The following is a 72,089-nucleotide window of genomic DNA, read 5'->3' as shown; positions in this document are numbered from 1 at the left end:
GGAGTTCAGAGGGAGATATGGACCAGCAGATAGGGAGGAGAAGCAGCAATGACTTACATTGCACAGCAGGGACAAAGCAGACTGCAAATGTATCAGGAGCGAGTCATCGACCATGTACGGTCACATCTGGCGCTCCCAGGACACCGGCACATGGCTCCGCAGTGTGGGCTTTTTTTAACGTGTCCGCTGCTGACAATAGCGTTGCCATCTGCAATCTTTGCAGTCAACGCGTTAGTCGCGGTAAGCCCAATACTCACCTAGGGACGACCGCCTTAAGAAGGCACATGAGCAGCCATCACCGAGCCCAGTGGGAGCAACGGAACACACAAAGCCACACTGCAGGCTCTCACCGTCCAGCCTCGTCTTCTACTTCTCCTTCTCCTCTCTCCTCACAATTGTCCTCCACTCCACCTTCCATCACGCCAAGCTCACATTTTTCTGCAAAAAGGCAGGCTTCCGTGGGCCTAATGTTTGAGCGTAAAAAAATGATGACGCCGGATAACCCTCTTGCCCAACGGTTGGCGGCTGGCTTGTCAGAACTCATAGCCCGCCAACTACTGCCATATAAACTGGTGGACTCGGAGGCCTTTCGCAAATTTGTGGCCATTGGAACACCACAATGGAAGGTCCCAGGAAGGAAGTATTTCTCAGAGAAGGGCATCCCAGAGCTATATGGCCATGTTCAGCGGCAAGTGAATGTATCTCTGGCACACAGTGTCGGTGCCAAGATACATCTGACCACAGACACGTGGTCTAGCAAACACGGGCAGGGAAGGTATATCAGTTTTACTGCCCACTGGGTGAACCTTCTGACGGCCGTCAAGCATGTAACCCGTGGCACCCGTGTAGATTTGGTTTTACCGCCACGGATTGCATGCAGGCCTGACTCTTCTTCTCCTCCTCCTACTCCATCCTCCTCCCTCTCCTCCTCAGCTGCCTCCTCCTTTTCCGCTGCTAGCGTCTCTTCCACTGCACCGCCCAAGCTCCCCAGAACCTATTCCACATGCCAGGTGAGACGTTGCCATGCCGTGCTGCGTCTGTTGTGCCTGGAAGCAAAGAGCCACACTGGCCCGGCACTCCTTTCAGCTTTGCGTTCACAGGCAGATGAGTGGCTAACACCGCTCAATTTGACAGTTGGTAAAGTGGTGTGTGACAACGGTGCCAATCTGCTTAGCGCATTGAAACAGGGCAAAATCACGCACGTGCCGTGCATGGCACACGTCTTAAACTTGGTCGTGCAGCGATTCCTTGTCAAATACCCTGGGGTCCAGGACATCTTGCGGCAGGCAAGGAAAATCTCGGCCCATTTCAGAAGATCTTACACGGCCATGGCTCGCCTTGCTGACATTCAGCGGCGACACCATCTGCCGGTCAGACGTCTTATTTGCGATTGCCCGACGCGATGGAACTCAACCTTCTATATGCTTGATAGGCTGCTCCAGCAGAAACGTGCAGTTAACGTCTACCTGTATGAACTCTGCGAAAGAAACGGTTCTGGGGAGCTGGGTTTTTTTTCACCGCGCCAGTGGCTGCTCATGCGCGACACATGCAGACTTCTGCGGCCATTTGAGGAGATCACCAAACTGGTCAGTCGCAGCCATGGCGCCATCAGTGACATGGTACCTTATGCCTTCTTTCTGGAGCGTGCATTGCGTCGTGTCATTGATCAGGCTGTGGAGGAGCAGGAGCGGGAAGATGAGGAAGTCGCAATGCTGGATGAATTCCCAGGGGGGGCTACTCTATCTGAGACAAGTCAACAACAGGAGTCTGATGAGGAGTCAGAGGAGGATGGTGCCGGGGCGGATGAGCAGGAGCAAGAAGAGCATGCTTTAAACCTTTCTGGGATCCCTGTTGTGCGAGGATGGGGAGAGGAGAATGAAGAGGACGACATTATCCTGGATGATGAGCAGGAGCCAGGCCACCACACCGCTTCCACTTTAGTGCAAATGGGGGCCTTCATGCTCCAGTGTTTTAATAGGGACCCCCGTATAAAAAGCATGAGGGTCAAGGACCAGTACTGGGTGGCAACGTACTTAGACCCCCGGTACAAACACAAAATGGCGGAAATGTTACCGCCGTCGCAGAGGGCTGTCAGAATGCAGCACTTCCAGGCCTTGCTTCGAGAAATGCTGCATTCTGCTTTTGCGTGCGCTGGCAGAGGAGCAATTCCCACTCCCAGAGAAGGATTTGCGGGTACCAATCCAACAGCGCCTGCAAGAAGAGGCCGGTTTGAAGATGTGTTGGTGACTTCGGATATGAGGTCATTCTTTCAGCCGACCCATCGACAGGTGTCATCCGGATCCAGCATCAGGGAACGCCTAGACCGTCAGGTGTCCGACTACATTGGGTTAACGGCCGATGTGGACGCTCTGAGGAGTGATGAACCCCTAGACTACTGGGTGGGCAGGCTTGACCTCTGGCCAGAGCTTGCCCAATTTGCAATCGAACTGTTGGCTTGCCCCTCATCCAGTGTCCTGTCCGAAAGGACGTTCAGCGCAGCAGGGGGGATTGTGACCGATAAGCGTACTCGCCTAGCTCACCACAGTGTTAACTACCTCACATTTCTAAAAATGAATGAGGCATGGATCTCGGAGGAATTCAACACATGTGATCAGTAGACCATGTATATGTCTATAAACAATTTTTGGAATCAAGCACACAGACCTTCTTAATTCATTTGGCTCACTTCCCTGACCCAAAAAAGCACACCGTACTATATGCCCCTACCCTCCTCTTTGAAGAGGTTGAGCGGTGTCATATTTCTACTGGGGCTGCTTATTATGAGGGGTTCCCACCATCCCTGTGCTGTGCTGACTTCCTCCTGGGTGTTCTTATTATGAGGGGCTCCCACCATCCCTGTGCTGTGCTGACTTCCTCCTGGGGGTTCTTATTATGAGGGGATCACACCATCCCTGTGCTGTGCTGACTTCCTCCTGGGGCTGCTTACGGTGCTGCTGTCAGCGCTGTATGTCACGGAGCTGCTGTCAGCGCTGTATGTCACGGAGCTGCTGTCAGCGCTGTATGTCACGGAGCTGCTGTCAGCGCTGTATGTCACGGAGCTGCTGTCAGCGCTGTATGTCACGGAGCTGCTGTCAGCGCTGTATGTCACGGAGCTGCTGTCAGCGCTGTATGTCACGGAGCTGCTGTCAGCGCTGTATGTCACGGAGCTGCTGTCAGCGCTGTATGTCACGGAGCTGCTGTCAGCGCTGTATGTCACGGAGCTGCTGTCAGCGCTGTATGTCACGGTGCTGCTGTCAGCGCTGTATGTCACGGAGCTGCTGTCAGCGCTGTATGTCACGGAGCTGCTGTCAGTGCTGTATGTCACGGAGCTGCTGTCAGCGCTGTATGTCACGGAGCTGCTGTCAGCGCTGTATGTCACGGAGCTGCTGTCAGCGCTGTATGTCACGGTGCTGCTGTCAGCGCTGTATGTCACGGAGCTGCTGTCAGCGCTGTATGTCACGGAGCTGCTGTCAGCGCTGTATGTCACGGAGCTGCTGTCAGCGCTGTATGTCACGGAGCTGCTGTCAGCGCTGTATGTCACGGAGCTGCTGTCAGCGCTGTATGTCACGGTGCTGATGTCAGTGCTCTGTATTACGGTGCTGCTGTCAGTGCTCTGTATCTCCTGCACCCTCTTGTTTGCCTACCCTGGTCCCTGACCTTCCCTCTCCTCCATTGCCTTCATTAGCTCCATAGTCCTGAATTGTCAGAACAATTTCCCAAATAAAAAAAAAATGCTTGTAGTTATCGATCCCAAATTCACCTCATACATGTATTATGCTATTGTCCAGGTGGTGGGACTACGTGCTACCCCCTAATAATTACCCCGTGGCCGCAAATTCGACCTAAAGGTTTGCGAAATTCGCCTCCCATTGAAGTCAATGGAGCCCGCGGCGAACGGTCGTTTTCGCGAACGTTTGTGTCCGTTCGCGTTTCGCGTTCGCGAAACGTCCCGTCGGAAGTTCGTCCATCACTAATCACCTGTGACCAATATTCCTATAGTCTTGGGCAGGCCCACAATAGATGATAGAAAGTGCCCACATGTCACATGTTTTTAGAAACCTCCATATATAAAACACTAGCCTCCAGCGAGAAACCATTGCCTGGCTCTGAGGAAAGGGGTTCTCCCCAGAAACGCGTCAACCGCGTGCAATGGATCCAATTGTATTGATTATGCCTTTTATCAATACTCGTTTGTGAGTAGCCATTTTGCTATGTGTTCTGTTTTCAATAAAGCTCTATTTATGGTAATGCACTAGGTCAGTGCGCCTTCCCTTTTTGTTTTGTTGATCCCTACATTTGGCACATGCTGGGTTATGGTCTGGTCTGAACTTAGCTAGTCAAGTCGGGGTCAGGTAGGACCTGTGCAGAATGTACAAGTGTGTGAGCCGGTCGGACAGTTTGGGGGATACTATCTTGGAAGTGGCCAGTGCTTCCTCCCAGTTCTCGTATTCCACCGCCCCCAGCTCCGGCTCCCATCTAGACTTCAGTCGGTGCGCCTGCGAGGTGGTTGCTGGCAGCATAAGATGATTGTAGAAAAAGGTTATCAGACCTTTAGGATCTTGGTCACGGATCACACATATGAGTGGTAGAGACTCAAGTATGGGGATCAACGCTCCAAACTGGGTGTCGAGGGCAGGACGGAGCTGGAAGTAGCGCAAGAGCATTCGGTTGGACAGACCGAACTCGTCCTTAAGGGACTGGAATGATCTAACCGTCCCGTTGAGAGCCAGGACCAGACTTGCGTTTTTGTTTTAAGAAAGGCAAAGAGGGGCTCTATGTTCAAGCCTATGTACTCCTCCGGTGCCCTTGAACACTACACACCTAGGTATTTGATCTGGCCTGCTCTAACAAGAGAGACTGCTGTCTGAGCTGCAGACGGGGCACCCAGGTCTAGCGGGAGAATTTGGGATTTAGACGAATTCATTTGCAAACCGGAGTATTCCCCGAACTGCTGTATCAGCCGCAGAGCTGCCTCCAGTGATGGCCCAGAGTCTTCCAAGTAAAAGAGCATATCATCCGCATATAAACTAAGGGTCTCAGTCAGTTGGCCCAGGCGGAGTCCTTTGATAAGGGGATGCATCCTGATGGCAATGGCCAGAGGCTCCACAGCAAGGGCATACAATAATGGGGATATGGGGCGTCCCTGACGAGTACCTCTGGACAATGCGAACGATTCAGAGATCCTGCCGTTGACCTGGATCCGGGCGGTGGGGGCCTGGTAGAGGAGTTGTAGCCATTTAACAAACTTGGGGCCGAAGCCAAACCTGTGGAGCCATTCCCAAAGGTAGTTCCATTCCACAGAATTGAATGCCTTAGCGGTGTCCAGGCTCACCACCACCCTGGGTCCAGTATTGTCATGTGCGGCCTGCAGGTTCATGAAGGTTCATGAAGAGCCTGCGCAGGTAGAACGCAGTATTTTTGTTCGGCATAAACCCATTCTGATTAGGGTGGATTAAACTGAGTATGACTTTACTGAGAATTTTTACTTAGATTTTTACATCAAGCTGTAGGAGTGAGATAGGGCGGTAAGACTCTGGGAGTAGGGGGCCCTTGCCTGGTTTGGGTATAAGGACAATAAGAGCCTCTCCCATGGATAATGGGAGAGACTCAGTGTCAAATATGTGAGCGTAAAGAGCTGGCAATTTGGGTATAAGGGTTTCCTGAAAATGTGTGTAAAATTCAAGAGGAAGGCCATCTGAGCCAGGTGCCTTGGAGGGTGGGAGGCGTGCCAGCGCCTCGACAATGCATTCTGGGGTGATTGGCGCATCTAGTTGGGTCTTTTGGGAGGGGGTGAGGCTGGAAAAATCAATACCATGGAGGAATTGGGCTAATTCAGTTTGGGTGTTGCATGCCCTGGATGTGTAAAGGGTGGAGTAGAATCATTCAAATTCGTCTGCCACCGAGCTAGGATCCGAAATCACGGTATGACTGGGGGGCTGTGGTCAAGGTGGGCCATGTAGGCAAGCAATTTGCCCTCCTTTCGCCATGCTCAAATACGCGTTGTTGACTAGAAAAAGCACCCTGTTTCGCCTTTTCAAAATGTAGTTGGTTAGTCAATCTACACTGTGAACGGATCAGGGGGTCATTGGCTGACGAGGGATCTACTAAAAACACCTATTCAAGGGAGTTCAATCACTCTTCAGATTGTTGAAGTGTGAGTTTGGACGTGGCTTTGTGTCTATTTATGCACGTGGATAGAATTAGGCGGGCATGTAGTTTGAAGGTATCCCAGATCAGACCAATAGGTGCCGTGCCTGAATTGGCACGGAAGAAATGTATCCACTCCCTTTGGGTGCCATCCAGGCAGAACGGTGAGCCAAAATGGGTTCAGCCGCCAGATACGGGGGGGGGGGGGTGCCTCAGGGAGGCGCAAAGTCATCCAATATGGGGAGTGATCCGAGAGCACCCTGGTGCCGATCCCCACATCTATGAGGCTAGGCAGCAGGGCGGGCGAGACCAATATCATATCGATGTGAGACATAGCTGGCTGTGAGAGGGTAAAGCAGGAGTAAGCAATCTTGGTTGGGTATTTTTGTCTCCATGAATCAGTCACGGCGAACTCCAAGATAAATCTGCCAAATATGGTGATAAATTGGGGTTGATCGTCATGTTAAAGTCGCCAATCCAGATGGCAGGCACCGTGGGGTGTTGGACCATAAAAATCAAGTCCCTCTTGCAGGGTGTGAAATTGGAATGGTGGTGGGATATAGTAGGTCATAAGCAGCATCTCCATGCCACTAATGGTGGCGTGCAAGAATAGGAACCGGCCCTGAGGATCCGACCGCAAACTGTGGAGCTGAAATTGCACATTTGCCAATGAGGATGGCTATCCCGCGGGCATTAAAGGTGTAAGGAGCTTGGTATAACCAGCCCAACCCCATTAAGTGCCAATTGGGTTTGGCCTGTAATATGGGTCTCAACTAGGACAGATATGTCAACCCATATGGATTTGAGCTGTGAGAGGACAGCCACCCATTTAGGTTTGGCACAGAGTCCTCACACGTTCCAGGTGATTATCTTGAGCATGGCCATCAGGTGTCAAGGAAGGTTTGGGTTATGCAGTCGGATCCAACAGGGGAGGCACACAGCAGTAGGGAGAGGCATTGAACGTACCGTGAATAGCAAGACAACATACATTTAAAGAGGAACATTACACTTGAGGGTGGGGCATGTCTGCGCAAGCAGATGGCCGAGAACAAAGCAACAGCCCAGCCAGTTGCACAGAGAGCCACCCCCAATGTTACAAAACAGGCATGACATGACATGAGACTTTTCCTAAGAGACAAACATGTAATATGCCAAATGTGAACAGCAGATCAAATAAAACATGTAAACTTCACCAACTCTGGACCAGCATTACAACACTTAAACAACCCCCCGCCTCAGCCATGGGGGTGATGGCTGGCCAGGGAAACAAGTCTTGAACAAATGGTAGTGAGCGCCAAGTCAGAGGAGTGGTGGGGGAAGACACAGCTCCAGGTGGGTTGTGGGGGCGACAACGCGGAAACTGTAGAACACATAACAGAGGGGGGTAGAGAGTGTGCGGTTAGTCCGAGTAAGCGCCCATGAGGTATTCGAGAACAAATTGAGGATAGTGGACAGGAGGTTCAAGGGAGCAGGAAGGATGAAGTGGGACACCCAGCGCACCCGCACAGTCCTGTAGGCCTGGAGGTAATCTGTCCTTGGATAGACATTAAGGGTGGGGGAGAGGGGGGAGGGCGAGGGAGAGGGGAGCCGGCACCAGTGAACTCACGGTTTAGATAAGAATGAGCAGTCCATGTCAAAGGAGGTTGTTGCACAACCAGGGATGCATAGGCAGAGGAATTTTAGCGGTTCGCTGGGCCCGCCACCCCGTGATGTTCCAACCATGTCAGTACTGCAGCAGGGTCTTCAAAAAACTGAGCCTTTCCATCATGAACCACCCAGAGCCTCGCAGAAAATAAAATGGCATATGGGAGGTGATGGATGCAGAGCTGATGCTTGGCCTCCATGAACTGAGCCCTTTTCTTTTGCACTTCAGCAGAGAAATCCAGAAACTGTGTCCCGGTCCCAGTAGTTAAGGAGCTTAGCAATAAAGGTGCGTGGGGGTGTACCGGACGGAGGAGGGCGGGAGGGTGGTCAGCCAGGCAGTGAGCTTGTTCGACCACAAATGTGGCCGAGAAGGCCTCCCCTCGGTACGTCTTGATCAGAAGGTTTTCAAGGAATGTGCGGGGGGTCGGATCCCTCGGATCTCTCAGGAAGGCCCACGAACCAGAGGTTGCATGTGCTGAGCCTGTTTTCCCTGTGGTCCTGTTTATGCAGGGCGACACTGAGTTGGTGCTGGAGCTGTTCTGTGGCAGTCTGCAGTGGGGTGATGTCCACCTCCACGCGGTTCACTCTGCACTCCTGCTCTTGGGCTCTGTCCCTTAATTTCTGGATATCCTGCTAGATGAGGGAGACGTCAATTTTAACCTCCTCTATCTTCGAGGTGAGGGTGGACTGGCACAGGGAGACAGCCTCAAGGATTTTGGCAGTGGGGGTTCCTCTGCGGGCTGGGTAGGATCAGCGCCATCTTCCTCCTCCTTGTCCAGGCCCTCATGGCGATATTTGGCCAGCTTGTTTATGGCCTCAGTTGCCCATTTAGGTTGCGACATGGTGGCTGGGGTTCAAGCAGCCACCCTGAGCAGCAAGGCGCTGTGTTAAAATCAGGATTTCCCCGAAGGATAATCAGAAAAGGATATGTTCTCGGACGGAGCTCATACTCTGCACTTCCTACGCCATGTAACTCCAGGCCATGCCCCCATGTTCAGCAGACTTAACACACTGCCTGTCCTGGGATGACAACACTCATTGTACTGGATCTTATGCCGTGTACACACGGTTGTTATTTTATTACAAACTATTGAGATTTGTAAATCAAGAAAGGAGATTGTTCTCTGGTCTACCATGTGGGTTAGACTGATGTTTCTCTCACTATCATTTAGAGCTAAGAGGAACTCATAAATTTGTTCTTTATCACCCAACCACACCATAAAGATATCATCGATGTACCTCAGCCAGGTAAGTAGCCAGGTAAGTACCCCACCAAGGTACATTGACATCTGGTAGACTATCTCATGCTCCCAGAGGCCCTCTCTCTTCTTCCCCGTTTTATTCTTTTTTACCTAACTTCTAAGTCACGGAGACCGCACCTCAATTGGTGAGCCTGCAGGGACGCTGTACCTGTTATGCACATCTATGGGATGGTGCAACATATATATATACGGTAGTGAGTTGATGGTCCCCCATTTTTTGCGTATCGTCCAGGGTCTCCATCCCCTACCTACTCCACCCACTATTTCACTCTCTGCCCAGAAGATTGACAATCACCTAAACCAAGATTGATACAATTTGTGATGAGATCTCTATTGTCCAGAAATCTCCCCCACATAACGTGCCTTGTCTACCATCATATGCAATACTTTGTTGCTGTTACTACAGAGGAGGTTATAAAACTTTCCTCAGACTCCGATTCCACCATTTCCCACTGGACACCATTCCCTCACATCTCCTCTGCTCATCCTCTTCTTCTGTTCTACATTCTCCAGTTCTCATCTTCAAACTTTTCCTCTCTACTGACACCCCCACCACTACCCCAACATGCACTGGTAACATCTATACTAAGACCTCACTGCACCCAACTAATCTGAACAACCCAGGACCCATCTCCCTTCTCCCTTTAACCTCGGAACTCTTAAAACATGTAGTCTACAAACATCTGAGCCACCATCGCACTGATAACAACCTTCTCCACCACTTACAGTCCGACTTCCATCTACAACACTTCCCAAAAACCGCCCTACTAAAACTTACCAACATCTTACTATCTGCTAAAACCAATGTCCAACACTCCATACCCATAGACTTTTCTGCTGCCTTTGATACACTTGACCACCCAGTCCTTCTCAAAAATTACAAAGACTCTACTTTTTCCTGGGCCTTATCCTACCTATCTTAGCACACCTTCAGTGTCTCCACTCTGACGGAAAGAAGTCAGATGGAGCCCACACATGATCAGATTTTCCAACAACACAATCCGATCGCACATTTTCCGTCGAAAAGTCTGACCGTGTGTACAGGGCATTACTATTTTCTTAGGGAATCCCCAAGGTTCTGTCTTTGAGCCCCTTATATTCCCTACCTCCTCTCCTCTTCCTTTTTCCATAGGGATCCCCCAAGGTTCTGTTCTTGGGCTGTTTCTATTCTTTACCTCCTTATCTCCTTTTCACAGGCCCCCCCCCCCAAGGTTCTGTCCTTGGGACACTCTTATTTTCTACCTCCTTCTCTCCTTTCTCTTTCAATAGGGGTCCCCCAAGGTTCTGTCCTCTAGCCCCTTCGATTACCTACCTCCTTTTCTACTCTTCCTCTTACCATAGACGTCCCCCAAGAATCTGTCCTCAGGCCTCTTCTGTTCACTATCTACACCTCCTCCATTGGTCAGTTGATAAGCTACCACGGCTTCCAATACTATCTCTATTCTGATGATGCCCACATCTATTTCACTGCTCCTCGTACTAAATTGCTGACATATCAGCACAGGCGTCACACCACTTCCTAAAACTCAATCTTTCCAAATCTGAGCTCATAATATGGACTGCTATCAGCTAGCATTGTACCCTGCTTTCTTGGTGGACTACAAACTGCCCCCCCTTATGGAGATATGGAGGCAAGAGGGGAGTGTTAGGACTACATAACACACTCCCTACCCTTGCTCATTGCTCAGGACAATTGCAACCATAGGACAGGAAATGTGTTAATGGCAGGACTGCCAGGTGAAAATAAAGGAAAAAAAGCTTGAAAGAGGAAACTAATGCAGACACCACATCTAAGGCAGGGTAATGCAATACTATCAGTTTTTGTTCTTGGGATAAATCTGGGAGGCAGAATAGATTTCCAGAGCTTTGGCTGTCCTAGTGGTTGCAAGAACAGAGCCCATCCTGCCAGCTCTGGATCAGAAACTGGGGGCCGTTTTCAGTCTCCGACTGCTTTCTGTAGCATTATATTCACTGAATTACATTATGTGTGGCCCTTTGGTGATATCAAGGGCCACAGACCTGAAATTTTATGACAGAGGTGCCTCCTGTGATTTCATAAATAGCCGTGACTCTCCAGGGAAAACTTTGTGAGAAGATGTGGAGGAGACACTTCTGGAAGGATGGTATTCAACAACACTGATAACTGATAATGAAATCCCAGGACGATCGTCTACATTCTATCTATTAGAAAAACATTATTAAAAAGTCTTGAGTATGTGAATATTTTATTTCTATATTTCTTCCCCCATTTACAACGAGGGCCAAGCTGTCCAGCAGAAGTGACAATTCCAGGGCTGGGACAATACATATAACCTTGACAAGGAGCCACTTTTATTGACATTTTGCAGTTTTGCAACTTAAAAAATAGGGGGGCTCAAGTGTGCCCCTTGAAATCAGCAGAGGGCCACACATACTTTATATAATTTGAGCATTTTCCTAAAAAAAATAGGGGAAAAAAAAGGAAGAATTTGTCATTATAATGCTGCATACACACTTTCACGCTCACAATTTTGGATGAGCGATCTGCACGCGATAACGTGTGTCACACATAGGGCAGGCCATTCTCTTTATGAGCTGTTCTATGCATGTTTGTCACATTAACCACTTAAGGACCAGGCCTATTTTTTTTTTTATACTTGGTGTTTATGTTTCCAAGTTGAAATCAATTTTAAAAAATTACTTAGAACCCCCCAAATATTATATATATATTTTTTCAGACACCCTAGAGAATAAAATAGCAGTCGTCGCAATACTTTCTCACACTGTAATTGTGCAGCGGTCTTACAAATGCAATTGTTTGGGAAAAAAATACACTTTTTTAAATTAAAAAATATATTGTGAAAGATAATGTTACGCTGAGTAAATTGATACCCAACATGTCATGCTTAGAAATTGCGCCCGCTCGTGGAATGGCGACAAACTTTGACACTTAAAAATTTCTACAGGTTACCAGTTTTGAGTTGCAGAGGAGGTCTAGAATTATTGCTCTCGCTCTAACAATCATGGCGATACCTCACATGTGGGGTTTGATCACGGTTTACATATGCGTGAGCACGGAGGGACAGGGCGCTTTAACTGGTTCCCGACTGGCGCGCAGCGATGTACGTCGGCAGAATGGCAGGGCTGGGCAAATGGGCGTACCTGTACGTCCCTTTAAATTTGCCGCTGTGCCATCATGTGCACGCGCCAGCCGGGACCTCCGTGAGCCGGGTCGCGAGTCCCGCAGACTCGATCGCCGCGGGGATACCCGCGATCGCCTCACGGGGAGGAAGAACGGGGAGATGCTAATGTAAACAAGCATCTCCCCTTTCTGCCTAGTGACACACTTAACCTTTACCCTGCCCCCTAGTGGTTAACTCCTTCACTACCCGTGTTATTTACACAGGAATCAGTGCATTTGTATAGCACTGATTGCTGTATAAATGACAATGGTCCTAAAAATGTGTAAAAAATGTCCGATGTGTCCGCCATAATGTCACAGTCACAATAAAAAAAAATTGCTGATCGCTGCCATTACTAGTAAAAAAAAAAAATTATTAATAAAAATGCCATAAAAATATCCCCTATTTTGTAAACGCTATAAATTCTGTGCAAACCAATCAATAAACGCTTAATGTGATTTTTTTTAACCAAAAATATGTAGAAGAATACGTAGAATACTGAGGAAAAAACGTGTTTTTTTATATATTTTTGGGGGATATTTATTTTAGCAAAATGTAAAAAATATTGCGTCCCTCTTTTTTTTTTACCTTTGGCGTCTCTGCCATCATCCAATGGGATGGAGTCCAGTGGGGGCCATCATTCCCTCACTTGACTTCCTGCCTCTCAAGGGAAAACGATCAGGTCGTCTCAGCTACCGACGGATCCGGTAAGCTCCGGAGACGTCCAGGATACTGCTGGGGGAGGGCGGAGGTTAGGCACCTCTCCCGCCGCTGATAAAAGTGATCTTGCGCCGAATATGCCACAGGGATCTCTATTATCTGAAAGCGGACCGCCCCGCTTTACTGTAGCAACGTAAATCCACGGTGGGCCATCTGGAAGTTGTTAAAATAAGCTCATGCTCCTTTGTGTCTCCTTGTGACAAGCGTAGTGTGCGCTTTTAAAACTTGCGTTTTGCTGCAATCGCGTCAGAATCATTAAAGGATGATGGCACCCAAAAGTGCGTCACGCATTCTGCCATGATTTGGGGTTTGCAGACAGAATTGAGGAGATGCCAAATTATGACACGTGAATGGGGCCTAAGGCCTCTTTCACACAGATGGAAAAGGGGGTGAAAGAAATAGGCGACTGAGCTGACAGGTGCAGCACCGTGTACCTGCGGTTTTCATGCAGGTTACACACAGGTTCCCATAGACTTCTGTTAGATTGGGCATTCATGGAGCATTTTCTGAAAGCACACTAAAGACGCAGCATGCAAGACTTTTGGTGTGCTTTCAGAAAAGGCACCAAAAAAACGCCCAATCGAATAGAAGTTAATAAGAAACCATGGATGAACCACAAAATAGCCACGGGTACGCTGTGCTACGGCCAAACCACAGTGCGGCAGTGTGAAACTGCCCTATGCCCCAGTGCAAAACCCTGTAATAAGGTGACGACCAGGCCACGCCCCCCCATGCATTCCAACACTAAGCTGAAGACTGATCTGACATCTGCTAACCTTGTGTCCATTCATAAATATCGCTGAGCCCTGATGAAGGGGGAATGTTTTTGGCCCCCGAAACATGTTGGCAGTAAGCTTAATGCATTGCAGCAGAAAGCTTAAGACTAATCTTGATATCTGCTTCCCTGTGTCTGTTGATAAATATTACTGGGCCCTGATGAAGAGGTAATGTTATTGGCTCCAAAACATGTTGGCAGCAAGCAGTGGTGGCTGGTGTTTTTTTTTTTGAGGGGGGGGGGGCAAACAACCACATCCCCCCCTCCCCCGCCGGGTTGGTTGGTGGGTCAGTCGCCGGCACTACCCCCACCCCCCGGCACTTACCCCATCTAGCTGGAGGGCAGGTTGTGGGCTCCTATGGGCGGTGGGCAGCGGCTCCTTTCTCCTCTTCCCTTCTTTTGACTGTCCTTTCAGCCAATCAGCTGATGGGTCTCAAGACTCGCTTCAGCTTACCCATGTCCGGAAAGAGGATCAGTGTGGGGATAGTGAATATTCATTCGCTATTGTCACAAAATAGGTGGGATCTGGGGCACAGTGCTCTGCGCCCCAAGCCCACCCTTTTTCGCTTTTTAGGATGCATTAAGGTGAAAAAACACGAACCTTTACAAACCCTTTAAGGTCTGGAGACTGACCAGGCCACTACAGGACCTTAATGTGCTTCTTCTTGAGCCACTCCTTTGTTGCCTTGGCCGTGTTTTTTGGGTCATTGCCATGCTGAAATACCCATCCACGACCCATTTTCAATGCCCTGGCTGAGGGAAGGAGGTTCTCACTCAAGATTTGATGGTACATGGCCCCCGTCCATCGTCCCTTAGATGCAGTGAAGTTGTCCTCCCAAAGCATAATATTTCCACCTCCATGTCTGACGGTGAGGGATGGTGTTCTTGGAGGCCATAGTAGTCATTCCTCCTCCTCCAAACATGGCGAGTTGAGTTGATGCCAAAGAGCTGGATTTTGGTCTCATCTGACCCACAGCACTTTCACCCAGTTCTCCATTCAGATGTCCATAAGCAAACTTCAGACGGGCCTATACATGTGCTTTCCTGAGCAGGGGGACCTTGCAGGTGCTGCTGGATTTCAGTCCTTCCCGGTGAATCGAGGACCTTGATTTCAGGATTACCAGGGAATAATTTTGATTGTAGTCTCTCCACCAGAGACAGGGTGACAACTATTGGGAGTCAGAGGCGGAGCATTGTCACCCTGTAACAGAAAGTGCCTGAACAAGGATCTTCATGGCAGGATCACTAGGGAATCATTTGGATTTTAGTCCCTCTACCTGAGATAGGGGGATAACGCAGGAGCACTATTGGGTGATTTGCAGTCTCTCCACCAGAGACAGAGGACAACACAGAAGCGCATTGGGAGAAATGGGCTGAGTGTTGTCACATTGTAACAGGAAGTGCCTGAACATGGACCTTCATGGCGGGAACACCAGGAAATGGTTTTGTTTGTAGTCTCCTCACCAAAAGTGCAGGATGACAACGTGGGAGTACAATTGGGAGATGAGGACAGAGCGTTGTCACCCTATAACAGGAAGTGCCTGAACATGGATCAAGAGAACCGTTGTTTATTTTACGGAATCTGCAGATATAATAAGTGTAAATGACTTTAGAAATGCTGTTTTCCTATGTCTGGGTGACGGGGTGTAGAGGTGGTTATGTGCGTTGGCTGGGTCAGGGAACGATGGAATGTTCTCGGAGTGGACGCCGCGCTCCGGGAATATCATGTACGGGAAGAAGGAGCCTCATTCACCCTCCTGTAAACAACTCGTTATGTCTCTGGACATAATGTTACAGCAGGCAGGCCCTCCACCAGCCCCCCGTCTCCCATTGGCTGAAGCCCCTCCAACTGGCCAATCACAGCACTTGAAAAGCGAGATATGCATCCAGTTTGCAGCGCTATTCTGGGAGGGAAGAGCAGCTGATGCAGCCAGAAAGTCTTCTCTTTCCATTCCTGGGTAACCCCTTCCAGACCACCCTGGAATCTTAAAGGGAACGTTGGCTGAGAGCGGGGCAGCTGTGCAAGAAATGGGCAGATTCTGACCTGCTTTTCTCCTGTAGATACTGAGATCCACCATTCCATCGTGCTTGTGGACATGTTATAAAAGCAAAAGATGTAAAACCCAATCCCATCCAGTATTGTAGATAGGGCTGCCACCTTTTCTTCAAGCCAAACCCAAACACTTTAGTGACACACCAATTGTTTTATCTTATTTTCACGATATATTATAGCAGTGATTCTCAACTAGGGTTCAGTGGAACCCTAGGGTTCCTCCAAAGGTTGCTAGGGGTTCCTTCAGCATTGGGCAATTTCTGCTTCTCAGATAAGTCCCACTGTTCCCAAGATCCCATTGATCTTTTTAGCTATCTGTAATGAGGTAATTCTTCCCAATGACCACAAGTGTAAGGACCATTCTTCTCATTGACCATCACACTAATGCAGGGCTTTTTTTCAGCAGGAACACGGGGGAATGCTGTTCCCGCACCTCCAGCCCTGAATGTATGTAATGTATGTAATGGCAAGGGGTGCTGGGGTGTACTGGAGGGTCTATTGATGTTGGCTGCTGGGGGATCTATTGTTGCTGGAGGGGATCTATTTTTACACAGGGAAAGTCTGTTGTTGCTGGGGAGGTCAGTTGTCGCTGGTGGGGGATCTATTGTTGCTGGGGGACTCTAATGCTACTGGGAGACAATCGTTTCTGGGAGACATCTACTGTTGAGGGAGAGGTCTATTGTTGCTAGCTATTCAGAGTCTATTGTTGATGGGGGTGCTCCCTTGTTGCTGGCTACAGGGGATCTATTTTACTTCCTATCATTAACAAATTACATACAAATTACTTAGCACCACAAATTGATACTTGATTCTGTATCCATTACCAAGAGGTGGGTAGGGAGGGGAACCAAGGAATGGTTCTCGGAGGTGGGTAGGGAGTGGAACAAAGGAATGGTGCTCGGAGGTGGGTAGGAGGTGGAACCAAGGAATGTTGCTCCGAGGTGGGTAGGGAGTGGAACCAAGGAATGCTGCTCGGAGGTGGGTAGGGAGTGGAACCAAGGAATGGTGCTCGGAGGTGGGTAGGAGGTGGAACCAAGGAATGGTGCTCGGAGGTGGGTAGGGAGTGGAACCAAGGAATGCTGCTCGGAGGTGGGTAGGAGGTGAAACCAAGGAATGGTGCTTGGCGGTGAGTAGGGAGTGGAACCAAGGAATGGTGCTCAGAGGTGAGTAGGAAGTGAAACCAAGGAATGGTGCTTGGAGGTGAGTAGGGAGTGTAACCAAGGAATGGTGCTCGGAGGTGGGTAGGAGGTGGAACCAATGAATGGTGCTTGGAGGTGAGTAGGGAGTGGAACCGAGGAATGGTGATCGGAGGTGGGTAGGAGGTGAAACCAAGCAATGGTGCTTGGAGGTGAGTAGGGAGTGGAACCAAGGAACAGTGCTCGGAGGTGGGTAGGAGGTGGAACCAAGGAATGGTGCTTGGAGAGGAGTAGGGAGTGGAACCAAGGAATGGTGCTCTGAGGTGGGTAGGGGTGGAACCAAGGAATGGTGCTTGGAGGGGAGTAGGCAGGGGAACCAAGGAATGGTGCTCGGAGGGGAGTAGGCAGGGGAACCAAGGAATGGTGCTCGGAGGTGGGTAGGGGTGGAACCAAGGAATGGTGCTCGGAGGTGGGTAGGAGGTGGAACCAATGAATGGTGCTTGGAGGGGAGTAGGGAGTGGAACCAAGGAATGGTGCTCAGAGGTGGGTAGGGGTGGAACCAAGGAATGGTGCTCGGAGGTGGGTAGGAGGTGGAACCAATGAATGGTGCTCGGAGGTGGGTAGGAGGTGGAATCAAGGGACTGTGCTCGGAGGTGGTTAGGGAGATGAACCAAGGAATGGTGCTCGGAAGTAGGTAGGGAGTGGAACCAAGGAATGGTGCTCGGAGGTGGGTAGGGGTGGAACTAGGGAATGGTGCTCGAAGGTGGGTAATTGTGGAACCAAGGAATGGTGCTCAGAGGTGGGTAAGAGGTGGAATCAAGGGACTGTGCTCGGAGGTGGGTAGGGAGTGGAACCAAAGAATGGTGTTCGGAGGTGGGTAGGGGGTGGACACAAGAGGTGACTCGGAAGGAGGGAGTTCCTGCACCTATACTCTGAGAAAAAAAACCCTGCACTAATGTATCATGAATTGTAAATTTCAAATTTTTAGCAGGGGTTTCCTCGAGACCAGTGAAATATTTCAAGGGTTCGTCTGTGTTAAAAAGGTTGAAAAAGGCTGTACTATAGGATAACAGACCTGGGACACCTTTGGGCCCTCCAAAGAGAACAGTAATGCGGCGCACATAGTGCCCCCTCACCCACCTGTCAGGCCCTGTTCTGAGCCACATTTCTGTCTAAATAATGTGTCCCGGTTTCAGGGGGGACGGAAACCCGGACACGCGATTCACAGCCCGGACTGTGTGGGTGAATCCCGGAACAGGTGGCAACCCTAATTGTAGTCGCAAATAAATATCCCTGGGACCCCCAACATTATTTTATGAAAACTCTCTGTTTTCATTGCATACCTTATATTAGACATAATGATTTCCTCACTGGACTTCTGTGTTTCTTTAGGCAAAGCAGGCAGCCCATGGCTAGTGGGAGGGGCCGGCAATGCATTGTACATAGCTTCCCGACAACATCACAGCACCCTGCCTCAGTACGCCTGCATACCTCCCAACTTATTGAGATGAGAATGAGGGACACCTATCAGCAAAAGTATGCAGACATAGGACACACCCCTGGCCACTCCCCCTTAAAGGAGAATTGTACAAAAAAACAAGATTGGTTAAACTCACAAGTGCTTTTTTTACCACTACTATTCCTTTATATCGGCTTTTGAAATTTACAAATGCAGCAATTTAGAAATCAGATGAAAGGTTTAGCGCTGGAAAATACTTTTTGATAGATAAAAAATGCATTTTATATACAACTATATAGATCAGACCAAAATGAGGGACAAATGAGGGGGAATGAGGAACAGAGGGACATTGTTCCAAATCAGGGACAGTCCCTTGAAATCAGGGACAGTTGGGAGCTGTGCTCTCGAGCTTTCAGTCCTGATTTAAGCAGTGGGGTGGCACTTGGGAGGGGTTATGAGAATGGCAAAATTCCTTGATGGGTGGGTGTCGGTCTAGGGGAATGAGTGTTCCTAGGCAGGCCGTCAGGGCCCCTGATAAGGCAGTACAGCCAGCCCTCCTGTACTGGGCCTGGGGCCCATCTGTTCAAAAGGGGGGGCCCAGGCACCTGCTGAGCAGGAGGGCTGGCTGTACAACAGACACTGATCCTCCTCTGCCTCCCCCTGAGCTCTGCCAGCTTCTGCTCCTCTCCCTCACTCCGTCTGCACTTCAGGGGATTGGTTCTAGCACATGTGCCCCTTCTATCTGCTGTCTTGACCCCCCCCCCCCCCCCCCCCGTGTGCCTCTTTCCCCCCACAGTGCTGCCGGTGTTGTGTTGAATACTGTCCCCCGTCGGATAGTGTCCGCCCTGTACTGCGCTTGCGCAGTACGGAAGACAAGGAGACGCCGAAAGTCTCCGAAGATGAACGGCGCCTGCGCACTGAGTCCAAGTTCAAGCCCCACCATCCAAGTGGACATAGAGTTGGAATAAAAAATTGCAGAGTGAAGCGAGGCCCTGCAGACTGTATTTGCATGCAGACTACTCTAGGTAACACCCACATGTTATGTTCAGCCCAAATGATTTAAGGATCTGAAATCCAATGCAATGAATTTCCTCAAATGTTCCTAATTTTGGCAACATTTCAGTGAAATGGAAGTTCCGGGTTTTGCTTATCCTTAAGACTTTTGTGTGATAGAGGACGCCCCCTAGTGTGACCCTCTTCAGGGTGTCAGAGGTGACCCCATTTCACACCAGCAGGGTCACAGTGACGGTGGCCCTGTTCTCCGCCTGCTGCCTCTCTCTCTCTGGGAAATGTACACTAGTGACATGTGGAAGGAGTTCTCAGGCTGTCAGATGTTTTCTGTAACCAGATCAGGGTGCTGTGATCAGGGTATAAATACTGAGGGGCCGCCGCTGTTCATCAGCATTGGATGGGGCCCCATGTCTTGGAATTATACCTGCGAGGACACAGGGGGGTCTAGGAATCAGCACCACAGGTCAGTCTTTGTACTAACACCTGGGGGTGTATTTATCAAATATTCACCAAACATTCACCGCAGATTCACTAATCAATGTTTGGTGAAAGTCACATTCACTGCTCTATAAATGCCTTTCGGCTATGTTATCTGCATTTCCCTGCCCCTTGGTATAGATTCCCTAGGATAACTGCACTCCCGGCCCTTTGGTATACATCTCTTCGGGGAGATCTGCATTCCCCTGCCCCTTGGTATAGATGCCCCAGGGAGATCAGTATTTCCCGGCCCCTTGGTATAGATGCTCCAGGGAGATCAGTATTCCTCGGCCCCTTGGTATAGATGCTCCGGGGAGATCTGTATTCCCCCGGCCCCTTGGTATAGATGTCCCAGGGAGATCAGTATTCCCCGACCCCTTTGTATACACCTTTCCGGTGAGATCTACATTCCCCAGCCCCTTAGTATACATGCCCCGGGGAGATCAGTATTCCCCTGCCCCTTGGTATAGATATCCCTGGCGAGATCTGTATTCCCTGCCCCTTGGTATAGATGCCCCACGGAAATAAGTATTCCCCGGCCCCTTGGTATAGTTGCCCTGGGGAGATCAGTATTCCCCCCCCCCGACCCCTTGGTATAGAAGCTCCGGGGAGATCAGTATTCCCTGGCCCCTTGGTATAGATGCTCAGGGGAAATCAGTATTCCCCGGCCCCTTGGTATAGATGCTCCGGGGAGATCTGTATTCCCTGGCCCCTTGGTATAGATCTCCCGGGGAGATCTGTATTCTCCGGGCCCTTGGTATAGATGCCCGGGAGAGATCTGTATTACCTAGCCCCTTGGTATAGATGCCCCGGGGAGATCAGTATTCCTCAGCCCCTTGGTATAGATGCCCCGGGGAGATCTGTATTCCCTGGCTCTTTGGTATAGATTCTCTGGGGATATCTGTATTCCCCGGTCCCTTGGTATAGATGCTTTGGGGAGATAAGTGTTCCCTGGCCCCTTGGTATAGATGCCCCGGGGAGATCTGCATTCCCCAGCCCCTTGGTATAGATTCTCTTGGGAGATCTGTATTCTACGGCCCCTGGGTATAGATTTCCCTGAAGAGGTCTGTATTCCCTGGCCCCTTGGTATAGACACTCCAGGGAGATCTGTATTCCCCAGTCCCTTGGTATAGATCTGCCCGGGGAGATCTGTATTCCCTGGCCCCTTGGTATAGATGCCCCAGGGAGAACAGTATTCCCCGGCCCCTTGGTATAGATGCCCTGGGGAGATCTGTATTCCTAGGCCCCTTGGTATAGATGCCCTGGGAAGATCAGCATTCCCTGGGACCTTGGTATAGATGCCCCAGGGATATCTGCATTCCCTGGCCCTTTGGTATAGATTCCCTGGGGATATCTGCATTCCCTGGCCCTTTGGTATAGATGTAACAGGGAGATCAGTGTTCCCCAGCCCCTTGATGTAGATGCCCCCGGGAAATCTGTATTTCCGGGCCTCTTGGTATAGATTCCCTGGGGGGATTTGCATTCCCCAGTCCCTTGGTATAGATTCCCTGGGGGGATTTGCATTCTCCGGCCCCTTGGTATAGATACCCCGGGGAGAACAGTATTCCCTGGCCCCTTGGTATAGATGCCCTGGGGAGATCAGCATTCCCCGTCCCTTGGTATAGATGCCCGGGGGTATCTGCTTTCCCTGGCCCTTTGGTATAGATGTCCCAGGGAGATCAATATTTCCTGGCCCCTTGGTATAGATGCCCGGGTGATCAGTATTCCCCGGCCACTTGGTAAAGATTCCCTGGGGGGATTTGCATTCCCCGGCCCCTTGGTATAGATGCCCCAGAGAGCTCTGCATTCCCTGTCCCTTTGGTATAGATGGCCCGGGGAGATCTGCATTCAACTATGTAGTGTAAGGACCTGCCTGATTGGATACAGATTGATCGAATACATTTGGAGGTCCTCATATTACATTGTTTTGGCAAATCTAAAGTTGCTTGTATGGTTAGATTATAACATGTATGGTGGCCCTCAGGCGAATTGGGAATTGCAGCTTTATAACCCATCTAACTGTAGCGGATGACATTTGGGACCAAATGTCACACGCAGTGTAAATTTAGTTTTTGGTCTCAGGACAGTAAAGGTTCTGAGGGTTAATTATGTAGGTAGGCCTTAACACCAGTCTGGCCAGGCTATGTTTGAAGGTTCTGTCTGGTCAAGGGCACGTGACAGGCCAGAACCAAGTCTGGTTGGATGTTTGGGTATCGGCCCTCTCGGAGCCAATCAACGGGAGTGCCAGGGCCCGCTGGGGAGTCTGGGAGGGGGTACTTAAGCAGGTGTGGGTCACGTGTCCGGGGTTCCGGAGTTGTTCGTGAGACACGTGTGGTCTGTTCTGGTTCCAGGACCGGGGTAGCCCCGTGAGGGGTCCCGGTCACGGGGTGTTTGACATCCCGTGTTCCTGTTGGTGGCCCCTGATAGACCGGTCTGGTAGGGTTGCCACCAGTCCAGGATTCACCCGGACAGTTCGGGTTTGGAATCATGCGTCCGGGTTTCAGACTGCCTGAAACCCGGACACATTATTTATATTGACTATGGCTTCCCTGCAGCTTCCACCCCCCACCCCACCCCCCAAACACTCCTACACCTCTGTGTCTGCCCACACTCCAATCCCCGGCGCTGTGCCTCAGAAATGGAAAGTTGGGGCTGAAAATTTGAAGGTGCTGACTGCCAAGGAGTGAGTGAGTGAATACACTAAGGCAAGTCAGGGTTCTCAGAGCACCCTTTACATCAGAGTTCCCCTTTACACCAGAGGCCACAGTGTTCCCCCTTACATCAGAATCTTCTCCATACATCAGAGGTCTCAATGTTCCACCTTAAATCAGGGTTCCCAGAGCATCCCTTATGACAGAGTCCCCAGAGTTATTCCTTACATCAGAGTCTGCAGAGTCCCCCCCTTACAGTGAAAGGGAACTCTGTGAGTTCAGATGTAAAAGAGGAACTCTGCAGACTCTGATGTAAAGGGGAACTCTTGTGATTAACTTCATATGATTAGAAATTTTATTTAATAGCAAAATATATGTATAGTTTATACTATTAAAAAAAATTGCTGCGTGGCGCTAAAGTGTTCGGGTTTGACTTAAAGAAAAGGTGGCAACCCTACGGTCTGGTCTGGGGTAGGGATCCGCCTGATCCCGAGTCTCGGAACTGGCTGGTCTGAGGCGCATAACTAAGGGTGGATTCACAGTGTCCGGGTGTGCTCTCGGCTTGGAGGGACACCACAGCTCATGGAAGTGACCGGGGGAGGACTCTTCGGAGGAGGGCCGGCAAGTGGCATCCTGGAAAGTGCCTGGTTACTGAGTTGGGAAGGACATTGACAAATTCACACTTTTCCAGTACCATTGAGGAAGCGGAAAACGTTCCAGGTATGGTGGGAAAAAGGTTCCTGTTCATCCTCAGTTGTTTGTTCAAGTTCTGAGTCAACGTGCTGACTGCCATAATCTCTGGCTAGAGATCTGTTCAGCCTTGAAGTGCCCAGCTGCGAGTGGCTACTCTCTGGGTGGAATTAGAGACTTTGCTAGACCTGCAGTTCAAGGTGCCTGAGTTCTTCACCCGTGCCCTCTGTTCCCTAAGAGAATGTGTTTGTGAAAGTTCTACTGCAAAATAAACCATTTTAAAAGGAATTCATCTGTGGCAGTGTACAAGTCGTTGGGTATCAACCCTGGGAACCCCTAGACGTGGAAGAGCAGGCCAAGAGAAGGTAACCAGTAAGCCCATTCAGTCAAGGCCGCCCTGCAACGGGTTATGGCCGCTACATAACTTTATCATTTATGTGAACTAATGCATGTCTATATACTGTATTCTTCATACAAGATTCCTCCTAAAGAAATTATGACAAAGATCTTACAAACCAGCATACATGAAAGCAGTGCGTCCTTTCATCGGTCATTGTTCTGCGCTGACGGAAGGTTTGGCGATGTTTAGGCCTCGGGGAGATTCAAGTCTGCCGGCTGTGGGATTAAAACAAGCTAAATGCAGAAAGGAATGTGATATTATATAACAATGTTCATGAAGGGAAAGGAAGGCACCAAGGAATGCAAAATATATGCAGAATAAACTTTATCTTTAAAATAGCTGAGAATGATAGATGAAGGGGAGTGAAAGGCATAGGTCATGTCATATAGTCTATTATATAATGTACATGTACAATGTAATGTATCCTAATGTATAACCGGGTTTTAATCACTTTCTGTGTCGCTGTTGGGGAGATTTACCTTCACTTCCTGTGTGATCACCAGGACAGGAAGTGGGTATCACTGAGCATGACTGCACTCTGCCAATTGGTTGAAAGCCTTATGGAGTGGAGACCTGTGTCTGACAGTTTGACAGATGGGGCTGCTTTGCATGATGCTGCTTGTTGATATTATTAGGTGGTGGATAGGAATAATTTGTGTACAAGGCAAATTGTGTTTATGTAGAAGCTGCATGTGTTCTAGACAGATATTTACATGAGGAATTACATAACGTTGAGCAGTCATTTATCGGCCTCCTGGACCAGTGTCACGCTTTCTGGATTCCTTCTCTGTATGGCTACCCTACTTTCTCTCCTCTGAAGTACCTGCCATCATCCTAGGTGACTTTAACATTCCAAACAATGTTAATACGGCGACCATTTCTCAACTACTCAACCTAACCTCCTCTTTTAACCTAACCCAATGGACACAAACCACCACTCACTCCAACGACAATACTCTTAACCTCGTATTCTCCCATCGCTGCACTCCCTGCAAACTCTCTAATACCCCCTTTCCTCTCTCTGATCACATCCTTATCCGTTTCACACTCTCCTTGTACCTCCCATGCTACCAACCCACAAACCACTACCCGCAAAAACCTTCGCAACCTCAACCCTTCCCTTCTCCATTCTGTTACTGATGGCCTTTACAACAAAATCGCACCCCTGTCCTGCCCAAACGTAACCACTCCAACTCCATCTCCTCCGCTCCTCTTACTCTCTCTTTTGGGGTACCCCAAGGCTCTGTTCTTGGGCCCCTCCTATTCTCGCTCTATACCTCTTCCCTGGGCCAGTTGATAACCTCCCATGGTTTCTACTACCACCTCTATGCCGATGACATCCAGATCTATCTCTCCACTCCTCAACTCACCCCCTCGATCTCCTCACAGATCTCAAACTTACTGAATGACATATCAGTATGGATGTCACACTACTTTCTCAAACTCAGTCTTTCTAAAACTGAGCTTGTTATATTTCCTCGTACTTTACCATTAAGATCAACATCGCAACCATTGGTCCCTCCACACATGCCAGGGTGCTGGGTATAATCCTTGACTCTGACCTCTCCTTCGGCCCTCACATCTATTCACTGGCTAAATCCTGACGCCTTAACCTCCGCAACATCTTCAGAATTCAACCCTTCCTGACTAATGACACCACAAAGCAACTTATCCACTCCTTGAATATTTCCGCCTTAACTACTGCAACTCTCTCCTTAATGGCCTACCCTTATGCAGGCTCCTCCCCCCTTCAGTCTATTATGAATGCTGCTGCTAGACTAATACACCTCACTAACTGATCCGTGACTGCTGCCCCTCTCTGCCAATCCCTTCACTGGCTTCCCCTACCCCACCGTATAAAATTCAAAATGCTAACCACAACATACAAGGCCATCCACAACATCCCCCCATCTACATCACAAACCTCATCAGATATCGCCTTAATCATCCCCTCTGCTCCTCCCAGGACCTCCTGCTCTCCAGCTCCCTTGTAACCTCCTCTCATACTCGCCTTCAGGACTTCTCCAGAGCCTCTCCCATCCTCTGGAACTCCCTGCCCCGGTATATCCGATCAGCCCCTAACCTGTCCACCTTTAGGAGATCCCTGAAAACTCACTGATTCAGGAAAGCCTATCCCACACCCACCTACCAACTGTCCCCGAGCCACCCCCATCAAATCATTCCTTGCATCTATTACCTTTTGTACCACCACCCCCTCCCTTTATAATGTAAACTCCACAAGCCGGGCCCTCCTGTCCCTTCTGTATTGAACTGTACTGTAATTGTGCTTTCCCTCCTCTACATTGTAAAGTGTTGCGTAAACTGTTGGCGCTATATAAATTGTGTATAATAATAATAATAATAATATATATACTGTGTAAATATATATATATATATATATATATATATATATATATATATATATATACAGTATATAAAGCCATTGTCCTGTATTGTACTGCCAATTCCAGATTTCGATCACTTAGTCCACTGGAGTTGTGGCGGTTGTGCGCCATCTTTTGTTCATGCCATGTAGTTTAATCTCTGTGTGAAGTGATTATCTTCAAACCTTCATTCCAATGTCTCCTTTTTTCCTGGCTAACTAGAAGTCATACCATTGGCATACTTACAAATATTATGGTGCCAGATACAAGGACACTGTTCACCTTGCCCAAAGTCCACATATTGTTCACCCACCTTTTCGGTGGTTATACTAAAATCACACTCACTTTATAGGTTGGTCCCATGTATATATATTGTTCCTATGTAGGTGTAAACTTGCTATTTTTGTTTGGGAAACAAAGGGTTCCTTTCCCTTTGGAACAGGTGATGATCTAGTATGGGCAGATTGCCCTATTCTAAGATGGCGAATTGGGAACTGTGACCAGGAGCTCGGAAATGGGCGGTTACAATCACCAGTGAGTACTTATGGCGGTGGGTCAGCATGCCGCTCGTACCCCAGGAAGAAGTCACTTTTGACGAAACGACGTAGGGTTAGCGGCGTGCTGACGTCACCGCATTTCCACGTTAATCCGGAAGGGCGGGCAGTGCAAACAAGAGAGAGCCGGCCGGCTCGTTTTTTCATACGCTATACGCTTATACTCTGCTGGGAATTCGTGAGTTGTTACTTTACTTTTTATATTTTAATAAATCTTTACGGAATTATGCTATGGGAGCTTTTTTTCTTCTCTCTTTGCCGTACTAAATGAATGTGGTGGAACGAGATATACCATAAAGAGGGAGCAGATAGATTGGTGTTACCAACAGAGCCCAGTGTGGGGACCAGGAACGTAACATTTTACAAGCCCGTATGATCTCCTTAAAAAGAGATCTTGACAGCTGGTAAGCCTCCTCTAATTTGGTGGTGGATAATCTCTTTCTACTCTGGGTGCACCTGCTACGTGTGTAAAGGGTGGTTTTTGAGAGTCACCGAAAATGGACTAAGATTCAGCATCCTATCCATCTTTCCTTTTCTTTGGACTGCTTATATGCCTGGAAATCATTACTTTGGCACTATTTTTGCATGTTTTTGGGATTTTTTGTAAATTAGAAAAATTATGTCACTTTATAATTTTGTTTTATAAGTTTTAGCGCAGCTATATTTTTTGATTGATGGTCCCAACCAGACCCTGTTTCAAAACATGAAGAGCCACCCACTCATGGCATAGATGTCTTCACTGACTCAAATAAGGACAGTACCGTTGACATTTATGCATTCACAGAGTTTAGGGGGCCGACTTGCCTGATGGCTCATTATATCTCTTTGGGAGTTCAGCTTTGAGGACTCCCTGCCAGGCCTTGTTCCTGTTCATCTTGGGTTTTTAGGTGTCCCTGTCCACCTTGGGGTGCTCCTGTTCTCCATCAATGTTCTGCATTAACTATTGAGAGCAGGGTGCTTTTATTAAGGCCATGGCAGCTGTGCAACTCCAGGAACAGAAGAGCAGAGATTTCCACTCTCCCTGAGAGACATAGGAATCTACTGGGTGGAGGCTGGGCAAAGAGATAGAAGAGGCATCCACCTTGGGTGCTTCAGCAGGACGGGGGCACAAAAAGAGCAGGACCTTCAATTGATTCTGCTGTAGTAGCTCATAACTCATGGGAAAAGTCACTTTTCACCTTGGGTGCTAATGGACCTTGTCCCAACAATGTAGTTTTATTCTCTAGCATCCACTGAATGCTGACATTAAAGACCCTTTAATAGAATAAGTGACGCTAAGTGGTTCAGTGGTGTGCATGTGATTGGCGTGGGTCAAGAAGACAGGACATGACTCCGAACTCTGACTTGGCAGGATAATGGTGATGGATCTAATTTCTTGCTTGCGGTGCCTCACCCCGTTCCTCGGTGGTCAGCATACCTGATGGAGGTCACATTTCACAGCTTTTGGCATTCATTATATCAAGTCAACAAGTCTGACCCTTCACCCAAATCCTGCCTGTTCTCACTTCACCGTCACTGAGATAAGATGAGGAAACTAGACTATGAAGGTATCTGTTCAGGGGTCTCACAGGACAACCTTGAGGGTTCAAAATTCTATAGAAATGATATTCGTTCAGCAGGATTCTTCATCTTGTCTCAGAACAAAGCAATACTGACTGTACACAAAGAGTTGGGGTTCCAGTTATCGATACACTGACAGTTGGGGTTCTAAAAATAGGTTTACTTATGGTGGGGCTCCCAGAAATCAGGACACTTGATAGTAGGGCCACAGAAATTGGTACACAGACTGTGGGGACTCAAGTAAGTATGACAGTTGGGTCCTATAACAAAATGTATTCAATAACGGCTTACATATAGTTTGGTCACATCCGCAGTACCAGTAAGGATAGGAACACAATCCCCTCCTCACCACACTTCTGTACTCCATGGACACCATAAATGGCGTCACAGGCCTATCCCTGAGGAAGTCAAGTGACCAGTGACACACCGCGTCAGGTGGAGCCTTGTGACGTCATTTCTGGTGTCCACGGAGTACGGAAGTGTGGTGAGAAGGTGATTGTGTTCCTATCCTTACTGATACAAAAAGACCTCTATTTAGTGGGATTGTAAAGGCACAAATACAAAAAAGAAAGAAATGTAAAACATATAAATTTATTAACATAGTCAAAATGTACATAACAAAAAAAGAAAAGTAGAACAAGCACTGCATATTCTAAATGGCATGTAAAAACAATTGATTGGTGAGAGAATGATACTGTCCGCTTATGAGTTCCAAGACTCACATTGAATCCTTACAGAGATATATTAGAGAAAATATTAACCCAATAGGTTTGAGAATTCAAATAACTCATAAGCGAACTGTATCATTCTCTCACCAATCAATTGTTTTTACATGGTAGTAAGAAGAGCCGACAACACTGTAATCCTTGAAGTGTCGTTTATTGGTACATCAGAGTGACAGTAAAACAATAAAGCTGACGCGTTTCGGCAAAAGCCTTAGTCGTAGCAATTGTTTTTACATGCCATTTAGAATATGCAGTGCTTGTTCTACTTTTCTTTTCTTTTCTTGCCAGGTAAATTTAGGAGCAACCCTGCCTGAATATCAGGGTGCTACAAATATTTACTGGGTTATAGCTAATTGAACAAGTATACCATTTTATACACATTACACGGATAATGTAGTCTCAGAAATGCGTACACAGATAGTGGGGTTCCTAGATATTGGTACACTGATAGTAGAGTCTTAGAAATTGGAACACAGATAGTGGGGGTCCCAGTATTTGATACAATGACAGTCGGGGTCCTAGATATTGGTATACTGATAGTGGGGGTCCAATAAATCACTACACAGACAGTGGAAGTCCCAGAGATCAGCAAGCTGATAGTGGAGGTCCCAAAAGTCAGTACAATTCAATTGGGGGGCCCAGAATTCAAATACACTGATAGTGGGGGGGGGGAACCCAGAAATCAAGCAGATAGTGGGGATCCTAGAAATTGGTACACTAACAAATCAGATCTTAGAAATGGGTATCCTGATTGTTGAGCTCCAAAAAATCAGTACACAGTGCCAAGACCTACAAAGGCCCAAGGACTGTGTACTCCTTGAGCCAACACCTCATATTAGTAAGTAGATGGTGACCCTGGAATGATGTCTGAGCAAAGATGGCTCCTTCCTTCTGAAGAGAAAAAGGGATGAAGGCATTGTCAGGAGGTGTACTATGATCTCTGTATGATCTCTGTAATGCCCCGTACACACTCTCGGACTATCCGGCTGACTTGGACCGGCAGACCAGAGTCCGCCGGACAATCCGCCCGTGTGTGGGCTCCAGCGGACTATTTTTCCCAAAAGTCTGGCGGACTTAGAAAGAAATTTTGACTCAAAATTGTCTGGCGGACAATCCGGCCGTCTGTGTACTAGTCCGCCGGACTTTTGAAATGAACGGACTTGCCCACACGGAGAAAAGTCTGTTCATTTTGAACGCGGATCCAGGTAGACGGAACTAGAGAAAGAGGTAAATGTCGCCGCCTCCATTGGCGAGATTGACACCTCACGAGCCCCATCACCTGGTATGGACTTAAAGGGGAAGCCCTACACTGAAAAATGGCGTGGGCGTCCCCCCAAAGTCCATATCAGACCCTTATCTGAGCACGCAGCCCGGCCGGCCAGGAAAGGGGGCGGGGGCGAAGGCGGCGACGGAGACAGAAGACCGGGCTAATGCTAGTAAAAGAGCTGGAAGAAGAAAGCGGAGGCCCGGGAGAAGAACCGAAGAGGGGGACAAGACCCCTGAAGAGTGGGACAAGACCCCAGATGAGTGGGACAAGACCCCGAAGTCGGAAGAAGACCCCCAGACGGCGGCGACGACGAAGAAGAAAGCCGGGCTCCTCCGCTAGTAAAAGAGCAGAAGATAGCGGAGGAGTCCGGCGAGAAGACCCCCAAGACGGAAGAAGAGAAGACCACTGGAGCTGTCCAATAAATTAATTAAAAAACTTGTGTTGTGTTTTTTTATTTACACTTTTTTCACCAGGTGAATGGCTAGCGGTACATGGCACGCCATACCCATTCACATAGGGTGGGGGGCCAGTATCTGGGGGCCCCCTTATTAAAGGGGGCTCCCGGATTCTGATAAGCCCCCCACCCGCAGACCCGACAATCAACGGCCAGGGTTGTCGGGAAGAGGCCCTTGTCCTCATCAACATGGGGACAAGGTGCTTTGGGGTGGGGGGGCCGCAGGGCTCCCCCTTCCCCAAAGCACCCCCCCATGTTGAAGGCACGTGGCCTGGTACGGCTCAGGAGGGGGGGCACTCGCTCGTCCTTACCCCCTTTCCTGACCGGCTGGGCTGCGTGCTTGGATAAGGGTCTGATATGGACCTTGGGGGGACACCCACACCGTTTTTTGGCTTAGGGCTTCCCCTTTAAGTCCATACCAGGTGTCAATCTCGCCGATGGAGGCAGGGACATTTACCTCCTTTGCTAGTTCCGTCTACCTGGATCCGAGTTCAAAATGAACTTTACAGCGGATCTCCACTGTAAAGTCCGGCGGTTTGTCCGTCGGATAATCCGATCGTGTGTACGCGGCATAAGAGGTTATAAATACATGGAACGTACATAATTCTTAGGTATATTTTTTCATATTAAGTTTACACTAACGCTAGTTCTACTTTAAAGGAACAGTCCTAACAAAAGTAAAGGTTATTCCTTTAGGTTTAGGGCACCTTTGGGTATCGCTATAGTACAGCAGGCTGGTCCACTGTGTGGCATCAATATACTGCCAGTGATCTGATAACACCAATTGCTGAGCCATGTATACAGACTGCAGTGACACCCACAAGCACACATGTGAGCTCTATTGATAAAAAAAAAACTCAGATAAAGCTAAATTGCTTGCACCATATGACTTTAGTACTGTAACATTTCCTAGAAAATGAGTTCATTGTTTGATTTACCTTGTCCCCTCTTTAATATGGCCTTTATTACGTTATATGTTTTTAGGTGACCAGTTAAGAAGTGACGTCTTTCAAAACATATATCAATCAAACATGGTCGGACTGAAACCTTCTGAGGTTCCCCCCACCCTCATGGTGAAGTTTTTCGGTGCTGGCACAGCGGCCTGTATAGCGGATCTGGTCACCTTCCCCCTAGACACCGCCAAAGTCAGACTGCAGGTATGGCATGAGGGGGAGTTCCCAATAACATGGTTTGTTCCAGGTGATCTAGTTTCCTCTCACAATCCAAAAACACACTGGTGGATTCATTGGCTTCCACCATGAACTGGTCCTGCGGTGTCAGGGTGACACTGGCAGGGACAAAGGGGACTCTACATTTCCTGAGGGCTCTTTCTATTCACTGAGACCAGTTTACCTAAAAGTCTTTGGTAGACTCTATCTCATGGGGACTCTATTGGTGAGATGATAAGATCTCAGCATCGAGTCCGAGGGGCAAGGTGCTCCCTTCATCCCTGCCAGAATGTTTATTTTTATATTATGGAGAATACAAACACACAAAGGTGGCAGAAACACCAAAAACTCCAAGTTGACAAGAATGGAGTAGAAACTATGGCAAGGAAGTCTCACTCGTGGGGTATCCAAGACATACAAGGAACCAGGGGTTTGCTGGCATAGGCCACCAGCCTATGGTTGCCACCTCATCCCTTAAACCCGAATACACATATTAATTACACAGGTTCTGTGGCTGATTAAGGTGGTAATTAAACTCACTTGGTGCCTTATCTGCATTTAATTAGCCTCAGAACCTGTGTAATTCAAAGGAGTTTGGGTTTAAAGGGAAGGTGGCAACTCTACATCAGGCTTCATCTATAATCACTTTAGGGTGGACTTGCCTATAGCAATGCACTGCAGTTTAATGAATTTAATGAACTTGTAACAGCAGCCCTTAAAGCTTATAATGCAGATGTACTTGGGTTGGGTTTGGGTGGAACCATGAACAACAACATTGTTGCCCATATAACTATCCCAACTTCTTATGCCACTCTTTGCATTTGACTACACCCACCAACAACACAGGATCCATGGCCAAATCGATTTACTTTACACAAGTAGCCAAGGGGTTGGGAGAAAGGGGGGGGGGGGTCATGGACGAAACAGAAAATAGCTTAAACAGATGGTTTCTGAAATCTGGCTAATAATATTCCTAAGCACAATGTCCCTTGCCACAAGCACATTAGCATTTCAGGTGTGAACTAGAAATGTGTATCTGTGCATGTTCTTAGTTCTCAGATCCAGCTGTCTAATGACCCATAATCACAAGCTTGCAATGCCTGTAGACTTTCTAAACTGGATGGTCAATGGTATAATGTATAGACCAGTACATGTAATCAGAACACAGTTCTGGATGTTTTGTTATGGTGAAGATAGGGGCCATTAATATGGGCAAATTTTGGAAACATTCAAAAAGCTGAAGATCACACTATCACTGACTGGTTGGGTATCAGTGTCCAGCTAAAGAATTGGATCAGTTTCTAGGCAGTCTTTGCTTTATATTGTAGATGTTCAGCTTGAAGCATGCAATGTGTGCACAGCTGGGTAATAAGGGGAGAAGCAGTTATTTTTAGGCCCCTTGACCTCATGGGCCCATATAACATCTAATCTCATGTCTTCCCATCTGCAGATACAAGGAGAATGTTTAGCCGAGCCCAGTGTCCGTGTGGCACACTACAAGGGCGTGATGGGCACTATCACCACCATGGTGAAAATGGAAGGTCCTGCCAGCCTCTACAATGGCCTGGTGGCTGGTCTGCAGCGACAAATGACCTTCGCTTCAATCCGTATTGGGATGTATGACTCTGTGAAGCAGTTCTACTGCCGCCAATCTGAAAGTGAGCTCTACTTCTATGCTAATGTCACCAGGCTTCATATTTGCATGCATATGGAAAAAAGAACACTTGCCCACAGCAAATAATTAGCTGCTCTGTTTTACGTTTCAAGTGTAGTTTGGAAGAATAAAAAAAGAGAATATGATTGGTTACTTTAAGCTATACAGTCTGAACAGCCCTTTGGGTGGACATTCTTGGCCTTGCCTAAGAAAAAGGCTGTCTAGAGGGATGTGCCTATGTGTTGACCAATCATATTACAGCTATGAAAAAATAGGCTGCTATGGGTAACATGGATGCTATCCTTTAAGTGGTTGTAAACCCCCACATATACCCAGTGAAGTGACTGGCCTCAGGTGATACCCAGAGATGAAACAAGTCCTCCTACATAAGTTGTACTTGTATATTTGCAGTATTCTCTTCTCTACAGTCATTCAACGTCTATAATTTATACAGCCTGTGAGAAAAAAAGGGGACAGAAAGCTGAAGTTACACTCCGTAGAGCTCAGTGAGGAACGCTCTGACAGCTGATTGGAGGGACGGGACAAATATCCCTGTATGTAGCACCTTCAATCTTTTCCTCAACTCTGACCAGTTTCCCAGTCCCAGGAATGGTGTTCTTTGGGTGATGTAATGTGTTGGGTTTGCGCCAGACATAGCGTTTTCTTTGATGGCCAAAAAGTTAAATTTTAGTCTCATCAGACCAAAGCACCTTCCTCCATACATTTTGGGAGTCTTCCACATGTTTTTTCGCAAACTCAAAACGTGCCATTTTGCTGAAAGTAATGGCTTTCTTCTTGCCACTCTGCCATTGTCAGAAACCATGAACCCGGCCCGAGACAGAAGTACAACTAAATCACACTTGTTTATTAATAAAAAAAATAAAAAGGTAAATAGAGTAAGCTTAGTCAAAGCATAGCCTGAGTCCAGTAACCGGATCGAGTAGTCAGCCAGTCCAGAGTTCAATAACCAGATTGAATAATCAGCCAGGCCAGAAGTCAGGGATCCAAGTGGAGCAACAGCAAGCAGGATAAGGAGCCAGAAGGGATGTCAGCAAGCCAGTCTTAAAACAGAACCGCAGGAGATGGTTTCTTGTGATGTGACCAAGGCGAAGGCAGAGATGAAGTGAGCTGGACAGCTTTAAGTAGGCAGGTCAGACGAGCATGATCAGGAACAGCTGGTAACTGTGGAGAGAGAAGAGAGCTGGCAATTAGCCGACAGCTGAGCAGTCAGTCCAGAGAAGGAAGGGCTAAGCCAGCTCTGACAGCCATAAAGCCCAACTCTATGGAGCATACGACTTATTGTGGTCCTATGTACAGATACTCCAGTCTCTGCTGTGGAACTCTGCAACTCCTCCAGGGTTACCTTAGGTCTCTGTGCTCCTCTCTGATTAATGCCCTCCTTGCCCGGTCCATGAGTTTTGATGTGCGGCCGTCTCTTGGCAGGTTTGCTCTTGTGCCATGTTCTTTCCCTTTGGTTATGATAGATTTGATGGTGCTCCTAGGGATCATCAAAAATGTGGGTATTTTTTTATAACCTAACCCTGACTTGTACTTCTCAACAACATTGTCCCTTACTTGTTTGGAGAGTTCCTTGGTCTTCGTGGCAGTGTTTGGTTAGTGTTGTTTAGGTGTTGCAGCCTCTGGGGCCTTTCAAAAAGGTGTGTATATGTAATGACAGGTCATGTGACACTTAGATTGCACACAGGTGGACATCATTTAACTAATTATGTGACTTTTGAAGGTAATTGGTTGCACCAGAACTTTTTATGGGGGTGAATAAATACGCACATGCCAATTATCAGTTTTTTATTTCTGAAAAATAGATTTATGTATATATTTTTCTAATTTTACTTCAACTTAAAGTGTAGGGCCACCCTGAAAAAAAAAGAGCATTAATATTATAAAAAAACATTAAAAAAAAAAACATTAAAAAAAAAAAATGTTTTACCTGGTCACAAATCGCTGTTGCTAGGCAGTCTTCCTAATCTGCCTTCTTCCTGCTCCTCGGTGATCTTCGGTCTTCTGGTAATGGGGCGCGCTGTGTTCTGGGAACTGTGTGTTCCCTAACACATCGCACAGTAGGAAACGGGCAGTGAAGCCGCAAGCCTCCACTGCCTGTTTCCCTTAGTACGAATGGCGGCGCTGGGACCCGAGAGCCGAGGGACATGTCTTCCTCAGCGACCGACATTACGGGCGCCCTGGAGAGGTAAGTCTCCTTATTAAAAGTCAGCAGCTACTTTTTTTTAGCTGCTGACTTAAAAAAAAATTTTTTTTACAGATGAAAAACACCGCTTTAAAGTGGTTGTAAACCCTTACAAACCACTTTGACCTACAGGTAAGCCTAGATTAAGGCTTACCTGTAGGTCCAAGCAATATCTCCTAAACCTATATGGTTTAGGAGATATTTGCCCGAAAACGGGAACCGCTGTCTACGGCGCATGCGCCGTAGACAGCGGCGCGCAGGCGCACTGAGCGCGGCATTTCCAAGAATGGAGTTGCCGCGCGTGTCGACTCCCGTGCACATGCGCGGGAGTGACGTCATCGCGGCTTCGCCGAATGACAGCGGCGGAACTGCGAGACGCCACCAGCAAGATGGATGCGGCGGACTACAGGGGACAGCGGCGACTTCGCTGGCTCCTGTGTCAGGTAAGTGACACATAATGGGCTACTATGCGATGCATAGTAGTCCATTATGCTTTGCCTTTGCAGGGAATGAAAGAGGAAGTAAACTCATCAGGGTTTACTTCCTCTTTAAGACTATTGTGTTCTGATTCATCATATATAATTCAGATTAAACAAAAAAATTTAACTAAGGGCTGTAATTTAACAAAATAGGTAAAAAGCCAAGGGGGGTGAATACTTTTGCAAGGCACTGTATAAAGAGTTGTTGCCTAATATACATACGGGACTTGAAACTCTTAGGCCGCGTACACACGCGGGGACTGTTCGCCCAACTTTGTCCGTCAAACAGTTTCAGCAAACAGTCCGCTCAAAATTAGCATGGACGGACATGGCCACACACGACGAACGAACAGTTTGCTGAAACCGTGCGCGATGACGTGAACGGCACGTACGACGGGACGAAAAATACGACGTCCTATACACTGCATTATAACTTTCGGTGTGTAAATCCTTTCTGAGCATGCGCGGAACTTAGTTTGACGAACAAGCCTACACACGAGGGGACTGTTCGCTGAAACAAAGTTTCAGCGGACAGTTTTTCGGAATTTCCGAAAAACCTTGTTCAGCGGACTGTTTGCTGAAACTGTCCGCTGAAAGCCCACACACGAGCGGACTGTCCGCCCAAACACTGTTCAGCGGACAAAGTTGGCCGAACAGTCCCCGCGTGTGTACGCGGCCTTAAGGTTAAATGGGTGGGGGACTTCCCTACCCTGGATACGGAGGATTGGGAAGACGCATGGGAATGCTCCTTCACACAATTGGTTTCCGCAAGGGATAGATTAATACAGTTTAAGATTATGCATAGAGTGTATTAGACGCCCACGCCTTTACATAAAATATATCCATCTATCGCAGCTTCCTGCTGGAGGTGTGCTGATCCATCAGCGGGTTTTATTAATGTATCCTGTCCCAAAATAGAAATTTTTTGGAAAGAGGTCACTATAGTTATTTTCACTGTCATCACCATCCAGGTCCCACGGATGGTGGAGGTGTGCCCGATGGGTCCTGTAGACTCTCTGGCTCATAGTCGAGCAGTCAGAACCCTCCTGGGATTATTAGTCTGTTATGCACGCAAGGCCATTGTACTCCGTTGGAAATCCTCTGCTGCACAATCCATCAGTTTTTAGAAACGGTTAATTAACTTTGCCCTCCCACTGTATAAGGCCACTTACTTGTCTAGAAGTTGTGCTAAGAAATTCCAGAAAATGTGGGACATATTGGTGGAATCTCCGTCTACAAACGTGGACTCTCTAGATGATTTGCTTATATCCTGCATGGTGATTCACTAATTCTTAGGTTTTTGAACTTGTGTCATACTGGACAGTTAATTTTCTGGTATCCATGTTCTGAAGGAGTATTTATCTCCATAGTGAGCTAGGCTCTGAAGATTAATTGGGAAAAACATGTATGTTTCAACCTGCATAGGTGGTTAGAGCGTACCAAGTTGTTTTATTTTATTTTTTTGGGTGGTTTTAGTTGTTTTTGTTTCAGGTTTGTTCTTTGTTTCTAGATTCGAGCCTGGGTATGCCCAATAGGCTGTATTACCCTGTTTCCCCCGAAAATAAGACCTAGTGTGATTGTCGGTGATGGCTGTAATATAAGCCCTACCCCCCAAATAAGCCCTAGTTAAATCGGGGGTTCCACCCTAAAGTGGAACTTCCGCTCATCGGAACCCTCCCCCCCCTCCGGTGTCACAGTTGGCACCTTTCAGGGGGGAGGGGGGGTGCAGATACCTGTCTAAGACAGGTATTTGCACCTACTTCCGGGCATAGACTCCCACGGGAGTCTATGCCTCTTCCTGTCCCGGCGCGCTGTCTGCTGGGACACACACGGGTCCCAGAGACAGCGCGGACCATTCCTATTGCTCTGCACGACATGCGCAGTAGGGAACCGGGAAGTGAAGCCGCGACGCTTCACTTTCTGATTCCCTCACCTAGAATGGCGGCGGCATCATCCGAGAGTCGAGTGATCGATCGGCCTCGGCTGCCGTCATCGCTGGACCCTGGGACAGGTGAGTGTCCATTTATTAAAAGTCAGCAGCTGTAGTATTTATATATTTTTTTCACAGTGAAATCCCTCTTTAAAGTCCTTGTAGGTCTTATTTTCAGGGTAGGGCTTATTTTCTGGGAAACCGGGTAGGGCTTATATTGCAGCCATCACTGACAATCACGCTAGGTCTTATTTTCAGGGAAACAGAGTATGTACCTCATACTTGAAATACTGCAATAGAAAGAATTTTCAAAAAAAATGTAAATAACTGTCTGGTCCTGGGAAAAAAAGGGAAGACCCCCTCCCCCCCCCCCACCTTAGAGATAGCTAAAAACATCACTGGTGTCATTGGTTACTTATCTGAGGGACAGAAATCGCCAAGGAGCCCCAAGCAACCACTTGAGAAACCTTGGTTGAAGACATCTGGCCTAGAAGGTGGTCATGGACCACCTATGGTGGGACCCGAGATGACTTGTTTCTATAGCAAAAGTTATATATACCAAGATGTTAGCTTTTGTGATTCTTGTGGATCAGATGGGCAGGATTATGGGGGTTGTGGGGAGGGGTGATAATAGGTCCACTTTAAAGGGCCAAATCTCATTGCCACTTAAACAGTTGGCATGTACAAGAATGACATATAACAGAAAATCATCCAATCTCTTCTACCAGATTCTGGTGTGGCTTGTCGACTCCTGGCGGGATCCACCACAGGCGCACTGGCGGTCACCTGCGCTCAGCCGACAGATGTGGTTAAAGTGAGGTTCCAGGCGCACATCAAAGTCATAGATGGTAGCAATCGCTATAACGGGACGATGGACGCCTACAAGACCATCGCTAAGGAGGAAGGGCTGCGAGGACTCTGGAAAGGTAGCAGTACACACCGGCCAACAGACAACATCTGAGCTACAGTAAAATGAGATATAAAGTAAAAGTTAGAATAAGAAAAGAACTAACCAGATTCAATTATTTGTGTACTAATAACTTACTTGTTAATACAAATTATAGCTTATATCTTTAACCTCTCACTTTTATGCAAAACTAAACAAATTAACAAACAAATAAAATAAATGTTTAAATACTGATAGGTAGAAAAATAGAAAACAAATCAACAGGAAAATATTAGTTATAGGGGAGAAGGGGAATAAAGGACTGATTAAGCAAAATGAAGGGTTGATAAGGAGGTTAAATGGGAACACAATGGGGGTTATTTACTAAAGGAAAATCCACTTTGCACTGCAAGTGCACTTGGAAGTAAAGTCTCTGTAGATCCGAGGGGGACATGCAAGGAAAATAAAAAACAGCATTTTAGCTTGCACATGATTGAATGATAAAATCAGCAGAGCTTCCCCTCATTTCAGATCTACCCCTTAGATTTAAAGGGACTGCACTTCCAAGTGCACTTGCAGTGCAAAGTGGAGTTGCCTTTCGTAAATAACCCCAATAGTATTTAAAAAAAAATATTTTCTTTACTTTTCAGGTTCAACTAACAGGGGTGTCAAACTTAAAGCGGGAGTCCGCCGGGACTCCGCGTTTTTTTTTTTTTTTAAAAGCCAGCAGCTACAAATACTGCAGCTGCTGACTTTTAAAATAGTGACACTTACCTGTCCAGCGCGCCCGCGATGTCGGCACCCGAAGCCGATCTCTAGATCGTCTTGTCGGGTGCTGCCACCGCCATCTTGGGTATGGGAATCAGGAAGTGGAGCCTTTCAGCTTCATTTCCCGGTTCCCTACTGCGCATGCGCGAATCGCGCTGCGCAATAAGGACGGTCCCCGCTGCCTCTGGGATCTGTGTGTTTCAAAGCAGGCAGCGGGGCACTTGCGGAAAGGGGCGGGCACTTGCGGAAAGGGGCGTAATCTACGCCCCTTTCCGCAGAGAGCTATCCCGGAAGTGGGTGCAGAATACCTGTACTGTACAGGTATCTGCACCCCCCTCCCCCCTGAAAGGTGCCAATTGTGGCGCCGGAGGGGGGGGGGGTTCCGATGAGCGGAGGTCCACTTTAGGGTGGACCTCCACTTTAAATTCATTGCAGGCCACATCAGCAGTATGATTGCCCTCAAAGGGGCCATTTGTAGTTGAGGTGCACTATGTACAGAGTGTATTGTTCAGGGGTGCTTTATGTATAAAGTGCAGGATTCAAGGGTGCACTATGTGCAGATTGCAAGATACAGGGGTGTTCTATGTACAGAGTGCAGGGTTCAGGGGTGAGCTATGTACAGAGTGCAAGGTACAGGGGTGTGCAATGTACAGAGTTCAGGGTACAGGGGTGCTCTATGTGCAGAGTGCAGGGTACAAGGGGGCATTATGGGGCATTATGTACAGAGTGCAAGGTGCAGGGGTGCACTATGTACAGAGTGCAAGGTACAGGGGTGCACTATGTACAAAGTGCAAGGTACAGGGGTGTGCTATGTACAGAGTTCAGAGTACAGGGGTGCTCTATGTGCAGAGTGCAGGGTACAAGGGTGCACTATGTACAGAGTGCAAGGTACAGGGGTGCGCTATGTACAGAGTGCAGGGTACAGGGGTGCACTATATACAGAGTGCATGGTAGAGGGGTGCGTTATGTAGAGAGTGCAGTTCCAGGGGTGCCTTAAGCACAGAGTGCAGAGTTCAGGGGTACACTATGTGCAGAGTGCAGCATTTAGGGTTGCAATATGTACAAAGTGCAGAGTTCAGGGGTGCACGCTGTACATAGTGCAGAGTACACTATGTACAGAGTGCAGTGTTTAGGAGTACACTATGTACAGAATATAAAGTTTGGGGTGTGCTGTGTACAGAGTCCAGGGTTTAGGTGTGCGCTATGCACAGTGTGCAACCACCACTACCCTGCTATATTCTGACTGCAAAACTGTGTGCAACAGCCACGTTTGACATATGTGCCCTGGAGGATTAAACAGCAGATTGAATTGCATCCCTTTTGATATGCAGATGAATGAAACAAAGTAGATGTAAAAGTAATAATGCTACTTTGTATCTCTCTATTTCTCAACTGAATGGTGTTTATAAACACTGTGTCAGATGTCCATTTTTTTTTTTTTTACAGCAACAGTTATTAACTTAGGTTCATCTTCTGTTTCTCTGTGGCCGCATTTGCCCGGGCACATCAGGCCATTCATTTGAATGGGCTGCTGTACCTGTGGAAAATGCAGGGAAAAGGTCCCCTCTCCTTTTCTGAAACTGCAGCCCCACGATTTGCACATCTTCTAAACAGCAGAATGTTTTTTACGGCGGGTGTAAGAATGCGTGCAATTTACACACATTCCCTCACCTTTATAGATGTGGAGCTAACCTAACAGCTGCTGTATTTACACAGCAACTCCCGGCTGCCATTTTGACAGCCGGGAATTGGTGGCAAGGGCGAGAGCAGTAGGCAGGGCAGCAACAGGGCAGAAGAGCAGGAAGTACTACGCATGCCCTGTGTACTTCATTTTTTTGGGAGTGTGCAGCACTTTAAGTGCTTGCCATGGGTTAAATTATTTAAAATGTATATAAAAGCCTATTTAAAAAAAAGAATTATGGAGTGTAGAATAGCTAGAACCCCTGTCAAGTTTTTATCGCTATCTATCTTCCCATAAGGAGACTGCTATTTATTTATTTTGATATTTATTTATTCTTTTTATCTCCTTGCTATTTATTCTGGTGACCATTTTCACTAGAACCTAAAATGAGAGGACATGCAAAATTATGAGTTGTCACCAGGAATTGGGGGGGAAGTCTTCCAATTGGAAGACTTGTTTCAGTGACAGCTGTCTAAGCCCTTGTACACACGATCGGAGTTTCCGACGGAATGTTTCCTATCGGAGCATTTTGTCGGATATTCCGACTGTGTGTGGTCTGCATCGGACTGTTTCCGTCAGAATATCCGACGGACCAAGTTTTCCAACTTGCCGGTAAAATTTTCCAACAACATGCTCTGATCGGACATACTCCAATTATGTGTAGCCTACTCCGACGGACAATGTGCCATGCATGCTCAGATCAAATTCCTAGACCAAAGCTATTGGCTACTAGCCTGAACGTAGTCCCGCCGTAACGAAATGACGTCATCACGTTATGTACAATCGGATTTTCTGACAACTTTGTCCGACCGTGTGTATGCAACAGTTTCGGACAAAATCCAACAGATTTGGTTGTCAGAATGTCCGACTGTGTGTACAAGGGCTAAGAAAGAATTTCACTCATTTTGGGAGAGGTTTCCTTCCACTTCCTGTCGTGTGCTCAGGACAGGAACTAAAGGGAAATAACCTCAATGGGACACGGATGGCTAAAGAAAGCTGACATGGATTTTAACCATTTCCCACTCTATCCCAAAAAATTTTTAAACTACAGATTTGTCTTGATAGCCACCCAGATTTGGAAAGGTTGGGTTAGCCAATCAGAGCTCTAGTGTGAGCATGCTGTCAGTCAACTGTTTGAACATGCTGGCAGGATGATGGGACTCATTAGTCCACTGCTTCTCCTACATTGTCCAATGGATATGGCTGTGTGACCAAGCTGTAACTACAGCAGAAAATAAGTGATATTGCTGACCAGAGTTGTACAGGGACACATGGATCACAAGACTGGCTGAACACAGTTACATATCCTAAGACATAAAAAAACGGTTTGCGTATATTTATTTCAATTGTGTATTTAGCTGTTGGCCTGGTTTGAACACATAAATGGAAGCAAGAGTTCAAACATACTTATGGCGGACATACATACATTCTTTCGAAAATCGTATCTAAGAATTTTCGTATGAATTTCGCACCATTAGTGGGCTGCAGCAACAGCTGATTTTCGTGCGGAAATCAAATTTGAGGAATCGGACATGTTGGAAATTTTTGGAAAAACAAACGATATTCTAATCAATGATGGGAGAATCGTGCGAGAAATGTAATAAGAAAGGAAAATTTAGAGAAAAGAAGATTCCCGGTCACGAAAATTCTTTTCTGTAGCAACATGAGGTGAAATTGAGGGCTTGGTCGGCCGAATTTCGAAAATCAATGGTGGCATCATCGGATCACAAAAAAAACGAACTTTCTGATTTTGATAAGAAAATTATTTCGAAATTCGACCGTGTATGGCCTGCATTACTCTGGCTGGAGAAACTGCTGCTCTGGAACCCCACAGTGTCCAGTCACATGCCCAACCCAACCGTTTCCGATTTCCGATCTTTCTCTTCACCAAAAGTGACATCTTTTGGTCATGTGATCAACCACTGTGGAATGCCAAGGCAAGTATGTTTGCAGCCATTTATGAGTTTTATGGGGGTTGAGTGGGAAGGGGAAAGGAATAGGTCCCATCTAATTTAGCCACTGGGTAATAAATGTTATTTGTAGCACAAATTTCACTTTGTAAAACCTATGCCCATGCAAACTGGGCTGCACTGCATCGTCCACAGGCAAATAAAAGAATTCAATTAATAAAGTAAAAGTAGTGATAAAATTGATAAAAAAAATTAAGAACAAAAATAAAACAGCACATAAACACACAAACATACGAAGGATAAAAAAAAACTCAGTTACATTTTTTCTTCTTATGTACCATATAACATGGCTGATCCACGTGTTCCTTCCTGTGTAGGGACCATGCCTAATATCACCCGGAACGCCATTGTCAACTGCGCAGAGCTGGTGACCTACGACCTCATCAAGGAAGCCATTTTAAACAATCAACTGATGACAGGTGAGAAGGACTCCCATACAGGCAAAATATTGTTTTTTCTTTTTTTTTTAAAGCGTGTGCTTTGGGTGGTTTAGCCTTTTTTCTTTTTAATTAGTGTTTTTTTGATTAGTGTTTTTTTTCCTTTTTTTTGATTAGATTTTTTGTGTATTTGATTTTTATTGTTGTACTGTCACTTTATATTAAATGTTTTATTTTTTATTTAATTACATAAGGTACATAATTTTATTATGTACATTATTGTTTATATATATATATATACACACACACACACAATTATTTATATTTTATCATTTCATTTTTTTCTCACTGTCTACTTTTTTCCTTAAGAAAAATTTATAAAATACCGTAAGTTTAATAAGTGGATTTTGGCACTAGAATTAGAATTAGTGTGGCTCTATTGCACTGAATGGGGTGCGACTTCTGATGTGACGTGCTCCAAAGTCGGTGAGATTGTCGCATCAGTGTGAACTGGGCCTAATAAATGCTCAACCTAACAGACAGTGCACTAAACAGTGTTGCAGATGCAGAACAAGTGCTGAGATAAAAGGATAGCCCACACTGAGGGTCTATTCTTCATTATTAGTCTGAGCAGACAACAGTATATATAAAAAAAAGCCTGTTGTAAGGAAACTGCCTAAAGACTGCCATTGTCATATCAAACTTTAGTTTTTGGGTTTGGATATGCTTTAAAAACAACCTTAAATTTGCTTCCCCCATTGACTCCCGACGTATTTCACCAAAATGTCAAAGTTTTCCCCCAAATCACACAAATTTTACCAGAATTTCTGAGAGATATAAGTTGAAATTTTTGCTTATCCCTTGTGCTTACCAACCACCATGGCACCACCCAGGAATAGTTTGTATTGTGCTAATGAAGGGTCTCTTCAGTCACAGAGAAAACATGGCTTATCTGGATCGTGCAAAGTTCTGTTTGAGGGTCAGAACATGTTCTTCTAGCAGATAACAGCTGATTGCATGAGCCTTTCATTTAAATGGTAATAAAAGTTTTCACCCATAATAATTGCCCGTCTATGAACGGTCATATCAGTGCTCAGGTAGTATAGCGGGAGAAGGTGTGGTCTATCATTAACTACATGCTACTTGGCTTGGGTGATCCCAGTGAAACACTGTAGTTCCTTTTCCTTGGCAGCCCAAGTTTCCCTATGGGGACATTGTCCCTACTGGACACCCTGGACCAGGCCCAGCCTGGAATACCTGGAACCCAGGCACTCTATCCAGCCAACACTATCTGCCTACTACAGTCCAAACTAATCCCTGAGCACAAACCCATGCTTAAGCCCTTGTACACACGGTCGGACATTCCGACAAAAAATGTCCGATCAGACCGTGTTGTCGGATAATCCGACTGTGTGTGGGCTACATCGGACTGTTTCCGTCGGAATATCCGATGGACAAAGTTTTAGAGCTGGGCTATAAAACTTTTCGACAACATGATCCGATCGGACTTTGTCCGATTGTGTGTAGAGAATTCCGATCGGACAAAGTGCCACGCATGCTCAGATCAAATTCCTACATCAAAGCTATTGCCTTCTAGCCTGAACGTAGTCCCGTTGTAACGAAATAACGTCATCACGTTACCAACGATCGGATTTTCCGACAACTTTGTCTGACCGCATGTATGCAACATAAGTTTCGGACAAAATCCGTAGGACAAAATCCGACGGATTTTGTTGTCGGAATGTCTGACCGTGTATACAAGGGCTTAGTGTAGCCCACCATTGGTACGGAATGGTACCAGGCTCCTTTTGAAAGGATAACAACTTTACTGAAGGAACATTTAGTCATACAGGGTGATGATGGTGCATGCCTAAACAGGTTATGGAAGTATTTAAAAAGTAGAGAGAGAGAGAGAGAGAGAACTATGCCCCAAAAAAGGTAGAACAGTGTTCTGCTATTCCTCTAGATTCGGAGTGCTACAAGTCTACAAGTCACCAGTTTGGGGAGTAATCCTATTTCTCCCCCCAAAGGGGAGAGAACCAGATTGCAACCAATATATAAAAACGAACAGGGCGTTTAAGGATGACGCAACAGTATTATACTACAGACCATAATGAATACTTTAAATAAAAAAATAAAAAAACATTTTATTAACAAAGACAACAATTAAAAACCTTACATATCAATATAAAAACCAGATGATATAATGACAAGCATCCACTAGAAAAGGTCAACACATTTCACAGTCTTTATGCTGCATTTATTCTATGAAGAAACCTGAAGTCCTGAGTAAGGAGCATAAAGCTGTGAAACATGTTGACATTTTCTAGTGGACTCTTGCTATTATACTTTCTGATTTTTATATTGATATGTAATGTTTTTAATGGATGACTTTGTATTTTTGTATATTTAAAGTATTTATTATGGGCTATAGTATATTACTGTTGGGTCATCCTTAAACACCCTGTTAATTTTTATATCAGTGGCGGCTGGTGCTCAAAACTTTTGGGGGGCGCAAACAAATTAAAAAATTCTAAAAAAAAAAAAAACATCAATTGCAGCCTCACTGTGCCATCAAATACCGCCACTGTGCCATCAAATACCGCCACTGTGCCATCAAATACCGCCACTGTGCCCATCAAATGCAGCCACTGTAACTGTGCTTTGGTTCTCTAAATATATATATATATATATATATATATATATATATATATATATATATATATATATATATATATATATATATATATATTTAGAGAACCAAAGTACCTCTGGTGAAGTCCAGACAGAAAAGAATCAGTCCACTGTCTTCCATGCATTGGGGGGATCCTCATGCATTTTATATAACCCAGCCAGGATACCAATGGACAGGTGCCAGAATGCCCAGGGGATTAAATTAGGAGACCATCAAACATTGTATAAAGCCTAACGAAGGAACCCAATGGATCATGAAAGCTTCAATGTTTAATCTCTTAAAATGCTCCATACTACATATTTGGTAGCGCTATGAAAGGTTAGAACCTCACAGGGATTTGAACTCTTTCTTCTTAGAATAAAAAAAAATTGGTTTGGTGGAGAGTTATGCCGCGTACATATGATCGGATTTTCCGACAGGAAATGTTGGACGTGAGCTTGTTGTCGGAAAGTCTGATCGTGTGTATGCTCCATCAGACATTTGCTGTCAGACTTTCTGTCCACAAATGTTTGATAGCAGGTTCTCAAATTTTCCGCCAACAAACTTTGTTGTCGGAATTTCCGATTGTGTGTACACAAGTCCGACGCACAAAAGTTCACACATGCTTGGAATCAAGGAGAAAGAGCCGCACTGGCTATTGAACTTCCTTTTTCTCGGCTCGGCGTATGTCTTGTAGGTCACCTCATTCCCACGTTCGTAATTATTGGCCAACATTTGCGTGACCGTGTGTATGCAAGACAAGTTTGAGCCAACAACCTACAAACAAAAAAACACAGTTTTGAAGGTGGAAAGTCCAATCGTTTGTACGGGGCATTAGGCTTACAATTTTCCATACACAGTTCCCATTCTGACTACACCCACAATTGCATCATACGCCACTCCATTGAATGATGTCCTATGAATCCCTTTGGTACTAGGCTACAGCCCGAACTAATGTCTTGTGAAAACTATCATATATCATCATGGGACTCTGTAAAGGGAAAGAAAGTCTAATTGTCTTCATAGTTATTAGGAAAAAATATATAACTGATACCAGACAAGATAAAATAAGATACTTTAAAATGTGGGGTTACATAACCCTACTTGACCTAAACTGAATGAATTTTTTAAGACAAGGCCAATTTTGTATCTTCCAGATAACCTACCGTGTCATTTTGTGGCTGCGTTTGGCGCTGGGTTCTGCACAACGGTGGTGGCGTCTCCTGTGGATGTCGTGAAAACACGATACATGAACTCTACGGCCGGCCAATACAAGAATGCCATAAACTGCGCGTTCACCATGGTGGTGAGAGAAGGCAGTGCTGCATTTTACAAGGGGTAAGTCTAACGTCAGCAAAATAATGGAACTTTCAGAGCACCCTGGGCTGTCTCAGATCTAAGGCTCTCAGGTATGCAAATAGCAAATTCAAGCCCAAAGTCAGAGAACTGGCCTGCCTCCTTCTGCCTGCTGCACCTCACTATTGGTTAGTGGGGGTGTGCATGACACGGAGGGTCCATTAGAGAAGTGGGAGCAGAGTAATGAGGGTAGCCAGAGTTTTGACTTCTGAACAAATCTTGGTGACAACATATTGATATTTGCATAACTGACATAGTCAGAGTTTAAGTTTTTGAAAATAGCTGTTTAGGTCAGTCCTAAAGCTGTGGCCCATGAGCCTAATGCAGCCCTTTGCTTGACTTTATTGGCTCTTGGAACACTATTCCTTCTACTGATACCAATGATGGGGCATTATTCCTTCCATTGACACCAATAATAGGGCACTATTCCCCCCACTGACCCCAATGATGGGGCACTATTCCTTCCACTCACTCCAATAATAGGGCATTATTCCTCTCACCAATGAGGGGCACTGACTTTTCTCCCATCAACCACAGTCGCTAGGCCAATTTTTACTTACACTGCTCACCAACCCTGGGGCATTTTTACTCCAAATGACTCCCAAGCCTGGGATATTGATTACTCCCACTGACAACTGATGCCAAGGCGTTACCTACACCCACTGGCCACAGATCATTCCCCATAAGGTCTTAGCCCTTGTACACATGGTTGGACATTCCGATGGACAATGTCCGATAGGACCGTGTTGTCGGATAATCCGACAGTGTGTGGGCTCCATCGGACTGTTTCCGTCGGAGTATCCGACGGACCAAGTTTTCCAGCTGGGCTATAAAATTTCCCGACAACATGATCCGATCAGACTTTGTCCGATCATGTGTAGAGAATTCCGATCGGACAAAGTGCCACGCATGCTCAGATCAAATTCCTAGACCACAGCTATTGGCTACTAGCCTGAACGTAGTCCCGTCCTAACAAAATAGCGTCATCACGTTAAGTACAATCGGATTTTCTGACAACTTTGTCCGACTGTGTGTATGCAACAGTTTCGGACAAAATCCATCGGACAAAATCCGACGGATTTGGTTGTCGGAATGTCCGACCGTGTGTACAAGGGCTAAAGGACAGGAGGAGGGGGGGGGGGGGTGCATCTCCTAATACCTTCCAAAATACTGATACTGCCATATGGCCCTCTCTTTCTCTGTAGATTCATGCCAGCTTTCCTCAGACTCGGCTCCTGGAACATCGTCATGTTTGTCAGCTATGAACAACTAAAAAGAGCCATGATGATGACCCATGGCTCCTGGGAAGATCCTCATTAACAATAAGTCAAGGACTGAAGAGGTTTACATATAATCTGGGATCAGAAGGCCCATGGTCAATGGGTGACAATACTCCTGCAAAGGGAAGGCTCTCATTGAAGGTTCTTCTAACGTGCTTTGTCCACCAAGATGGGGACAAGTCTTAATTCTCCTTCACTGTTTACAATACAAGGAGAAGGAACTGTAGGTATAAACATCTCAGGATGAATATGCAAGGGAAATTGTAGAAGATGTGACAATTAAGTGTCATAGGCAATTTTTGGTTGCAATGCCAAGTTTGAAAACCTGAAGATAATGAGGATCCAGAGCTATAATGTAGGCTTTGGGTAGTACTGAGATATAAGCTTGCATGGAGTCTTCAGTATTCTGGATACTCCATATGTCAGGGGCAGGGCCCTACAATGAGCAAACTTTAATACTCTCTGGTAAGTGTCAGTTGCTGGTCCATTCTCTTCTAATTTCTTGAAAGCTCTTATGGAGCAGTAAGGCCCATCCTTCATAGTTATTAACACATAGGGACACAGAGGAGGCCGAAGGGTTGGGATTTAAGAAAATATCTAAGCTTGCTGATTACAAGACCCCAGGATTTGGGGTACCCAGAGCACTGAAGACGGCATGTAAAGGTATATCCAAGCAAGATTTGCTCCTGCATTGTACTTCTGGACCTTACTCAGGTACCAACAGGTTTACCATAAACAATCTTTGTTGAAGAAATATCACTGTTTAAGGGCATATGCAGAAAACGGTGAATCTGTTTTCTGAATCTGAAAACCTTAGGTGCATCTTCCTGGTACAGGTGTTTTAAAATGGTTGATTCACTACTAGTGAATGTTTGGCAATTCACTGCTTTATAAGTTTGCCCCTAAGTATTTATTGGCCCAGAAAAGCAAAATTGTAATCGAAATTTTAGAAAAAATCTACACTGGTGCACGCACATTGAGTGAAATTTTACACTTCCCCCTTACCTGCATGTCCGATATGTATGGCCTCCCATCCTCCTTAGCATGTAGCAGCTAAAGGAAACTGAACTCGGAAAAAGCTTTGCACCTAGGGAAATCTCTTTAAAATAAGGGAAATCTGACCAGGTGTCCTTATTGGGAGATTCATCCTCCATTTCTGTTTGGTGACAGCTCAAAATTTCGGCTTTTCCCTCACTTTGTGCCCCGGTAGGAATCTTTTTCGAGGTAAATAGAGATGTGCCTTGCCAGTGGTTACACAATTAACAATTAAAACCTTAAAGATGAGGGCTCATGGTGCTGGGTTCCAAAAGAAAGTCCTCCCACACAAGATGCAATGGGGTCTTACAATGTGTTGAGCAATAGACAGGCAGTTCACATATGGTATACTGAAGGTTCTGCAGGAACGGGTCTGATAGGAACCGAAGAAACCAGGATGGAACACCATACCTAAAGTTGGAAACCAAATCTAAGTTTTATCAGCATAGATCTGCCCCAAACAAATATCCAACACATTTCATGGGTCAAAGGGTGCTTAAAATGTATTGATGAAAGTTGGAGAAGGACTGATAGAATAAGTGGTGGAGTAAGACATGAGTATAATATGCACAGGCTAGCTCCACAGCTGGTTGTGGCAGTCATATAAACCCAACAGGGGTTCCAACTCTTCCACGTGCTATCCAAAATTATTGCCTTTGGGTACAAATTTAAGGTGGCTGTCACCAGGACCATCTTTAATATCGATTGGACCCTGGGCACACGTTTTCTTGCCCCCCCCCCCCCAATACAATTTCCACCTACTCTGAGACATATAATAAATAGCAGCTAGACTTAAAATCAATTTACTCTATCAGATCAGGCAACAATTGTGATTGGTTGCCAGAGGTTACAGTGTATCATTACCACTCACTGACTGGTTGCTAGAGGTTACAGCACGCATTACGGCTCACTGATTAGTTACTAGATGTTGCAGCACATGATTAATGCTTGTTGATTGGTTGCTAGAGATTACTGTACAGTTATACTGCTCACTGATTGGTTGCTAGAGGTAACAGCACAACATCTCCTCACTGCAGGGGGGCATACATATGAATGCCGCCTTTATTTATATATCTATGCTGCCAGATGCAGCTATTTACATATAAATGCCGGTTATTTACATGTAAACACAGGGTCTGCAGGTGAGTCATCTGTACACAACAATAGGGCAGAGCTGGGCAGCATTAATAGCGGCAAAGGACTAAAACTTCAAGGGAGGAGGGAATTGCTCTGGACCCCACAACAATGACAGGGCCCAGGGCGGCTGCCCCTTTTGCCCTGCCTTAAAGACAGCCCTGGCTGTCACTGCCTACGAATACTATGTTCTATAGCATTTACTGATGTTCCCTTAAATACCATGCATGCCTGTGTTGTAAACAACCCTTTGCTGCCAAAGTAACTGAATTCTTTATAAGCATTTTAAGTATTAAATATGAACTTTTCAGGTGTTAAGTCATGTGCATCGGACTGGATAAGGGAAATAATTGATAAAAGTGGGCAAAGGGCATATGGCAACCGTTCATCAATTGTTAGAAAAACACGACTATATAAATTTTATCAGATGTAGACTTCTTTTAACCCAGTGGAGGCAAACTCCATCCATGTTAGATTACGTTGGCCATAAATACACGTGGGAATTTTTGTAACCCTTATGTCTGAGACTCCTAAGTGGAGAAGGCCAATTTTTAGGAATGCAGTCTATTAGTGACAGACCTGCAGAGGATTCCGTTATAATATGCTATAAAACATAGGTAAGTGTGGCAGCAATTGTGACAGAAGGTGGTCATCACATGGGCAACCGTGATAATACATGGGCAACAAACGGAAAATGGCACCAGTACATAATGATACAAGTCCCGTCTTCCTATGACGGAAGGGAAAAAGCACATTGAAACCAGAAACAAAATACATAAAGACCAAATACCGATGCAATGGGGTTGAATTACCAAAGGCAAATAGACACTGAACTTTGATGTGCAGTTGCTCTAGAGCTTGGTAAATGAGCTGAAGCTTCACTGTGCAAAAATATACCCAATCACATGCAAGGAAAATACAAAAAAACACAAAAAACAGCATTCTTGTTTGCACATGATTGGATGAGAGAAGTCAGCAGAGCTTCCCCTCATTTACTAAGCTCTGGTACAACTGCACTTGCAACGTGCACAGTCTTTTTGCCTTTAGTAGTGAATCAACACCAATGTTTTCATGAGATGTGTTCAGCCATGCTTTAATGTACTTCATGTGTGATTCTTAATCATTCCACAACTCTTCTGTTTTTTTTTTTTATCAAAACTTGAAATGGAATTTTGATGTTTGTGAAAAAAAATCAATAAAGAAATATTCAGCAACTTGTCCTCATTCTGTGCTATGGTGTCTAAAGAAATACAGGGGAAGAAATTGAAAATTACAAACAACAATTTCTCAGCACACTTACCAGCTAGCCTGAGTTTCATCAGATTTGGCGACCCGTCAGAATGTGTAACGGAAGTGAAGTTTCGTCGCCACCATCTTGCTACACCCCCGCACTCCTCCATAGTAAGGATACACTGATGCCGCGTACACACGCCCAGACTTTTCGAGAGACTAATGCAGGCCATACACGGTCGAATTTCGAACGAATTTTCTTTTCAAAATCAGAAAATTCGTTTTTTTTGTGATCCGATGATGCCACCATTGATTTTCGAAATTCGGCCGACCAAGCCTTCAATTTCACCTCATGTTGCTACAGAAAAGAATTTTCTTGGCTGGGAATCTTCTTTTCTCTCCGTACATTTTCTTTTATCTCCGTACATTTTCTTACGTTTCTCGCACGATTCTCCCATCATTGATCAGAAAATCGTTCGTTTTTCTAAAAATTTCCAACATGTCCGATTCCTCAAATTTTATTTCCGCACGAAAATCGGCTGTTGCTGCAGCCCACTAATGGTGCGAAATTCATACGAAAATTCTTAGATACGATTTTCGAAAGAAAATTCTTTCGAAATTCGAACCGTGTATGGCCGGCATAAGTCTGATAGACTTTCGACGGAGTTCTGACGGAGTTCTGACAGAGTTCTGAAGGACTTTCCGAATGAACGGACTTGGCCACACACAATCACACCAAAGTCCGACGGATTCGAACGTGATGACGTACGACCGGACTAGAATAAGGAAGTTCATAGCCAGTAGCCAATAGCTGCCCTAGCGTCGGTTTTAGTCCGTCAGACTAGCACACACACGAGCGGATTTCTCAGTAGGAACTGGGTCCGGCAGAGTTCTGTCGGAAAAATTTGAAACATGTTCCATTTCTAAAGTCTGTCAGACTTTTGCAAATCAAAAGTCCACTGCAGCCCACACACGATCGAATGGTCTGCCGGAATCATTCCGTCAGACTTTTGATGTTGAAAAGTCTGGTCGTGTGTACGGGGCATGAGAAGGGGGGAAGCGGACATCTTGTTACACCCACCGGAGTTTTGCATTTTACTCGTATTTTTAACAGTAAGCTAAGGTTATATCATCAAATACAGTACTTAGAACTCTGTATGAATGTTTAGATGAGGAATTTTAAAAGCAGCGAACTTCTGTTAGATTAGCAAACCTGTGAGATCAGCAGGGTTGCCACTGCTTTTAAAATTCAACATCTAAACAGTTAGATGGAGTTGTAATGCCCTGTACACACGAGCGGATTTTCCATCAGAAAAATCTTGGATGTTTTTTCAGACGGAATTCCGCTCAAGCTTGTCTTGCATACACACGGTCACACAAAAATTCGCTCAACTTTCGACCGTCAAGAACGCGGTGATGTATAAAGCCTCATACACACGATCAGACTTTGTACAAACTTTCCCATGGACTTTTGTACAAAGAGCATTGGCCATAAGTTTGTATTGCATACACACGATCTGACTTTTTAGGCAACTAACACGAACGTAGGGACGTTTCAACGTTCTGACGACACTTCAAAAGAGGACGTTCAATTACTCCAGTGCCGCCTTTGGTCATCTTCTGTATTGTCGTCTGATCTTTTGCATTGGTTCTGAGCATGCGTATTTGTACTTTGTATAAAAGTCCGATGGTTTTGTGTACACACGATTGGACTTTGCTCCATCGGACTTATGTTGTCAAAAAGTTTGTCCGTTCGCACAGCCAACAAAAGTCCGATGAAAACCGAAAAAGTTTGTCCGATGGAGCGTACACACGGTCGGATGTTGCTCCAAAACAGCTAATTTGCATGTTTGTTGTCAAAAAGTCTGATCGTGTGTACGGGCCTTAACACTACGACGAGCCGAGAAAATGAAGTTCAATGCTTCCGAGCATGCATCGAATTGTTTCCGAGCGTGCGTGGGAATTTTGCTACAGACGATCAGAATTTCCGATCAGAACTTTTTCCGACCGAAAACTTGAGAACATGCTCTCAATCTTTTGCTGGCTGGAATTCGGCGAGCAAAAGTCCGATGGAGCGCGCACACACGGTCACATTTTCCGACCAAAAGCTCTCATCGGTCTTTTGCCGGCCGAATTTCCGACCGTGTGTACGTGGCATAAGTTCTGTATTTCACTGTTTAACCTCAGTTTACTGTTAAAAATAAGTGTAAAATGCAAAACTCTGGTGGGTGTAACAAGATATCTGCTTTCTCCCTTCTCAGTGTATCCTTACTAGGGATGAGCTTCGTGTTCGAGTCGAACGTACGTTCGACTCGAACATTGGCTGTTTGTCCGTTCGGCGAAATCCGAACACTTTGGTCCGTTCGCGTCAAATTCGCGTGGCGCTCACGGCCCACAATGCACTGCGATGGCGCAGTGCATTGCTGGCTCATGATTGGCCAAGCATGCACTGTGACCCCGCATGCTTGGCCAATCACAGCGCCAGCAGCGAGGAGAGCCATGATTGGCCACAGGCAGGATGCCTGTGGCCAATCATAGCTCAGGCTGTGTAGTGCACGCCCCACACTATATAAGGCCGCCATTGCGGCGGCCTCGTGTAGTGTGTTGGCGTCTGAAGCAGTGGGTTTTCTGTGTACCTTCAACACAGTACACACCGATCGTTTTCGGCCGATTTTCTATCTTGCTGTTGTGTAGTGGTTATTGTCTGCGTGCCCTGACCGCAGTATACACCGCTATATTCACCTCACCTATATAGCTAGTGATCTATCTTTAATAATAGAGCTTGCAGTCAGTAGTGTTAGGAGATAGTGCGTGCTGTCTGCGTGCTCTGTACCCAGTACATACCGCTATATCCACCTACATAGCTGTTCTCTATTTGAGCCCACTTGCCATCTGCAGGAGTTATTGGAAGTTGTATGTGCCTCCAGCACAGCACAGTATACATCTGTATATACCCCTTTATCTCTGGTGTTCTATAAAAAAGGCATCTGCAGGAGTTAGTGGGTGTTGTGTGCCTCCAGCACAATATAAACTACCCAACTGCTGTTTTACCCAACTCCCTTCAGGCCATTACCATGTCTGGAAGGCCAGCAAGGAGAGGCAGACAGGCGCGAGCCGATAAAAGAGGGCAAGCAGGCTCTGTGTCTAGGATGACCAAGCCCCTCTTCATCCTCCTCATCCTCCTCATCCTCTCTCACCCAGTCTCAGGGTAGTAGCAAAGCAGCTGCCAACGCATCGTCTTCCCTCCTCTCAATGTCATCATCAGTGACTCCTTCCCTAGACCCACCACGTCCTCCTGAGGAGTCTCCTGAACTCTTTGAGCACAGTGTTGGGTACATGCTCCAGGAGGATGCCCAGTGTTTTGTGGGCTCTGATGATGACACTCAGCTAGAGGAAGGCAGTAGCGTGAGCGCAGAGAGAGGGGATGCTCAAGAAGGACAGCAATCTGGCAGTCATGTTCCACAAGCTGCAGCATACTGCCAGGTTTGCTACAGCGATGAAGAGGGAGGGGAGGATGAGGGCACTGACTCCACGTGGGTGCCTGGAAGGAGGGAGGAGGAGGAGGAGGAGGAGGCACATGTCCAACGAGGCAGGATGCCCTCCGGGGGCCAGCTTAGGGGCAGCACACCGACTGAATCACACCGCAGAGCTCCGCCTGTGCAGAGCGCTGCCTCTGCGCGTTATTCTAAAAGTTCTTTGGTGTGGGCCTTTTTTGAGACGAGTGCATCAGATCGCACCGCTGCTATTTGCAACATATGTCTCAAGTGTATCTCACGTGGCCAAAACATCAGCCGCTTGGGCACCACATGCTTGACCAGACATATGTTGACCTGCCATGCAGCTCGTTGGCAAGCGTACCTCAAAGACCCACACCAAAGAACAAAGCGGACCTCTCCTTGCTCCTCATCAGCTGGCATCTCCAACCCCACTAGACCTTCAGTCCTCTCTGAAACCTGCTCTGAGAGGAATGAAGGTGTAGAATTAGGTGTGTCACAGCCAAGTGCTTCCGGGAACTCTGCTAGCGGTACACCCACGTCCGATTATAGCAGGCAAATGTCCCTGCCCCAGCTGCTGGACCGGCGGAAGAAGTTTACTCCCAGCCATCCACATGCCCAGCGGTTGAATGCTAGCTTGGCTAAATTGCTAGCACTTCAACTGCTGCCTTTTCAGTTGGTAGACTCGGCCCCCTTCCGTGAGTTTGTACAATGTGCGGTTCCTCAGTGGCAGGTCCCCAAACGCCACTTTTTCTCACGGAAGGCGATTCCGGCTCTCTACCGGCATGTGGAAGGCAATGTCCTTGCCTCGCTGGACAGGGCGGTCAGCGGTAAGGTGCATATTACCGCTGACTCATGGTCCAGCAGGCATGGACAGGGACGTTACCTGTCTTTCACGGCCCATTGGGTCACTCTTCTGGCTGCTGGGAAGGATGCAGGACAAGGTGCAGTAGTGTTGGAGGTTGTTCCGCCACCACGCCTCCAAAATGCTACTATTGGTTGTGACACACCTCTCTCCTCCACCCCCTCCTCTTCTTCTTCCTCCATGGCCTCTTCCAGTGCTCTGTCCTCAGAACCAGCGGTGCTCCGTAGGCGTTCCAGGGGCTACGCAAGTACGCAGGCAAAACGATGCCATGCCGTGCTTGCGCTGGTTTGTTTGGGGGACAGGAGCCACACTGGGGCGGATGTTTTGTCAGCTCTGCAGGGGCAGGCCGAGAGGTGGTTGACGCCACGCCAGCTTAAGCCAGGAATGGTGGTTTGCGACAATGGCACCAACCTCCTCTCCGCCCTCCGACAGGGACAACTGACCCATGTGCCCTGTGTAACTCACGTCCTTAACCTGGTGGTGCAGCGGTTCTTGGGCAGGTACCCCGGCTTACAGGATGTCCTGAAGCAGGCCAGGAAAGTCTGTGTGCATTTCTGCCGATCATTTAATGCCTGTGCTCGGCTGGCTGAGCTCCAAAAGGAGTTGAACCTGCCCAAGAACCGCCTTATATGTGACATGCCCACCAGATGGAACTCAACATTGGCCATGCTGCAGCGGCTGCACACGCAGCAGAGGGCCATCAATGAGTACCTGTGCGACTACGGCACCAGGACAGGGTCAGGGGAGCTTGGTTTTTTCTCACCACGCCAGTGGGGCATGATCAGGGATGCATGCACTGTCCTGTCACCGTTTGAGGAGGCCACAAGGATGGTGAGCAGTGACAGTGCATGCATCAGTGACACTGTACCTCTTGTCCACCTCTTGGAGCATACGCTGCGTGGAATAATGGACAGGGCACTTGAGGCAGAACAGAGGCAGGAAGAGGAGGACTTCCTTGCCTCTCAAGGCCCCCTTTATCCAGACAGTGTTCCTGCTGTGCCACCCATCACACAGGAAGAGGATGAGGAGGAGAGAGAGGAGGAGGAGGATGATTGTGTCAGCATGGAGGTGGAGGCTGGCACTCAGCATCAGCAGCAGCAGCAGCAGCAGCAGCAGCAGCAGCAGTCTTGTAGGGATGATTTACAGTCCCAAGAAACACGTGGACTTGTACGTGGCTGGGAGGAGGTAGCTGTGGATCATGTTGCCCTTAGTGACCCAGAGGACTCCGGACCGAATGCCTCAGCTAACCTACGCTGCATGGCCTCCCTGATCCTGCGGAAGGATCCTCGTATTCTTCGGATCAAGGAGAGGGACCATTACTGGCTGGCCACTCTCCTTGATCCACGGTACAAGGGTAAGGTTGCCGACCTTATCTTGCCATCGCAGAGGGAGCAGAGGATGAGACATCTCCGGGAGGCCTTGCAGAAAGGTCTGTGCAACGCGTTCCCAGAGACTGGGAGGTTACAAACTCCTGGTTCTGGACAACGTGTTGCTGAGGCATCGGTCAGAAGGAGCGGTGGAGAAGGTGGCCGTCTGACTGATGCTTTCAGACAATTTTTTAGTCCGCAGCCCCAAGGTATGATCGGTTCCAGCACCCATCGCCAGCGTCTGATTTACATGGTGCAGGAATACCTAGGGGCAAGGTCAGACTTGGACACCTTTCCCACCGAAAATCCTCTGGCTTACTGGGTCTTGAGGATGAATCACTGGCCAGAGCTTGCACAGTATGCAATTGAGCTACTGGCCTGTCCTGCATCCAGCGTTCTTTCGGAACGCACCTTCAGTGCTGCTGGTGGCTTTGTTACCGATCACAGGGTGCGCCTGTCCACCGAATCAGTTGATCGACTGACCTTCATCAAGATGAATCAGTCTTGGATCACCCACAGCTACCAAGCACCTGAAGCTGATGTAACCGAATAATTTTTTTTGAAATACCACATCCCTTCAAGACTGCCTATGCTGATGCTGTGTGACTGTCATGTTATGTTGATTGTCTATCCTCTTCCTCCTCCGCTGATATGTTGGAAGAACATTTCTGGTTCTGGTTGATGCCATCAGCCCAATTTTTCTGCCCCTGTTTAACAGGGGCGTTTAAGTACAATTTTTGATGCAATGCTTTGCAGCAGGGCTAATTCCTGCAATAAAACTAGAGTATATGGCAGAGGTTGCAGTGTGGTGGCACCAGCACCAGTGCCTAAGGCCCAATTTTTCTGCCCCTGTTTAACAGGGACATGTAATTACAATTCTTGATATAATATTTCACAGGAGGGCCCCTTCCTGTGCCCACCCAGAGTAACGGTGAGGACTTATAGTGTTGTGGCACCAGCACCACAACCACCAACAGAGGCGGCTCTAGGCTTTGTGAGACCTTAGGCAAAACTTAGACATGAGGCCCTACTCACGCCCATAATGGGAAAAATAATTCAAGCGATAAAAAATAACGGTGTCACAGCCCTGCCGACTTCCCTCCTCTGCTCTCCAGCTGACTGCTGTGGGGGGGGGGGGGGGGGGATCTTCAGGATGGAGGCTGGGAAAAGGGCCTGGTAAATTACATTTACCAGCCCTTACCTTTTCTAAAAGAACACAGTGCATGATTGGAACTGATCGCTCACTTTGTTCATTCATAGAATACTATGCTTTAGTTTATGAATTAACAGGAGCCTCTGTCTCCTGTTCATTCATCTACAGTGCAGCTGACGCTATAGAGAAAGGAACTGGGGAACATGTTTCCTCATTTCCTTTCTCTGTCTCAAAAGTGAGACTTCAGGGGCCCGTTTAGAACCCTGATATCTCACCAAAGATACCAAAAACTCTCACCAAAAAACGTAAAAATAAATAAATAAAAAGATTGTAAAAAAAAAAATATATATAACTGTGAAGAATATATATATAAAAAAAAAAAATCGGGACTAAAATTTTGAATCAAACTAAAAAGCCATGCCCAATAGGTAACATAATTTATCCACGCTCACTGTTTTTCTGTATGCTACAGGTCACCATCTCCCTAGTAGGGGCCCTACTGTACAATGGTGGTAAATTGGAGTAGGAAAGGAAGGTGGAGGGTATGACGGTGGGTAATACGTACATGAGGGGGCTGCGGATTGTATGGTGGGGGTAGTATGTACATGAGAGGGGTGCTGAGGGTATGGTGGGTAGTATGTACATGAGAGGGGTGCGGAGTGTATGGAGGTGGGAGGTATGTACATGAGAGGGGTGCGGAGTGTATGGTGGGTAGTATGTACATGAGAGGGGTGCGGCGTGTATGGTGGGGGGTAGTATGTACATGAGAAAGGTGCAGAGTGTATGGTGGGGGTAGTATGATATGAGAGGGGAGCGGAGTGTATGGTGGGTAGAATGTACATGAGAGAGGTGCAGAGTGTGTGGTGGGGGGTAGTATGACATGAGAGAGGTGCAGAGTGTATGGTGGGGGGTAGTATGACATGAGAGGGGTGCAGAGTGTATGGTGGGGGGGTAGTATGACATGAGAGGGGTGTGGAGTGTATGGTGGGGAGTAGTATGACATGAGAGGGGTGCGGAGTGTATGGTGGGGGGTAGTATGACATGATAGGGGTGTGGAGTGTATGGTGGGGGGTAGTATGACATGAGAGGGGTGTGGAGTGTATGGTGGGTAGTATGACATGAGAGGGGTGTGGAGTGTATGATGGGGGGTAGTATGACATGATAGGGGTGTGGAGTGTATGGTGGGGGGTAGTATGACATGATAGGGGTGCGGAGTGTATGGTGGGGGGTAGTATGACATGATAGGGGTGCGGAGTGTATGGTGGGGGGTAGTATGACATGAGAGGGGTGTGGAGTGTATGGTGGGGGGTAGTATGACATGAGAGGGGTGTGGAGTGTATGGTGGGGGGTAGTATGACATGATAGGGGTGTGGAGTGTATGGTGGGGGGTAGTATGACATGAGAGGGGTGTGGAGTGTATGGTGGGTCGTAGTATGACATGTGGAGGTAGTATATGATAGGGGTGTGGAGTGTATGGTGGGTAGTATGACATGATAGGGGTGTGGAGTGTATGGTGGGTAGTATGACATGAGAGGGGTGTGGAGTGTATGGTGGGGAGTAGTATGACATGAGAGGGGTGCGTAGTGTATGGTGGGGAGTAGTATGTAGATGAGAGGGGTGCGTAGTGTATGGTGGGGGGTAGTATGTAGATGAGAGGTGTGCATAGTGTATGGTGGGGGGTAGTATGTAGATGAGATGGGTGCGTAGTGTATGGTGGGGGTAGTATGTAGATGAGAGGGGTGCGTAATGTATGGTGGGGGGTAGTATGTAGATGAGAGGGGTGCGTAGTGTATGGTGGGGGTAGTATGTAGATGAGAGGGGTGCGTAGTGTATGGTGGGGGGTAGTATGTAGATGAGAGGGGTGCGTAGTGTATGGTGGGGGGTAGTATGTAGATGAGAGGGGTGCGTAGTGTATGGTGGGGGGTAGTATGTAGATGAGAGGGGTTCATAGTGTATGGTGGGGGGTAGTATGTAGATGAGAGGGGTGCGTACTGTATGGTGGGGGTAGTATGTAGATGAGAGGGGTGCGTAGTGTATGGTGGGGGGTAGTATGTAGATGAGAGGGGTGCGTAGTGTATGGTGGGGAGTAGTATGACATGAGAGGGGTGCGTAGTGTATGGTGGGGGGTAGTATGTAGATGAGAGGGGTGCGTAGTGTATGGTGGGGGGTAGTATGTAGATGAGAGGGGTGCGTAGTGTATGGTGGGGAGTAGTATGACATGAGAGGGGTGCGTAGTGTATGGTGGGGGGTAGTATGTAGATGAGAGGGGTGCGTAGTGTATGGTGGGGGGTAGTATGTAGATGAGAGGGGTTCATAGTGTATGGTGGGGGGTAGTATGTAGATGAGAGGGGTGCGTACTGTATGGTGGGGGTAGTATGTAGATGAGAGGGGTGCGTAGTGTATGGTGGGGGGTAGTATGTAGATGAGAGGGGTGCGTAGTGTATGGTGGGGGGTAGTATGTAGATGAGAGGGGTGCGTAGTGTATGGTGGGGGGTAGTATGTAGATGAGAGGGGTGCGTAGTGTATGGTGGGGGGAAGTATGACATGAGAGGGGTGCGTAGTGTATGGTGGGGGGTAGTATGTAGATGAGAGGGGTGCGTAGTGTATGGTGGGGGTTAGTATGTAGATGAGAGGGGTGCGTAGTGTATGGTGGGGAGTAGTATGACACGAGAGGGGTGCGTAGTGTATGGTAGGGGGTAGTATATAGATGAGAGGGGTGCGTAGTGTATGGTGGGGGGTAGTATGACATGAGAGGGGTGCGGAGTGTATGGTGGGGGGTAGTATGACAGAGGGGTGTGGAGTGTATGGTGGGGAGTAGTATGACATGAGAGGGATGCGGAGTGTATGGTGGGGAGTAGTATGACATGAGAGGGGTGCGGAGTGTATGGTGGGGGGTAGTATGACATGAGAGGGGTGCGGAGTGTATGGTGGGGGGTAGTATGACATGAGGGGTGCGGAGTGTATGGTGGGGGGTAGTATGACATGAGAGGGGTGTGGAGTGTATGGTGGGGGGTAGTATTGCATGAGAGGGGTGCGGAGTGTATGGTGGGGGGTAGTATGACATGAGAGGGGTGCGGAGTGTATGGTGGGGGGTAGTATGACATGAGAGGGGTGTGGAGTGTATGGTGGGTAGTATGACATGAGAGGGGTGCGGAGTGTATGATGGGGGGTAGTATGACATGATAGGGGTGTGGAGTGTATGGTGGGGGGTAATATGACATGATAGGGGTGCGGAGTGTATGGTGGGGGGTAGTATGACATGATAGGGGTGCGGAGTGTATGGTGGGGGGTAGTATGACATGATAGGGGTGCGGAGTGTATGGTGGGGGGTAGTATGACATGAGAGGGGTGTGGAGTGTATGGTGGGGGGTAGTATGACATGAGAGGGGTGTGGAGTGTATGGTGGGGGGTAGTATGAAATGATAGGGGTGTGGAGTGTATGGTGGGGGGTAGTATGACATGAGAGGGGTGTGGAGTGTATGGTGGGTCGTAGTATGACATGTGGGGGTAGTATATGATAGGGGTGTGGAGTGTATGGTGGGTAGTATGACATGAAAGGGGTGTGGAGTGTATGGTGGGTAGTATGACATGAGAGGGGTGTGGAGTGTATGGTGGGGAGTAGTATGACATGAGAGGGGTGCGTAGTGTATGGTGGGGAGTAGTATGTAGATGAGAGGGGTGCGTAGTGTATGGTGGGGGGTAGTATGTAGATGAGAGGTGTGCATAGTGTATGGTGGGGTTAGTATGTAGATGAGAGGGGTGCGTAGTGTATGGTGGGGGTAGTATGTAGATGAGAGGGGTGCATAGTGTATGGTGGGGGGTAGTATGTAGATGAGAGGGGTGCGTAGTGTATGGTGGGGGTAGTATGTAGATGAGAGGGGTGCGTAGTGTATGGTGGGGGGTAGCATGTAGATGAGAGGGGTGCGTAGTGTATGGTGGGGGGTAGTATGTAGATGAGAGGGGGTGCGTAGTGTATGGTGGGGGGTAGTATGTAGATGAGAGGGGTTCATAGTGTATGGTGGGGGGTAGTATGTAGATGAGAGGGGTGCGTACTGTATGGTGGGGGTAGTATGTAGATGAGAGGGGTGCGTAGTGTATGGTGGGGGGTAGTATGTAGATGAGAGGGGTGCGTAGTGTATGGTGGGGAGTAGTATGACATGAGAGGGGTGCGTAGTGTATGGTGGGGGGTAGTATGTAGATGAGAGGGGTGCGTAGTGTATGGTGGGGGGTAGTATGTAGATGAGAGGGGTGCGTAGTGTATGGTGGGGAGTAGTATGACATGAGAGGGGTGCGTAGTGTATGGTGGGGGGTAGTATGTAGATGAGAGGGGTGCGTAGTGTATGGTGGGGGGTAGTATGTAGATGAGAGGGGTTCATAGTGTATGGTGGGGGGTAGTATGTAGATGAGAGGGGTGCGTAGTGTATGGTGGGGGGTAGTATGTAGATGAGAGGGGTGCGTAGTGTATGGTGGGGGGTAGTATGTAGATGAGAGGGGTGCGTAGTGTATGGTGGGGGGAAGTATGACATGAGAGGGGTGCGTAGTGTATGGTGGGGGGTAGTATGTAGATGAGAGGGGTGCGTAGTGCATGGTGGGGGTTAGTATGTAGATGAGAGGGGTGCGTAGTGTATGGTGGGTAGTATCAAATGAGAGGAGTGCGTAGTGTATGGTGGGGAGTAGTATGACACGAGAGGGGTGCGTAGTGTATGGTAGGGGGTAGTATATAGATGAGAGGGGTGCGTAGTGTATGGTGGGGGGTAGTATCAAATATACCACTAATGCATTAGTGACTAGTGGCAGTTAATTAACCCCTTTGTGCTGCATTAGTGGCAACAGTATCAGTGTTTATGAACCCTTTCATGCTGCACCATATAGGGGTTAATTAACACTGATACTGTTGCCACTAATGCAGCACAAAGGGGTTAACTGCCACTGGTCACTAATGCATAGTAATGCATTAACCCCCTCCATGCTGCAATTACAAATAGCATCTGCAAACTTACTTGCACTGTTGCAGGGGGCTTCACTGGCTCCTCGCAGCTCTGTGCAGCAGCAGTCTCCTCTGCCTTTTCATCCCGCCTCCCGGCCTGTGAATGATATCACGTCGGGCGGGACTAGGAAGCTCCTGTCGGGCGGAGATTACTCCGCCTGACAGGGAAGTGAATGCGTTCGTTGGACGGGCCCATAGCATACTCGCACCGCTCTGCTGCAGATTTAACACAGTGCAGCGGCGGCCGGCAGGTGTCACGGCTGTCTGCAGCGATGCAGAGCAAGCCCCATTTTTTACGAGGCCCCCCTTCCCAGTCCGCCCCTACATCCTGGCGGGTTCAGCGGTGGCCGGCAGCTCCGCCTCCTTTACAATTCGTCTGCAGCAGCGCTGTATACAGTAAAGACAGTGACGCTTTACAATCCCGGCCCGCTAACCCTGCCAGCTTGGGGACACTGACCGGGGACATTCCTCCCATTCTTCCACATGCACATCAGGCAAATTAGGCGGTCGCGAGGCCCCTGGGAGTGCGGGGGGCCTTAGGCACCCGCCTTATTTGCCTAATTAGAGAGCCGCCTCTGACCACCAAAGGTCAATTTTTCTACCACTGTTCAACAATGGCATGTAATTACAATTCTTGATATAATCGTTCACAGCAGGGCGCTCCAGCGCCCACCAAGAGTCACTTTGAGGGCTTACAATGTTGTGGCAAAACCAACACCTTGTTCCGCCATTTCTGCAGAGCATATAGGGCAGGCCCCTACTTTCAAACATCCAACTTACAAACATCTCCTACTTGCAAATGGAAGGAGACAACAGCAAGTCAGATGAAAAAAGATGGACGACAAAACAAATTATACAGGGGTGATAACCCTTCCCTATGTGTTCCAAAAAGCTTAAAAATAGTTTTTTTGACTGGAGCTACACTTTAAAAATTTACCAGTTGAAAATTACAAACAGATTCAACTTAACACAACAAACCTACACAGTCCCTGTCTTGTTTGCACCGCCTGTATACTGCTGTTCTGAGTATATAGGGCCTGGGGGCCACACGCATTTCCTTTTTTTAATATGGGTACAGGGTTCCCCTTAATATGCGTACAAGACCCAAATAGGCTGGTAATGGTTAGGGAGGGCTACCCATGCCATGTTTCTCAATGATTTTCAACCATATTGCAGGAACCAGATATAACATTAAAACCGCAAGCAGTTTTAAATGGTGTTATTTTCGTTTAATGTCATTTTGTGCAGGGACTGTTCTAAACACGGGAAACACGTGGCACTTCACAGGCATACTACAGACACCCCCCAGGCACCATATTTAAAGGAATATTTCACTTTTTTTTTCACTTTAATCGTCATTAAAATCAGTGCTCCCGCCAAAACGGCCATTTTTAAAAACATTTTAGGCATTGACCCATGTCCCCTGGGGCAGGAGCCAGGTCCCCAAACCCTTTTTAGGACAATATCTTGCATATTAGCCAGTAAAATTAGCACTTTTCATTTCGAACGTTCGAGTCCCATAGACTTCAATGGGGTTCTAACGTTCGTTCGAATTTGCGGTCTGTTCGAAAGTTCTGGTGCGAACCGAACCGGGGGGTGTTCGGCTCATCCCTAATCCTTACTATGGAGGAGTGCGGGGGGTGTAGAAAGATGGCTGCAACAAAACGTCACTTCTGTTACACATTCTGACGGGTCGCCAAATCTGACGAAAACACCTGCAAAAAAAATATATATATATATTATCCCTGTCTAACAGTTCATATCAAAGACAGGTTTTAGTTGCACACATTTACAAATGTATGTGAAAGCCTCAGTGCCTGGTCAAGGCTCCTCTGTGTACTGCGCTGTTAACTCTCTAGTTTTAAGAGTCTCCAAGTTGGAGCATATATAGCAATGGATAAATCAAGGGCTGGTCTGCCTTGAGGGGCATATTGGATGCCCAGCAGGAGCACAATGGCAGCTGAAAGCATCCCATGCGTCCCTACACACATTTGTGTAAATATTTTATTCTATCTTTTCATGTGACAACACTGAAGAAATGACACTTGTCTACAATGTAAAGTAGTGAGTGTACAGCTTGTATAACAGTGTAAATTTGATGTCCCCTCAAAATAACTCAACACACAGCCATTAATGTCTAAACCGCTGGCAACAAAAGTGAGTACACCCCTAAGTGAAAATGTCCAAACTGGGCCCAATTAGCCATTTTCCCTCCCCGGTGTCATGTGACTCGTTAGTGTTACAAGGTCTCAGGTGTGAATGGGGAGCAGGTGTGTTAAATTTGGTGTTATCGCTCTCACTCGCTCGGAAGTTCAACATGGCACTTCACGGCAATGAACTCTCAGAGGATCTGAAAAAAAGAATTGTTGCTCTACATCTGCATAAAGATGGCCTAGGCTATAAGAAGATTGCCAAGACCCTGAAACTGAGCTGCAGCACGGTGGCCAAGACCATACAGCGGTTTAATAGGACAGGTTCCACTCAGAATAGGCCTCGCCATGGGCGATCAAAGAAGTTGAGGTCACGTGATCAGCGTCATATCCAGAGGTTGTCTTTGGGAAATAGACGTATCAGTGATGCCAGCATTGCTGCAGAGGTTGATGGGGTGGGGGTTCAGTCTGTCAGTGCTCGGACCATACGCCGCACACTGCATCAAATTGGTCTGCAGGGAGGGGCGGACTGACAACTCATGGAGCCCCCGGGCAATAGGAGATTATGGGGCCCCCAGGCACTCAGACATTATGGGGCCACACAGTATACACTCACACAGTATACACAGACATGTTTCTATTGGCTGAGAAGGTACTGGAGGGGTGGGGCAGCTATAATCTCTGGATTTTTAGACCAAAATGATGTCAGTAAGGGACATTTCAGAGAAAGATGTAAAAAAAAACACAGATTTTTACATACTTTCCCTGGTTTTACTGACAACCCTGATGGGGCCCCCTAGTGGCACAGGGCCCTCGGGCAGTGCCCGAGTGGCCCAATGGTCAGTCCGCCCCTGTCTGCGTGGCTGTCATCCCAGAAGGAAACCTCTTGTAAAGATGATGCACAAGAAAGCCCACAAACAGTTTGCTGAAGACAAGCAGACTAAGGACATGGATTACTGGAACCAGTGCACAAATCAGACCTCACAAATGCTCTTCTGGAAGAACGGTCAACCATCCCCATAGACACACTCCTAAACCTTGCGGACGGCCTTCCCAGAAGAGCTGAAGCTGTTGTAGATGTAAAGGGTGGGCCAACTCAATATTGAATCCTACGGACTAAGACTGGGATGCCATTGAAGCTGATGTGCGTGTAAAGGCAGGTGTCCCAATACTTTTGGTTATTTCGTGTAGATCAAGTAAGCCATAAAAAGCTGAGCTTGCTTGAGTGTGAATCCAGTGTACTAATTCACAAAGCCATTTGGTTTTCAGTCTTTGCAACAAATATTACAAAAGTCACACCTGTGCAATTATCTGCTTAAAGCTCAAAATGCTGGAGGAGAAAAAAAAAAAGACCCTATATATATATATATATATAGATATAAAATACATTATTATTATTATTAAATAATAATAGTAATAATAAAATAACAATAAACACCCAGACTCGAACAAGGAAATACATTGTTAAAGTGGAGGGCCACCCTAAAAAAAACAACAAACATAAATACGCTCATTAAAATACATTAACCACTTCCCGCCCGGCCTATAGCAAAATGACGTCCAAGCGGTGGTTTAGTTATCCTGAGTGGGCGTCCTATGACGTCCTTCAGGATAACAGCCACTGCTCGCTCGTGGGGGCACTCATCGTGGCAATCGGTGGAGCGGTGTGTCAGTCTGACACACGGCTCCACCGATCTTGGTAAAGAGCCTCCAGGCGGGTCAGCCGTGTCCAACAGGAAGATTGGCTTTTCCTCACTCACATCTGACAGACGCCATTAGAGGAGAGACGATCGGCGGCTCTCCTGACAGGGGGGGTCTGCGCTGATTATTTATCAGCACAGCCCCCCCTCGGATACCCGCACTAGACCACCAGGAGAGCCGCCAGGACCACCAGGGAAGGGGGCAACATGTGGATGGCCAGGTATGTACCCCATGGCCATCCACATGTACAAATTATGCCCAATCTGTACCAATCAGTGTCCACAAATGGGCACCGACTGGCACCATTATATAACATGATGCCCAGCAATGCCACCCATCAGTGCCACCAATCAGTGTCCATCAGTGCCACCCATCAGTGCCCATCCGTGCCACCTATCAGTGCCACCCATAAGTACCCATCAGTGCCACCAACGAGTTCCCATCGGTGCTGCCTATGAGTGCCCATCAGTGCCACCTATGAGTGCCCATCAGTGCCACATACCAGTGCCACCTATCAGTGCCCATCAGTGCCGCATATCAGTGACAATCATCAGTGCCTGTCAATGTCAAGTCATCAGTGCCACCTCATTGGTGCCACCTCATCAGTGCCTGTCAGTGCAGCCATATCAGTGCCCATCATTGAAGAAGAAAACGCACTTATTTACAAAAAAATTTAACAGAAACAAAGAAAAAATTTTGTCAAAATTTTCTGTCTTTTTTTATTTGTTGCGCAAAAATTACAAACCGGATGTCTTCTGGGACATGTGTGTGTCCTGGTAGACAGGTGTCTATTCACAAAGCACTGCACGACTCGTGCATGCGCAGTAGGAAACGGGCATTGAAGCCGCAGAGCTCCACTGCCTGTTTCCCTTCGTTAGGATGGCGGTGCCGGAAACCAATCCTGTGGACAGATCGGCCTCGGGGGGCCGAGTTCGTGGGCTCGCTGGACAGGTAAGTGCCCTTATTAAAAGTCAGCAGCTACAGTGTTTGTAGTTGCTGAATTTAAAAAAAAAAAAAAAAAACGGCCAGACCTCTGCTTTAAGAATAATAATAATACATTTTGTGTTGGGGTTAGGGTGTTTAGTTATTTATTATTAGTTTATTTTTTTAAGGGGTATTTTAGTATTAGTATTAATTTATTGAATTTTTTTATTTATTTATGATTTTTATTTATTTGTGTATTTATTTTACATGTATTTATTCATTTATTATTATTTGTATAATAATAAATAAAATAAAAATAAATAAAATAATAATAAATAACCCTAACTCCAACTCCTAACCCTAACCTAAACTGAACTCGAACCCCTTCCCCTAACGAAAAAAACATTATAATAAATGAATATTAATAAAAGAAGAAATAAAAGCTAATGGAAAAGCTAAAAAAGCTGGAATACCTAGCAACAAATGATGCAACAGATAACAGTTTTCTCTATTGGCTAATAAAAAAAGTGCCAAAGCCCAAAAACGCTGCATACAAACGTGCCAAAATCGCGCATTAAAATGCGTGAAAAAAACGTCAGAAAAGTGCTAAAAAAAGATGCTGCGCTCAGGTGTGAATGCAGCCAAAAGCTGTGAACCAGGAAGTGCCCCATCTGGCGATGCGCCGGCTCTGCTCCTGCATGAGGAGTATGCTGAGTCCTCTATTGAGTTGGAGTGGCGCAGATTGGAAGCCCTGAGAAGAGATAAATCCTGAGCTCAGGTTAGGACAATGTCCTTCACCATCCACAGGACGGCTGTCATGAGTCATGGGAAGCAGAGAAGTGGCAGAGCGTCATCTGTGACATCTCCGAGGACCCGCCAGGCCATATAAATAGCTTCTTGTCTGAACTGGATACCAAGAATTGTCTCTTCCCAACCAAATCATTAGGAACATCACATCTGACCTCCGGCCTTCCCTGCACTCTTGTGCACAGTTCTACCGGCTCCTCTTCTCCTCGACTGAAACGGCTGACTCTGATTTCACTGCACACTGTGACCTTCTCACAATGTGCATTAGAATCTGCACAAAGGTAGATGGAGCTCCCCCCTCATTTACTGGTTGGAGTACATCCAGCATCATCTAGCTCTTTCCTCCCCAGCCTGAATGTCCCTAGCCCGCCCCTTTCAGTCATTGGTTTTTTTAGTTCTTTTAATCATGCAGACTCAGCATTGCATGTGAGCGTTACCTAGGGGTGATCTGCATGCAAATACAGCCTGCCTAGGAACAACCACCCCTCCAGACTGACACCCACCCATCAAGGCATTTTAATATTTGTATGACTCCTCCCAAGGGCCAGCCCACTGCTTGCACCAAGACTGAGGGCTCCTGAGAGGCGTTATCACTATTATTATTATTATTATTATTATTGGTAGTGATACAGCGCTATACATAAACATACTGGGGCCAATTTAGGAGCCCATTACCCTACCAGGGAGGTGATATTTCAGGTAGATATGTACAGCTCCGACCACCAGCCACCATCTGCTTGCATTGCATTGAGAAGCACAGTACAGTGACGTCAAAATGGGGGTGCAGACCCCATCTGGATGACACCTGCCAAAAGGGGTGACACCAGGGTTGCCAACCATCCCTAAAGAATATGGTTGCTGGACGACTTTGGAAATGGGTATACGCAGTTCCAAAGCTGTCTGGGCTCGGACATGCGGATGCATGAGCAGTGAATCAGTGACATCATGGTGCTGCCTGGTGCCACATTTGAATAAATGGCAGTGGGCACACCTCCCGAGTCCCAACCTGGAGACCGGATCTTGACCTGCCATCTCACCACCATGCCACTGTGAGCAGCACAGACATAGAGTCCTGAAAACTAGACCCCTGCCCTGCACCATTCATCCATGGCTGCTAGAGACTCCCCCCACACCACTGTGAGCATGGTGACATGGAGACCCAGAGACTGGACCCCAGAACCTTCCATTCATGGCTGCTAGGAACTCCCCCCACACCACTGTGAGCATGGTGACATGGAGACCCAGAGACTGGACCCCAGCACCTTCCATTCATGGCTGCTAGGAACTCCCCCCACACCACTGTGAGCATGGTGACATGGAGACCCAGAGACTGGACCCCAGAACCTTCCATTCATGGCTGCTAGAGACTCCCCCCACACCACTGTGAGCATGGTGACATGGAGACCCAGAGACTGGACCCCAGAACCTTCCATTCATGGCTGCTAGGAACTCCCCCCACACCACTGTGAGCATGGTGACATGGAGACCCAGAGACTGGACCCCAGCACCTTCCATCCATGGTTGCTGGAGACTCCCACCACACCACTGTGAGCATGGTGACATGGAAACCCAGAGACTGGACCCCAGAACCTTCCATTCATGGCTGCTAGGAACTCCCCCCACACCACTGTGAGCATGGTGACATGGAGACCCAGAGACTGGACCCCAGCACCTTCCATCCATGGTTGCTGGAGACTCCCACCACACCACTGTGAGCATGGTGACATGGAAACCCAGAGACTGGACCCCAGAACCTTCCATTCATGGCTGCTAGGAACTCCCCCCACACCACTGTGAGCATAGTGACATGGAGACCCAGAGACTGGACCCCAGCACCTTCCATCCATGGCTGCTAGGAACTCCCCCCACACCACTGTGAGCATGGCAGCATGGAAACCCAGAGACTGGACCCCAGCACCTTCCATTCATGGCTGCTAGGAACTCCCCCCACACCACTGTGAGCATGGAGACCCACAGACTGGACCCCAGCACCTTCTATTCATGGCTGCTGGAGACTCTGGGTGGCACCAACCCAAGTGACACCACAGGCACAGAGACAGTGATGACATTACTGCGAATAAAATAACATACACTATATTGCCAAAAGTATTGGGCCACCCCTCCAAATCATTTGGTGGAGGGGGGATTATGGTGAGGGGTTGTTTTTCAGGGGTTGGGCTTGGCCCCTTAGTCCCAGCGAAGAGAACTCTTAAGGCGTCAGGGTACCAAGACATTTTGGACAATTTCATACTCCCAATTTTATGAGAACAGTTTGGGGATGGCCC

At 47.3% G+C, this 72,089-nt stretch overlaps 1 protein-coding gene across 1 annotated transcript; it reads left to right on the top strand.

Moving 5' to 3' along the window:
- The first annotated feature begins 19,686 nt into the window (after positions 1-19,686).
- On the top strand, positions 19,687-52,340 carry LOC143927269 (dicarboxylate carrier UCP2-like). The gene is made up of 7 exons (XM_077451273.1): positions 19,687-19,831; positions 31,515-31,687; positions 33,150-33,357; positions 38,694-38,891; positions 43,588-43,689; positions 47,479-47,659; positions 48,883-52,340. Exons 2-7 carry the CDS (start codon positions 31,562-31,564, stop codon positions 48,995-48,997), a joined length of 930 nt encoding a protein of 309 aa, XP_077307399.1. The 5' UTR covers positions 19,687-19,831; positions 31,515-31,561; the 3' UTR covers positions 48,998-52,340.
- The last annotated feature ends 19,749 nt before the right edge of the window (positions 52,341-72,089 follow it).

This window comes from Lithobates pipiens, unplaced genomic scaffold, assembly GCF_037356315.1.
Source record: "Lithobates pipiens isolate NorthernLeopardFrog02 unplaced genomic scaffold, aLitPip1_a1.2 Scaffold_23, whole genome shotgun sequence".
In the NCBI taxonomy this organism is placed as follows: domain Eukaryota; kingdom Metazoa; phylum Chordata; class Amphibia; order Anura; family Ranidae; genus Lithobates; species Lithobates pipiens.
The sequence above is the reverse complement of the archived record's forward strand: the minus strand, read 5'-3'. Positions and strand labels throughout refer to the sequence as shown.

Bases quoted from the DNA above. Each gene is read 5' to 3' on its own strand.
- LOC143927269 (XM_077451273.1), top strand. From the start codon at position 31,562: ATGGTCGGACTGAAACCTTCTGAGGTTCCCCCCACCCTCATGGTGAAG. The intron at 33,358-38,693 runs GTGAGCTCTACT...CTCTTCTACCAG, and splicing joins CTACTGCCGCCAATCTGAAA to ATTCTGGTGTGGCTTGTCGA. The intron at 47,660-48,882 runs GTAAGTCTAACG...CTTTCTCTGTAG, and splicing joins AGTGCTGCATTTTACAAGGG to ATTCATGCCAGCTTTCCTCA.